This window comes from Vitis riparia, chromosome 11 (genome assembly GCF_004353265.1).
Source record: "Vitis riparia cultivar Riparia Gloire de Montpellier isolate 1030 chromosome 11, EGFV_Vit.rip_1.0, whole genome shotgun sequence".
Taxonomy (NCBI): Eukaryota; Viridiplantae; Streptophyta; class Magnoliopsida; order Vitales; family Vitaceae; genus Vitis; species Vitis riparia.
In genome coordinates this window covers 10,783,997-10,856,085 of record NC_048441.1, presented here as the reverse complement: position 1 = coordinate 10,856,085, position 72,089 = coordinate 10,783,997, and the positions used below count along the sequence as shown (strand labels likewise).

Below are 72,089 nucleotides of genomic sequence, written 5' to 3'. Positions count from 1 at the left end.
TTAAATCAAGAATTTAAAAAGAATAATAAAATCAAGAATTTTAAATAATAAAATTAATTTGAAAAATAATTTTAAATTGAGAATATAAAAAAGAACAATCTTTTCAATTTTTTTTAAGAAATTTGGAAAGGAATTAAATCAAGAATTTTAAAAGAAAATTTTTTTCTAAATATTTTTTAACTTCAAAAAGAAAAAAAAAAACATTTCCAAATCTTTCTAAGATTTTTAAACTTGTTAAATTATTTTTTTTTCTTTTGTACAATATGATTTTAAAAATCCACTAGATTTTCTCTGATTTATTCTTATGGCGAGAATTCTTTTAAAAAATCATGTGTTTAAACTTTAAATCATTATTCTTTATAATTAACCCTAAACTCTTAGATTGCTTTTTTATTTTTTATTTATTATTTTTATTATTTTTTTGAATTTTTGAATTTGTATATCCTCAAAGTGTGGAAGAGTCCACGAAAGAATATAGTAGCGCTACATTGCAAGCATGAGATTAGGTATAAATTTTAAAATATAGATAGTAGAGAGTAGAAACCATTATGTAAATTTAAGTACTTTTTTCATATTTAATGAATTATAACTCTTTTGTTTTTAATCCTGTAAGTTTTACATTCACATATAAAGTAAGATTTTGTGAGTGTTTTCCATGTGAATTATTATCTTCTTGGGATTGAATTTCTCTTTTACCGTACAATTCGTTAAGAAAAATAAAAAAATTAAAATCTGAACTAAAAAGGAATTAATAGATAACCGCCCTTATATATATATTACTCCCGGATAAGAAACTACAAGAATTTAAATATATAAAAAAGAAAATTATAATTTATTTTTCCTTTAATGGAAAACCGCTTTCATTTATAGGTAGGATTATTCGTGGATTGAACAGTAGTTATATAAATGTATATTGCCATTAGAACAGGATTGAAAGTTAGGTTGCATGCAGCCATGGGTGCTATATATATACCTCCTATACTCTATTTTACAAGGCATTCATATAAGGTGCTGCAAATATCTTATCCTATTCAAGTTCTTCCCCTGGGTTTGTGTCTCCAGAAAAAGAAAAATGGTGAAATTGATGGCTACTTACACGGTGAGACCAGCCAAGGAGACACCGGGAGGCTACAGGTGTTTATCAGACAGTGATCAAGTTAGAGCTCTCACTCACGCACCCACCATCTACTTTTACTCACCTGTAAATGTGTCCCTTGAATCGGCCACCGAGATTCTGAGGCACTCTCTGAGTGAGGCGTTGGTGATTTTCTATCCACTAGCGGGACGGTTGCACTGGATTGGTGGAGGCCGCCTTGAGCTCGACTGCAATGCCTTGGGGGCTCTACTCATTGCAGTCGAGTCCGAAGCCAAAATCGATGACTTTGGAGACTTCCGACCAACCCAAGAGATCCGAGCTCTCATCCCTTCAGTGGATTACAACAAGCCAATCCATGAACTACCATTGCTTTTGGTGCAAGTCACCAAGTTTAGCTGTGGTGGCATGAGTCTGGGCTTGGGAATATCGCATACCATCGCTGATGGCCTAAGTGCATTACACTTCATCTCGGAGTGGGCTAAAATCGCCCGTGGCGAGCAACCCAACAGCCCACCATTTCTGGATCGATCAGTTTTACTAGCCCCGGAGCATTTGAGTGCACCAGTGTTTGATCATCCAGAGTATAGTACTCAACCCCTCTTGATTGGGAAGCAGGATAACATGGAAGAGCGGAAGAGAGAAACCGCTACACTCATGTTAAAATTAAGCAAAGATCAAGTTGAGAAACTGAAGGACAAAGCCAATAAGGATTGGAGTGCTTCCAACAACAAGCGCCCCTACACCAGGTATGAGGCTGTTGCTGGACACATCTGGAGGAGTGCGTGCAAGGCACGTCAGCATGAAAGCCAGCAGCCAACAACATTGTCTATCATCGTTGATGCTCGCAATCGCATGGAGCCACCATTGCCACCCAGATATTTCGGAAATGCTACTTTTCGGGTAACTGCTGAAAGCACGTCAGGGGAGCTAGTCTCCAAGCCATTAGGCTATGCTTCAGGTAAAGCACGACAGGCAATAGAGAAGGCAACGCATGAATATTTACAATCATCTCTTGTGTATGTGAAATGTCAGGAGGATGTAACTCAGTTCAGGAATTTCCACACCGTTGGATGCGCCAAAGGAGCTTTCTATGGGAACCCTAATCTTGAGATCACTAGCTGGGCCAGACTGCCCATTTATGGGGCGGATTTCGGGTGGGGCCAGGAAATTTACATGGGTCCAGGAGCAATTGGCTACGATGGGAAGGTTTTCGTATTTCCCGGCCAGGGCCTAGAGGGATCATTCCTTGTTGCACTGAGGCTGCAAGTACGCCACATTGACGCTTTCCAGAAATTCTTCTACGAAGATATTTAAGCTTATATTTGGGGTTTCGCTTTCTAAATGAAAGATTATATTACCGCATTCAATAAAGATGGCAGCGTTTTTGTCACCTGAACTTTATTATGATGGATGTTGGAAGTTTTGATGGCCATTTTCCATTTAAATATTCATTTTGACCTTACATCTAAATTACTTATCAAAATAATTTCCATTTTTTTTTTTTACTTTTATAATATTTTGTTTTAAATTTATTTGAAACTACAGTTTTAGTATAAATTTAAAAATCATATTTTAAAATATTAGTTTATGATTTGTCGAAAATATGATTTCAAACTAATTTTTAAAAATAACTTTATGTTTAATTCTCACCCAAATTCAGTAAAGAAAATAATTTTATACTTTTTCCTTTTCCTAATTATTTATGATATTTAACCCATTTTTGTTAACAAATTCATATCCTCTAGAGATAAAAAGTGATCTCTATTAGAGGAAATCTCAAGTTGCTAATGTCATTTTTAGTTAACTTAATGTAAAATGAGATAAGATAAAAGAATGGATATTATATGTGATATTGCCAAAATAAAATACTCTTAAAAAGGGTTAGTATATCATGAGATAAAAACAAAAAAAAAACAAAAAACAAAAAACAGAGTTAGCCCATCACCAAATGTGCTAATAAGGGATATCCCCGTAATCTATTACCATCGGTTAAAGCCAAGTACCTGACCTGGCCACTACCAGTGCCACCTAGACAAACTGCTTTGCCATTTTGGCTTTTAACAAAAAGTCTACAAAGAGCATGCAAAAACTTGTAGAAAAGTCAACCTCTTCACAAGAATGGTTTGCTCCTTCACATGAAGAGTAGTTATAAAAAACATGAAAGGGGAACTCCTCAAGGGAAGACCATACTCAACATACAAAAAAAAAAAAAAAAAAAAACTCTACATCTCCAAAAACTATAGAAAATTTATCTTTGTATCTAGAAAGGATGAAATAAAATCTTTCATTTTTTATAAAGATTTTGAGCATCTTCCACTATAATAAAAAATAGGTTTCTAATACCTTATTTCATATTTAATTGGTAATGGGATAAAATAAGTTATATTATTAATTATCATATTTTATATTCAATCAATCATTAGATAGGACAAGTAACGGGATATATCATCATCTTTTTTTCTTTTTTTTTTATCTCCTTCACATGGGATATGTTAATTTCATGCTAATACATGGGATATGCATAAATTTATTTTTTCAATCAATTTTTTTTTATAAACTCATTTTGTAAAATAGTTTTTTATTATAAATTAAATTTATGGTTAAAAAAGATAATTTTAAAAATTTATAAACTAATATTAATATATAATATATAAATCATTTTTATATATATTAAATAACATAATATAAAAAAAATTATTTTATAAAGTTTAAACATTTTAATCATGAATATTGTTAAATATAAGAAAATTTTCAATTTTTTAAATAGAAAATATTGGAAAGTGATATAAGTTTTATTTTAAACATTAAAAAGAATATATATTTCATGTTATTTTTATTATTCATTTCACAAATTAAATATAAATATAATATACCATAATATATTTTATTGAACATACTATCTTAAAATATCACCTTAAAATATCATGTTTATAAAATATGTATATTCATCTTAAAATATCATGTTTATAAAATATGTATATCCAAAGCGTGAAATATATATTTTCTATCCAAAAGAATATAATATCTTAAGATATACATAACATATCATGTCAATCAAATGTAACTTAAAATTTTTATTAGAAATGTTAGGTATATGAACTAATCCCCAACACTAAAATCCCAAATCACTAAATTTATATATATATATATATATATATATATATATATATATATATATATAAGAATTAGCTTAGCCATTTGATACTTTTCTATTTTTATTATTTTTAATTTTAAAAAATAGAAATGATTAAAATTGGTTATAAATTTAATGTTAGAAAATTTTCATTTAGTGTTTTAACTTTCAAAAATAACATTTAGAATATTAACTTTTATATTTCAAAATTTTCTATGAATTTATTAAGTATTGAAATTGCATTTTTCAAGTGCATGATTGATAAGGAAAGAAACTTAACGTGGTTATTAAGACCATTCTTGATAATTAATTCAAACGTGTTTGATAATTATATAATCAATAGAAAAGACTTTGTTTGATTATCTTTTTAGTAATTTTACCGAGTTTTGGCTATTTTCTCAATGTTTGTGCCATAAAATGGTAATGTTTAATTAATTGTTATTATAATTATTTCCTTAAAAATTACTTTCATAGTAAAAAATTTTTAATATCTTACTTTTTAAAATAATTTTTAAAAATCATTAATTTTGAATGTAAGTTCTAAAAGTTCTTGTATTCATATATTAAAATTACTAATATTTATATCATAACGAGATACATTATTTATAGGCAACGAAGTAATAGGTGACTAGGTAATTTGGTTTTGGAAAAGGAAGTGAAATAGTTTTCTAATTTGGAAAACACGTTTCACAAACTAATGATGAAATAGTTTTATGGGAATTAGTTTTGAAAATTATTTAATTTTTTAACATATTTTATATATTTTTAATTGTTCTTTTTAATGGTTTTAATAACAATTGAAAATGCAAAGAACATTTTAAGAAATTTTGGGTAAATATATAATAGTTTGAGGGAGAAGCTTTAGTAGGAATTATTAACAACGGTTATTTTTGGATAACTATTTTTTAAACCATCAAAAAAATTAAAAATCTTTTCTTTTAAAATTCTGAAAATATTTAAAAAAATTAAAAAATTATATAAAAAGTAAAAATTGATATTTTAAAGTTATATATATATATATATATATATATATATATATATATATATATATATATATATATATATAATTTGTCATATTTGATAATAATATCCTATACATCGATAGAAAATATAAATTTTATAAATATATATTTATTATTAAGTTGTATTATAGATTATTTTATAATATTATTATGATAATATGTCTAATTTTAAAATATATTTAATATTAAAATTATGATATATTTTAATTTAAATGTATTCAATGATATCAAATAAATATATATATATATATATATATGTGGACCCCGCATTTCGGCTCATGCGTTTCCCACTCAATGGCGAGCTCGATTTTAATTTGAAAGATTGATTTGTTGATTAAAAATGACTTGGAGTCGCTACTTATTTTTGTTTTATTTTTGAAAGGAAAAACAAAATAAGAAAAAAAAAACCCTAAGTGTGACTCCTGAAGGAAAAAAACGGGTCTGTGAAAAACCGAGTCTAAATCCGGGGGTCAGGTTACTCATTGGGAAGGTACGGTGGTGAGCCGTAGCACCCCTCTAAGCCCGTATATGTACGACCTCTACTAAACGAATTGAGAAAATTGTGGCAATTAATTAATTAATTATGGATACCAAGAAAAATAATCAATATACAAGTCATGGTGAAAATTAATATGCACAAAAACGATGATGAAATTTAATTACAAGAATACTCAAAATAAATAATAAGAGGATTATGCAAAATAATTTATTGAATTAAATAAATAAAAGATATTTAAAAAAAGGTTTTGAAGAAGTTTCAAATGATTCTATTAAAAATGATTTTGAATTAGTGATTTCCATTTATTCACTTAAAAAAGGATTAATTTATTTTTTCAATTTCAGTTGTGTTCAATTTTCAAAAAAACTATTTACACAGATTGTATCAAAAGAATTTATTACAAAATTTCAATTTGGGCACAAAAATTATTTTTACATGCTTTTGCTAGAAGATAATGAATGTTTACAATTTTATTTACAAAAGTATCTTGAATTCATTTTCATTTAAATAAATAAATAAACAAAAATACAAAAAAAAATTAAATCTCTATTTCTCAAAATACTTTTAATCTCATTTTAATTAAGGACAAGGAATTCATTTAAAAGAATATTTTTGGACAATTTTATTAAAAATTAATTTTTGGGACAACTTTAATTACAAAACAATTTTTGAACAATTTTTATTAAGCAAATAAATTTTTGGACAATGTTATTAAAAACAATTTTTCAAATTCTATTAAAAACAATTCTTTTGGATTTTTCTAAATTTTTATAAATAACAATAAAAAAACTTTCTTTTATTAAAAATAATATTTTTAAATTATTGTTTTATCAAAACACATTTACTGAATTCTTCCTCTCACTTAAACAAAATTTATAGTTTGTTCGATGTTTAATTCTGTACACAGTCAATAAATATATACAAATAAATATTTACAAGAACTAATAAAAATAAAACCAAATAAAAGTGAGAAATAAAATATGTGTCAAAATAAACTTACCACAAGTTCCACGTGTCATCAACTTGTACTCAGCCAACAAAATTGCAGAATGGGTCCATGCAAAAACAAAGATAGCACAAATGTAAATACCCAAAGATTTGCAAAATCCCAAGCAGATATTCAAACCTAAATTTCAATTTCAAATTAGTCCCATAAATTTCGCCAATTAAAATGAGCCCAAATTACTATAAGTCTTAAACCAAAACATAAAAAATAAAAATAAATAAATAAAATAAAAAAATACAAACACGATCAACCAAACCTAAAATTGGATAAATTAATATAAATTTTATTAGGCTTAAATTTAATATTCCATAGTTTAAACCTAATTTAATATACACCACAATTGTCCCATATCCAAATTAAATAATTCAAATTGACCAAACTCATATCAAATATTCAAATAATCCAACAAATCCCACCCACATTCTGTGCCCCAAAATTCACATCAATTAATAAGCCCACATAAAAAAATATGCTTGATAAAGAGAAATAATATTTCAAACCCAATCCAATAAGACTAAACAAATAACAAATTGACAATAGACCCAAATCCCAATAAACAATATGCGATTGATATAATCCAAATATCCTACATTGATCACTAAATGTAATATAACCTCAAAACCAAATTAACAAATTTCAAATTAATTCATCAACAATAAATTAACTCATATTTCATATTAATTAACAAAACTCAAACATAAGGCCCACAAACAAACATAAATACACAAATCCAATTTCAATAACAATTACTATTAAAATTAAAATAAGAAAAAAAAAAGTAATAATAATAATAATAATAAAACGTGTGTGATGGGGGAGTGAGGGGATGAGAGAAATGAGAAGATGGAAAAATAAAAAGAGAAAAAAAGGAAAATAGAGAATGGGAGAGCCGGCTCTGTGGATCTTTTGAGAAGGGAAGCAATAAAAAAATGAAAAAATAAAAATGAAAAAAAATGAAGCAGGGGGAGCTACTGTCGTGTGGGAGAGAGAAGGAAAAGGTGGAAAAAGAATAATAGAGGGAGAGACGGCCGTGGGAGTGAGGAGAGGAGGAAGAAGATGGAGAGAATGGAGGAAAAAAAATGGGGGCGGAATGGGGGGCTCGACCTCGGGAATAGTGGGGGAAAGCCTAAAAATGGAGGGCCAAAGGAAAGAAATGAGGGGGAAGGGAGGAGCCCCAAATCCAGGGGCCGGCCGTGGGAAGAAGAGAAAAGTGGGAGAGCCCTAAGTGGGAGAAAAAGTGGGGGGAAAAGATTGGGAATTGGGGGGAAAACAAAATGGGGGGGCAAAATGGGGAGAAAAACAAAAATGGGAAGTAAGGAAAGTGGGGGGCTGGCCATGTGGGAAGAGTGGGAAGAGAGAGAAGAAGAGGGTGGGGGTGGTTGGGGAGTAGGAAAAAGAGAGGAGAGAGGAGAGAGAAAAATAAAAAAATAAAAAATAAAAATAAAATAGATATAATAATAATAATAACAAATAAAATTAATAAGTAAAAATAAGATTTAAAATAATAATAATAAAATAATAAAAATAATAATAATGATAATTTACAAAATAATGAAAGGGTGAGTGGGTCTAAAATAACACATGTAATTGAGATTTAAAATTGGACTTAAAATTAATGTAAAAATAAAATTGGGACAAATTTTGGGGTCCACAATATATTTTAATATTTATATTTATTATATTAAATAAATATATAGATTATATAAAAAAAGAAAAAAATTATGTTTTTATATTTTTGATAATAAATTAAATTAAATAAAAAAATTCTAATTTATTTGCTTAATAATAAAAAAATCATGAAATATCAATAAAATATCCAAAAATATCTATTGATATATCTTTTCGAACTTTGCATACGTATCACAGATATCGGATATATAGTGGATTTTCACGAAAATATTCGGATATTTTAGTGAGATGGACAGAAAGGGGTGCCAACCCCCTCGCGCCGCCGCCCCCACCACGAAATCCTGCGTCCGCCACTGATGTAGGGTATGGTTGGTCCTCTGTATTTCTGAAGTCGGGCTGTCTGACATAATTATTGGGATTGTCCTTTACACCCACTTGCACTTGAATTTAATGCACCTGCATTTCATACCTGGCTGAAAATGAGCATACGTAAGGAATCCATACCTTATCCTGGGAGGCTTTTAATGCACTTGCATTTCATCTTTAAAGTGTTTCCATCACTGCATTCAATCAAAACCAGTGGTCACGACCTTGGTGATGTTGAGTACAACCGTAATTCCTCGAAAAGGGAAGCCCACGATTTATTTTTAAGGTTAATGAATGTCTACTACGTTGCACTTTCAACTACCAGTCTCACTCCTTGACGTGTGTATATATGAACAGATGAAAAGAAATACGATGTTAAAGGGTCCAATTATGGTACGATTGGTTTTAAAAAAAGAAGTTTAAGATTTTATATTTTGAAGGTTAGATTGGTTTTTAATTTTTTTATTTTATGCAAATATGTAAAGTTATGAGTTGAAATTTTTTTAACGATTTTAAAATTTTAGTTAAGAGTTTATAATGTGTAAAAAATAATAATTTTAATTCATTTCATGTTATTTCATAGAAATATAAAGTTGCAACTTGAATATTATCTTTTTTAAAAAATATTCTTTTTAGAATACATTTAGTAAAAAGTTTATCTTTTTATAAAAATTAAATATAAAAATTAATTGACCTATCAACAAAATTAAAATAGGATTTATATCCTTTTTTATACATTTTTAAATCATTTTATATGAAGTGTTGAGAAGTTGAAGATTTATTCAATGAGTAAAAATTGCAAAGAAGTTGAATGTCTTGCACTCTTAAGGTAAGAATATATATATTCTTTAGATAATGTATGTAGTAAAGAGTTTATCTTGTTTGTAAAAACTATAGTATTAATTTATTTATTATTCAAAATGATGTTACTAATATTCATTTGTTCAACATAATAATGCATGTTCATTGCGATTATAATTTTGTTACTACTTATTTTAGTTAATGTAGAATGAGATTTCATTATTTATATGAAGAGAATCATAATTATGTTGATCATATTTTTAGTAGGTTCATTATATATTTTGTACTCTCATTGCGTTTTTTTGTACATTGGTTACATTTTATATATCTTGATCATATTTTCCTATCTTGATTACATTTTTCATAAATTGATCGCATTTTTATACCATAGTCATATTTTACATCCACTAGTCACACTTTTCATAATCTAGCCTCATTTTTATACTTTGCTCATATTTTTCATAGTTTGATCACATTTTTCTTATTTTAATCACATTTTTCATACATTGATTACATTTTTCACAAACCAATTACATTTTTCGTATCTTAGTTATAGTTTTTGTACTCTGATCACATTGTTCTTACCTCAGTCATATTTTTTGTACTTTTATCACATTTCTGGTTTGTTGGTCACATTTTTCCTACCTTGGTCACATCTTTCTTTTCGAAATTGTTATCACTGTTAATAATAATTCAAATAGCATATTATATTATGATTTTGTCTTTTTTTGAAATGTTCCAATAGATAAAATGGAGAAAGGAAAGGCATGAGATATCATCATTGATTTGGAAGATGAAAATTATGAAAACAATATGGATAGTGGTAATTTTTACTATGATTGACATTCTATTTTGGAGAAAGTATTGAATGGTATTTCAATTGAAGATATATGGAAAATAGAATACAATTCCGAAGATAAGGCAAATGCATTTCACAATATGTATCCCAAAGTGACAAGATTTAGTGTATGAAAAGATTATTTAAATGTAACAAGAATCAAATTATGATATCTTGAAATTGGGTTTATTCTAGAGAAAGATATAGAGTGAACAAATGTTTTCAAAATTGAAAATCTACCAAGGAAACCAAAAACATTGAGTAGAGTTGGTTGTGAAGTTGCATTTTGTATCTAATTTAACAGGAAAAAAAAAGTGGATTGTTAAAAGAGTTTATGGTCGAGCATAACCATCCTTTAGTGGATGGAATTGATACATAATTTCTAACTTATGTAGGGCCCATACAGAACCTAGATAAGGTTTTATTGGGATTTAGTCCTTAAAAGTAAGACATGATGTAACAAAGTTAGACTTCATTATCCCCTAGGCTATCCCTTTTATGCATTGACTTTGATTTTAACATTCGACTTATATCACTTGTATTGTACAAGACTTGGGTGCATTAGAATTTGCATAAAGGATACAAGTCATAAGCTCTTTGCAAGATAATGAGTAGTCCATAATTAGTTCATGGATTTGGGCAATCCTTTTGAGTTTATAATGCACTATCTCCTAATTAGAGGGATGACTTATCTTATTCATTGGGATGGTTTTCCTATTATGAGTATAGTAGTGTATGTGATGCACACTAGACTAGACTTACAGTGAATCATGACGTAAGATTATCAGTTGTCATGATTCACCAAGCTACTATACTACATGGACTCTCAACCTTGAGAGGGTATTAAGTATATGCTAAAATCAATAGGAGGCTTTAACTTATAAGTGAGACCTTAAAGTGGACATATATCCCTATGGATTGAATCATTATTGATGAAGGTTGGTGACAATAAGTATTCTCAATAGAGACACCATGATATTTGATGGGTTTGAGATAATATGTCCCTTTAGGTAATCCAAAGGACATGTGATCTAAAAGATTATGACCGTAGCATTTCCTTTAGTGGAAATTTGACAAAGTTGAAGTATGTCAATTGATCACATAACAAGTGGGATTTGTAACTCAATTATTAGAGGGATAATCTTGATAGGTGATAGCGCTACTATAGACCCTCAATTTTGTCCCTTTAGCCTATGCCTTAGGTGTTCTTTTAGTACTCTATAGCAGTTCCCTAGTGGCTCATTACTACTCACACAAGCTTACCTTTTTGAGCCACCTTGGAGACTTTGGTTAAGGGATTTATCTAGCACCTCATTGTGACCCTTTAGCAACCTTGAGTTAGATCTAAGAATTTTTTTTTTTTTTTCATTTTTAGGATAACTCATTTTAGGTATACTTTTAGGATAACACACTTAAGCATGTTTAGGTCACTTGAACAATGTCCTGATCACTTTAGGTCACTTAAGCATTGCCCTAAACACCCTATGTCTACTTAGGCACTCTTGGCTCATTAGGCACCACTTCAGGCCCATTTAGGTACACTTAGCCCATTAGGCACCACCTTAAGCTCACTTAGGCACTCTTGGCTCATTAGACACCACCTTAGACCCATCTAGGTTCACTTAGGCCCATTTAGGTATACCCAACCCATTAGGCACCACCTTAGGCCCATATAGGTATATTTGGCCCATCAGGCACCATCTTAGGCCCACCTAGGTCACTTAGACACTCTTGGCTCATTAGGCACCACCTTAGGCCCATCTAGGTTCACTTAGGCTCATTTAGGTGTACCCGACCCATTTGGCACCACTTAGGTCACTTAGGCACACTTAGCTTATTAGGCACCACCTTAGGCCCATCTAGGTTCACTTAGGTCCATTTAGGTTACTTAGGCCCATTTGGACACCCCTAGGCCCCTTAAGACTCATTAAACCCACATATGTCACTTAGGCCCACTTAGGTCACCTTTTAGGCATTCTTAGCATGACTTGCACAACTTGCGTTATTCATTTTATTTATTTATTATTATTATTATTATCAATCACTTATTTTTATTTATTTATTTGTTTTTTATTTTTATTTATTTATTTTTATTATATTGCTAGTTATTTATTTATTATTATCATTTTATCATTCTGTAAAAATTTTATTCATTTATTTGATTTAATAATTTAATGTTTTTATAGGGAAATTTATGAACAAATAAGGAACAGTTGATTATTGTAAGACTTTGAGAAGGAAAGAAACACTTTAGGACGTTATTGAAGATCACCTTTGGAGAGTTAAATATGGTAATTAAGAGGTTTTTGCAGAAAGTGGGACTCTGAAGATGTTTTGGGGAAGTTTGAAATTCTAAGGATTTGTTTTGGTAAGGAAGATATGGAGTTTGAGAATTTAAGGAATATTGGACTCCTTGAGAATAATGGAGAGTCCATGACTACATGTATTTTTGAATATGAAAAGGGGAATTTGAAATGAAATGGGGACTTTGGATGGAAGATTTGGAGAAAGAAGGAAAAATGAGAGACTTTATTATTGGACAATGGATTCACGGATGAGAGAAATTCTTTTAGAGATCATATCATTAATGGAATGATGTTGGTTGCCGTATAGGGGAGAATCTGGGCCACATGAGAAGAGGGGAGAGGATAGAGGACGCCATTTAGGAGACAACAAATGGGACACACCATTGCAGATAGAAGGAACAGTCGCACCATAGTTTGAGAAAGCGCCCATCAGCCGACATTTAGCTGGGGATATATGGAATTACAAAAACAGTCTGCATCGGCATGGAGAACACACATAGTCCATTGAGTATACACAACATCTTTTGATCTAAAAAGGATCATACACAGCCTAGAAAGAATTTATAGTCCTATTGTCGCTATGAATAGACTCCACCAACAGCCGCATCAAGGATCGAAAACGGGGTGGGCTACATTTTCTTTGAAGCCACGTTGTAGCATGCAACATGCATAATATAGAAACAACCAACCTCCATAAACGATCCTACATACAGACTGCCACCAAGAGAAAGCACGCACCATTAGATTTCTAAGAAACGAACACACGCCTTGAGGTTTTGCTTGTGATAGCCCCAGAAGATGTAAAAGTCTCCACAAAGGCAGCCCATACATGCACATTTCGAAGAAGGATGTTAGAATATTGGGTTATTGCTTGTTCTAAAAGGTTCTTATTTCTAATTATGTTAATTTTCAAATTTTAAATTTTATTGAAACTTTGATGTTGGAATATTAGTGTGGACCCACATTTTTTACGTGTGTCCCCACTCAATGGCAAGACTTATTTTTATTGGTGAAAAAATAGTTTTGGAAAAATTGGAGTCACCACTTATTTTATTTTAAAAGGGAAAATAAAACAAGAAATAAATCCCTAAAAAAAGTGACTCCATAGTTTAGGAAAAGTAAGTCTTGAAAAACTTGAGTTTTAGTCTGGGAACCAGGTTACCTATTGGGAAGGTACCTCTAAGAGGTAGCACTTCTCTAAGCCTTAAAGAGGTCTCTAATGACTAAGTTGAGGGAAGAGTGGCAATTAATCAATTGATTGAAGGTTCCTAGGTAGGCTAAAGTGATTTCAAAACCTAGCATGCCAAGAAAAGAAATCAAATCACAATCGTAAAGGAGGGTTAGGATGTGTACCTGGACTGCCTCTCAAGCGCTATCATAAGACATTAAAGTTAGTACAAAAATATAGCACACGACATGTATTTAATCAGAGCAAACCAAACATACATCTAAGCACCCAAGGATTACATCAAACATATATATGGCTCACAACAACATGCATATTCATAAAATTCTGAAAAGTAAGTGATAGAGAGCGTACCTGGATAACATACATAATTTATAAGATTTCTCTAAAAATGCTTGTGTGGTTAGGACAAGTATAAATTATATAACATATTCAGTATGTCTAATATACAGTGCCAAAGCCAAAATTAAGCCAAGATAAGTCAAATGACTCAAAAGATAAATAACGAATTTAAGCAAAGTACAAGACCATCAACATGCAGTTAAAAAAGGAAGCATCACAAAACAATTTCTGAAAAAAATATCTTGGAGTTCAATTTAATTACAAAAAATTTCAGGAAACAACACCTACACATCTAAAACAACATACCAAAAATCAAACACTCATTCAAATAATAGATTGCAGCAAAGACACTCAAAAGTTCTAGAAAATCCAGATAGGGCAAAAAAAAAAATATAGTGACATGCATAAACGATTTTAAAAAATAATAAGTGATCACATAAAACCATACAAAAAAAAATCACATACATCGTTCATATCATAGGAAAAATAAATTCAAGGTTGGGGAGTACTTAAAAATATTTTTAAAACACTCCAACTAATAAGATGTCTAGATTCCATCATGTATAGTAGGTACGACTTTGAAAAATCATATCTCCCTCAAAAAATCATATTTTTTAATATTTTATATGTCTAAGATCAACTTTAAGAAGTCTAGAATTAAGAAAAAAAATATTGAATCAAATTTGGAAAGTCATCTATTATTTTATTTTTACAAAAAGATTTCGGGTGTCTAGAATTGGGTGAAAACAAAGCCACCTAAAAGACTTATTCATATCTTCCATTCCAGAATTGTTTTCTAACTCAAACGAAATTTTAAATTCAAGTTCAAGAAGTGAGAAAAATCATACAAGTTTTGAAAATCTTTTAAAAATATTTTGAAGTTGCTAAAATGAATTTTAAAGTAAAAGGTCAGTGATTGAGTGAAAACTAGCAGCAAGGAAGAGTTTTGAAAAAATGATTCCATCATGTACAGTACAGTAGGTACAAATTTGAAAAATCATATCTCCCTCAAAAAAACATATATATTTTTTTTAATATTTTATATATCTAAGATCAACTTCAAGAAGTCTAGAATTAAGAAAAAAATATTGAATCAAATTTGAAAAGTCATCTGTTATTTTATTTTTACAAAAAGATTTCAGGTGTCTAGAACTAGGTGAAAACAGAGCCACCTAAAAGGATTATTCATATCTTCCATTCTAGAATTGATTTCTAACTCAAAAGAAATTTTAAATTCAAGTTCAAGAAGTGAGGAAAATCATACAAGTTTTGGAATTTTTTTAAAAATATTCTAAAATTGTTGAAACGAATTTTAAAGTGAAAGGTCAATGATTGAGTGAAAACTGGCAGCAAGGAAGAGTTTTGAAAAAATGATTTTATATAGGAGATCCACCAATTCCCCAATTGATATACACAAATCTAGCCTAGAATTATCCCATTTGTTTGGGACCACAAGTTTGGATTCGTGTCTTACTCAAAACCATAACTTTTATTAGAAACTGAGAAAGATGTGAACCGATCGAAACATGGTTGCATGTTATTTAAAAAAAAAAAATGAGATTTCGATTCTAAGGACTCTAAAAGAATTTTTTTTAAATAGATTTTCAAATGGATCTTTTGAGAAAAGTATTTTATTTTAGAATAAAAGAAATTAATTTAAAAACAACAAAACATAAGAGACAATACCAAAAAAAATCACAAAGTAAAATTATCAACAACCAAGCAAACTAAAGTGGCGAGAATGGAGGCCAATCTTCACTATTTTTTTATGGCATCCGATAATTAAATTTAATAAAGAGCTATCAAAATAATAAACTATTAATATTTAGATCACATAAACTAACGAGATATTCATCAAGAATTAACTATTAGGATTCAAAAAACGCCTAAATTGAGAATAACAAATCAAGAACTAGCATAAAATCAACTAAACACGCCAAAATTGAGAATAACAAATCAAGAACTAGCATAAAATCAACTAAACACACAAACACATCTAGACTAAAAAAATAAATTAAAATTGAACTAAATCAGAATTAAAAACATGAACTTTATTTAACATAATTAACTAAACTATTGGATTAAAATCACTAACACACTTGAACTAAAAGATGGATTAAAACTAAACTAATTCAGAATTAAAAAAATACAAACTTTATCTAATAGGATTAATTAAACTATTGAATTAAAATCACAAACACATTTAAACTAACTGATAGATTAAAAATAAACTAACATGGAACTAAAAACATAAACTTTATGATTATTTAAACTAATGAACCACAATCACAAAAAACATCTAATCTAAGAGATAAATGAAAACCGTGCGAATTGAAATTAAATATATATATATATATATATCACAAAGAATTAATTTAACCCATGAACTAAAATTAAAAAAAAAATCTAGGCTAAATAAAAAAAATCTCTATTGAAAACTAACATGTGTTGTGGAGAGAGCTTTCTTGTGCTTGTTAGTCCTTCCTTTTGATTTATGGAGTAAAATCCACTCTTGTTGTGTCAAAGTGGCAACCCAATCTGTTGTCCAAAGTCCTCTACTGTTCTCCAAAATCTATGTGTGCTCCCGGGAGTCCCTTTCCCTGTTCTTATATTTTTATTTATATGGCATCCCACTCCTTCTATGGCTGCATGAGGGTCCCCAAAATTTGTCGGTAGAGGAGGTTTTTCAAAGTGCAACCTGCCACCACTTTCTCTCAATGGTGTGTGTGCTCTTAATGCGTCTAATGGTGTCTTCTTTTGTGGTTACGTGGTGGAGGCTCTCAAAGTGCAACTTGCTGCCACTTTCTTTCCAAAAAAATTTCACACTTCCCCAGTTCTATAGCATTTATATATATATAATTTGTGTGTGGTTTTCCCTTTCGAAAGATGTAGTCTGTCACTATTGATATTACGTGTTGTCCTAAAAAAGAAACAAAATCTCTATATCCAAAGTAGCAACCTGTTGTCCAATATCCTAGAAATTTGCAACCTCTTTCATTTTCCAGGTCGTGTTGTCGTGTTTGGAGAATCAATATGAGGTTGCCTCCATTAATTCCCATTGTGCAGCTTATAGAAAATCCCTATTTATGTGTGCAACCTTCCATATGTGGCCATGATTTTTACAAACTCCAAAAATGCAACTCGGATATCTAATGCAAAAATAAAATAGAAGGTAAAATAAAAAATCATAGAATAGAGAAAAATAAATGAAAAAAGTCAATCACATGAATGTATAAGAAAATCAAAATATTAATCCATGCAATTGTTTTTTTTTTTAAAATAGAATCTTCAATCTCATGCAATTTTCTAAATAAACAAGTAAATAAATAAAACAAGCAAAAATATAAATATAAATATCGTGTATGTAATAAAAAAGAATCAAGATATTAAACTAATGCAATAAATAATAATAAAAATCAAAATATCAAACTCATACAACCAAAGATTGAAAATTCATCTTATGCAATCAAAAACCAAAAATCAAGCAACTGCTCACCTAATCTTAAGATCATGCAATCAAATTCAAGATTAAACCTAAGTAAACTAAGCCTAAAAATGCACCTAAATGGAACCTAATCTGAAAATGCATCTAAGTGGAACCTAAACTAAAAAAACATCTCAATGACCTAAGCCTAAAACTAAACTCAAGAGGTTGCCAAAGTCACAATGAGGGTTAAGATAAATCCCCCCATCAGATTCTCCAAGGTGACTCATAAAAGATAAGCTACATGAGTAATAATGGGCCATTAGAGAATTGTTATAAAGTACTAAACGAACACATAATAGGACATATGCTAGAAGGACAAAATGAAGGTTCTACAATTAGGTTATTGTTTGTTTCAAAAAGTTCTTAATTTTGATGATATTAGTCCTTAATATTGCATTTATATTGTTTTGGCAAGTTAGATAATAAAGTTGTTGTTTTTAAATGTTTCTTTTTTTATGGAGTTATTTTTTAGTGTTAAAATTATATTGTTTTGGTAGGTAAAATGATTAAGTTGTTATTTAGAAACTTCTTATTTTTTATGGCGTAAATTCCTAGTTCTAGAATTATTTTGATTTGGTAAGTTAGGTGATTTGGATACTTATTTAAGGTTCTTTTTTTACTGATGATAATTCTTGAGTTTGTAGATTCTCTTTAGTTTTTTTTCTTGTTAGTCAATTAGGTTATTGATTTTGTACGCTAGCTAATTGGGAATACCCTTTTTTAGTTTGAATCCTTGTAACTCTTTGAGTTGATACCTTTGATTGATCTTAATTATTATTTTTTAATTAAACCTTTTTTTTAGAAAAGAGTTTTTTTTTTTAGAATGATACTTTAGGCAAAATTACTTCCTGGTTTTCAAAAATGATTTTTCTTTCCATCATGAATGAGACTCCTTGATTCCAAATGAAAGATAGTAAAAAAAATTATCCAAGTTGACCTCCTCTCATTTTCAAATTGTTTTAAGAAAAAATTTAAAAAAAATAAAAAATTTGTGTCTATTGTTTGGGATTTATTAATTCACTTGTTTCCCTTCGTTTCTCTTCAAATCATTTTCAGCAGAAATTAAATCATTTAAAGACTCTTAAAAAATATTCATTCTAAGTTGTAGGGCAAATATCTCATTTTCTTTTAAAAATATGCAACTCAATTTTATCCAAGTTGCATTCCTTTTTTCTGGTTTTCCAAATTTTGTTTTTATTCACATAGGTTTGGACTTGTGCTCCCAAACTAATAGGAATGCATAAGTAAAACTTATGGATATTGAATGAGGAATTGGTGAAACCCCTACATAAAATCATTTTTTCAAAAGCCTTCTTTTGTTTAGCTTATTCAACTTACTATGTTTCTGAAAAGAAAATTTGATTTGATCTATTTATTATGCTTCTAATTTTTTTTTTTTTTTCAGTGATTGTAAGAAATTTTAGACATCTTGAATATAAATTTAGAACTTTATTTGAATTAAAAAACAATTCTAAAATAGAAGATATAAATTAGTCTTTTAGGGATTCTATTTTCACCTAGTTATGGACATTTGAAATATTTTTGTAAAAATAAATTATTAGATGAACTTTTTAATTTTACTTGATATTTTTACTTGATTTTAGACTTATTGAAATTGATTTAGACACATAAAATATTGAAAATAGTTTTTCTAATCGAAAGATATAATTTTTCATTTCTACACTCACTGCACTACCCTAATCTTGAATAGAGGGAATGTTTAATTGTTTTTAAAATGTATCTATTTTCCTTATGACCTTGTATTTATTTTTATTGGAAAATAGGAATTCTAAAAATATTTCTTGATTTTTTTCATGATTTTTGGGCACATCTATATTAGTTTAAAAAATCAGTTTATGCATGTTATTGAATTATGTCCCATTTTGGACCTTCTTAGATGTTTTTGTACATTGGGATTAAATGGAGCTTTATTACATTGTTCGACCAATTTGATGATCATTTAGACACATAGGAGAAGTTTTTTGAATTTTTTTGTAATTAAATTCTCATTCTAGATATTTGTTTAGAAATTGTTTTGTGAAGGCTTCTATTCTGACAGCATATTAGAAATTTTGTAGTCTTTAACTTATCTTTTAATATGAAGTTAATTGATATATCTTTGCTTGCTCTTGGTTTTGGTATTGTAATATAGACATAATAAGGATGACGTATGATTCCTCCCATATCTCTAGATATTTGTTTAGGAATTTTCAAGTGAATGCAACCGTTTTACCCATTTATTGCATGTTTTTATCTTAGTTACTAACTTTGATACTTATGGCTACCTAGAGTATTAGTTTAAATTTAACAATGAGCTTGTATGTATGTCCTAGGTGATAGATGATATTCCTTTGGAATCTTGCCTTTTTTAGAGCTACACAAATGTTATATATATATATATATATATATATATATATATATATATATATATATTAGTGTTTTACATCATAGTTATTTATTATCATGAATTGTTCTAATCCTATTTCATCACGTGTAAGCACATGGTAAGTTAAGCATACTATCCAAGTACGTCTCTCACACCTTTTATCCCTGTAATTATGCAAACATGCAAACTTTCAATGTGCAAATCCGGATATATGTTGTTTTGTATGTTTTGTTTGTTACTTGATTATTTGAATAAGATGAAATGCATGTTGTATGCTATATTTGTTAAACTAACTTTGATATTTTCATGAAAATGCTTTGGGACGCAGCTTAGGTACGTCAATCCTCTCTTCCTAAATGAATTTTTCTTGTGGTATGATTGTTTGATTATAAATAGCATGTTGCTTATTCTTAAGCTTGATCACTCTTGCTTCCTTGGTACCCTCAATCAATCAATTAATTGTCATACTTCTCTCAATCTAGTCAGTAGAGACCTTTTTAGGGCTTAGAGGGGTGCTACCTTTTAAGGTACCTTTCCAATAAGTAACCTAATCTTCGGACCTAGACTTGGGTTTTTCAAAGACATGCTTTCCAAAAGTTTAAGGAGTCGTTTTTATTAGGATTTTGGTTTCTTATTTTATTTTCCCTTAAAAAATAATAAAAATAAGTGGCGACTCTAGTTTTTTATAAAACACAATTTTCACCCTTAAAAAACGAGTCTCGCTGGCGAGTGAGGACGCACATGAAAATGCAGGTCTATAAATTGGCGACTCCATTAGAGATTGAACCCTGAAGAAAAATCAAGCCACAAACCTCGAGATAAACCATCATCTATGTCATAGAGTGCCCGCACTAAATATCCAAAGTTTGTGTGTGGAAATCCCATCAAGTGTCTAACAAATTTAAGTTGCAAGCTCCTCACTACCATACTAATTTGCTCTCTCTCTCTGAAGGGCGATCAACAACCTGAAGAAACTTCTCCTTCCAGTGGGAGATAAACTAAGTGATTGACTCATCAAGTCCTTGTCTCATAGTCTCAAGCTTTCACCTGGATACATCCACAACAGTGCTAAAGGCAAACTCTCTCAACAACTCTTGAGCTAAATCATCCCAAGTCCTACGGCAAGAAGAATCCAATGATACAAACAATGCTCAGCTACACAACTCAAGGACATAGGGAATAACATGACCATCTGGGCCTTATCTAATCCATGAGCCCTCATAATTGTACTATATAAACGAAGGTGAATGCGAGGACAACTAATGTCAATACTACCTTATTAGATTATGAATACTAGTTCATGGGAAATGTGTATGTAATGGATAGTAGGTCACAAACTAGATCTTCATTTATTTATGTTAAGTATTAGAGTGTAGTTAATTATTTGTTATGGGATATTGAATCAACTTCGGAATTCGATTCTGAGGAAGCTAATATTTTCCTATGGGTCTCATTGGTCCTCACTCGAGCTTTAAGTTCATGGTGGCACATGCTTTGAAGGTATTTTAGGTATGGAATTCATAAGTGTGCATAAAAGCGTTTTGGAAAAAGTAAGGTTGTACTAGATCATATGAATTGCCTTTATGGATTAGGTTAATTAATTAATTGGATACTGTTAGGGAAAATTAATTAATTTGTTAGGACCTAAGTGGGCTAAATTAAGTGACTCAAGCCTAATTTGGGCTCAAGTCACTTAAGCCCATAAGGAAGCCTATATAAACCCCTTTAGGGGTTAGGGATTTAGGTTTGTCATTCAGTTTTCTAAAATTATAAGAGAAGAACCCTAGTCACCCTCTAGAGAAAGAGAAAAAAAAAACTCACTCTTCTCTTGTGTCAGGATCCATAAAGGGAAAGATAAGATAGAAAATCATTGGGTAGACAAGTTCTATGATGACCACCACGATTTCAAAGTCTTTAAAATTATAAGAACATCTAGATCACAGGAAAAGTTTTATAATGCATAAACCTAGATTCTTTGATTGTTAAAAGTTTTGTTTTTGTTTCTGTTGTTTAGGTTTTAAAGGCCTAAGAAAAGTTTCATGCACCTAGCCTAAGCCTAGGGTAGGGAACAAAGAGATTTAGGATTCCCTACAACTGGTATTAGAGTCATTGATTAGCAAAAACACATGATAGAACCTTTCTAAGTTATGCTAACTTGGTTTTGCAAGGCTTGATCTTCATCTCATAGCCCCAAAGGTGAATGCATGTGGATTTGATTTTTCTTAAATATGATGATTATAATTGTGAATATTTGTTTCCTTTTATATTGGGTTGTAAGCTCCATGTTTAGGGGTGTAGGATTTATCCTTGCTAGTAAAAAAAATAAAATGTTTTTTTACTTTCTAGATTAATTGTAAACTCCATTTTGAGGAACATAAGCTTTTCCATATAAAAATTCAATTTTTGAATCAATCTTACCCAAAGAGAAGATATAACATTTCAAAGGTCTCATCATGTTCCACATGGAGGTTCGAACCATTCAAGGTAAGTGTTTTAGAAGAAAAATGGTTGAAATCCTTATAGAAATCAGCTTTGGGTGCATAGGAAAAAGATGCAGTGCTCGAGCGTTAAGGTTTGTGCTCGAGCAGTAGTGTGAGCACTTGAGCCACTAAATAAGTACTTAAGTGGCTCAAACACTCCTTCCAACGGTGCAAGTTGTTTCTAGCACCCATCTAAAAAATATGGGGTAGTGGACAGACAATAAAGAAAAGGTTTATGGTAGCTTGCAGACTTATGTAATAGTGTGGGGTTTAGTTGTAATTTGCTTACTAATCTTAGTTTCTTGTTACAAATTAATATTTTGGTAAATTTGGATATTATCCAAATGGTATTACCAAATTTCATACATCAGGATCCCTAAGACCATGAGGGCTTTATTATTATTATTATTATTATTTCTTTTTATGCTATTTTTGTTTTAGCATATATTAAAGAGTGATAAATAATTGTATAGTAATTTTGGTTTTTTCTTAAGAAATAAATTTTCATGGGAAGTCTTTTCCGATGTTATTTTTCTATGAATTAGTTGTTAAAATTCAATTGTTATTCCTTTTAAACTATCCAATTGGTTTTTTGAATAGATAGTTCTTTAGGTTCTCCTACTATGAGAAGAGGAAAAAAAACACCTATAGTAATGGTGATCCTGTAAGCTATCCCACCCGGAGATAAAGAGGAAACCACCAAGTCCTTCAGACTCTCCCCCCAAGGGAAGGACTTTGGATGGTTTTAGATAATTCAAAAATAAGAAATAAAGAGCAATTATTTTAGCATAGGAGTCCCTATTTAAGAAGTAAATAACAAATTTGAAAAATCTCATAATAGAGAATTTATAATAAGAAATGTTACCAAAATTTTTGTGAAAAGTTTTAGTCATATAATGGAGATATAAAATATTTTAAAAATATGTTCCAAAATAGATTTTTTAATCCCTTTTAAGGAAATAAACATCTTTGGAAGATTCTCATAAAGAATATTTCATCCATTATGGAATTACTAAAGGTTGTGTTTTTGGGAGTATTTAATGGAATAAATTATTATGAAGTTTCCATGAGAATATTTATAAAGTTGGAAAAATGAAAAAATTAAGGAAAGTAAATGTTATGAGAATATTTGAATATGAGAGCTTAAGTTCCTTAGTTGATAAGTTGCTTTCAAAAATTTTAAAATCTCCTAACTTGGTAATTTCTTTATTACATTAGAGTTTTTAATTTGGAAAATAAATATTTTGGAAATCTTCATTAGATATCCTTTATCATTAAAAAGTTATTACTAAAAGGCCTAGTAATTTGAAGAAAATAAATTTCTTTGAAAGAATTTCCTACATAAAATATTTACTAAGTGGATTTGTGTAAAAGAAAGAGAATTTAATGAAAATATTTTTAAAATTTTTGAGAGTAGAAATTTTATCAAAATTTATTTTTGAAAAATATTCACAAGAAAAATTTAAAATTTTTCATGATTGACAATCTCTTATTACACTAGGCTTACAATTAAGAAATAAATATTTTTGGAAATTCTCAAAGTAGATAATTTATTCATCAAGGTAATCACTAAGGATTTAAAATACTCTTAATTAACTCAAAAGATTAAGTAGGAGAGGGCTCTAGGCAAGTCCAAGCCCTCCATCATCAAGCTCATTTTAATTTGGGTTCAACACCACCCTATTAGCAAGTTGGCTCATAGGAATCAAGGGATACGAGCTCACCATTAGACAAGACTGGATATCTCTATAGTGGGAACAACCACCTCACCTATGAGGTTCTTAACTTTGTGACATTGATGTCAAGGATAATGGTTATATACTTAATGTGATATCCCATGTCGGATAGGGTAGAAAGTTCTTGACGCTATATAAGTATAGACTCCTCTTAACTATGTAAACACGTTTTAAAGCCGTGAGAGCCCCTTTGGGAGACAATATCTACGCAATTGGGTGCGGGTCATTACAAATGGTATCAAAGTCATCCCCAACTCTAGTGTTAGGGTTTTTTTTACCCCGTGATGGGTGTTTATTTTTTTGGCCCTAAAATCCCCTAGGACACAATCAGGGCGTTGTGTTTACATGGGGGAGAGACGGTGTTTGTGATTGATTGGAGCCAAAATATGTGCTTTAGTGACACTTATTTGATATGATTTGTGTACCAAAGGACACTCAAATCACCTAACTTGACCTAAATCAAAGCTAAGACCCTAGCCATGAGTTTAACTTGTATTTTGGAGATTTATCTCAGGTTCAAGGGAAGAAAAGGTGCAAGTTGAATAACTTTAAATTTTGAAAGATCAAGAAAGGGTTAAATGAGGAAATAAGTGAATAAGACTCATGAACCATGAGGAAAGGCAAGGCAAGGATATCATGAGTTTGGAAAATGAGAAATGACCATTATGGAGTAAGAAAAAAGGCAAGAAAACATGGGAAATGAGGCATGAAGCAAGATTCAGCTGCATAGAAATTTAGAACTAAAAAAATCTGATGACAATATATACTTTAAATTTGAGGAAAAATTTGGAGTACTTTTCTAAGTCCATTTTATACATGTTATATATCGTTTCGAAGCTCAAGAAGTCAAGAGTCCAACACTTTAAATAGTGTACAATTCGGAGCTAAAATGAAAATGTTATGGCCATTTAAAAACAATTGTGCAAAGTTGAAGGGTCATTTCGAAATGAATTTGAAATTCAACTTATGAATTCGAAATTCACTTTGAAATGACCCCAATTTCGAATTCACCCACTGCCACTTTGATGTTTCGTCTCCTCTATCTCGGGAATTGGATCTAGGGCACTCCATCTACCCTAAGTGGACCCCACATGACTAGAAATTGTCATTTTATTATTTTTTAAAATCATTTTTAGGTAATTACTTTGTAATAAGTGGCCAATGAGAGTGTGCCACATGTTAGGTAATTGATGATATTATATAAACTCTCTTAGTTCTAGGTTTTAGGGATCTTGGATTTTTTTCTGGAGAGTTTGACATTGAAGGTGGAAAAAGACGAGAACTTTGGTTTGTTTTCTTTTTCTTCTTTATTAAATATATTGTTTTTAGTTTCTTTTGATTCAAATTATGGATTTTTACCCTATTATGGTTTGTGAATGTGACATCACTCCCATGAGAGGCTAAGAAGCCAACTTGGGGTTTGAAGCATGAAAACTTAAGGGCTAGGAAACCTATAAGGACGATGGGTAAATTATTATAACAATGAGATTAATTATTGGTTGGGTGACAATCTATCAAATTTTTTATCCTATCCTTGTGAGTTAGTTTAGGGAATGATATGGTAGGTTATTACCCGATACTAATGATTCTTGGTAATTCTTGATCATTGGGTATCCTCGTCATCCCTATCATTATTTGCCCTAAAACAAAGTTATAAGAAATAGGAAGGGTTAAAAAGTCAATCTTAAACTGGTAATCAATCTCATTCATTTGATGGTTTTAGGAATCTGTTTGAAAAAGGAAAAATTAGGTTTCAGATGCAATTTTGAGTTATATAACTCAACTTAATTGCAAGCGGCCAAGGATCCCAAAACCCTAAGATCATATTACTTAAAAGACCTTTGTTTTCTCTAATTTCTATACCCTAGGTTAGATTGTGGAAAGCCCCAAACTTGAATCAATCAAATTTAAAATCAATATTCATTTTTTTACTAATTTAATTTCTTTTACTTAGTTTCACATTATTCATATATTGTTTTTCACTTTAGGATTTAAACAAAAGCAATTCATTTATTCTAGTATTGACAATTTCCATAAGCTAATCGTTGAGGACGATACCTGGAGTACTAAAAAAGTCGTAGTGACTATTTCTCTAGTTTTTCTTTACCAGAGTTGCTACGTAAAAAGGCTAAGTATTTTGGTACAACAAAGAAGTTTGGTCAGTGATATCCCACATCGGATAGGAGAAAAAATTCCTAGCACCATATACGTATGAACTCTTCTTAACCCTATCAACGGATTTTAAAGTCATGATGACTCATTTGAGCCTAAAATGGACAATATCTACATAGTCAAGTGTGGGTCGTTACACTTAACTTAAATATGAAGTGGTTGAATCACCCACCACGATCTTACTTGTATAGTCCAAAGGCTAAACTTTAAGGTATATTGATCTTACCTTATGTATTGTTCGTGGTTAAGGCAAGAAAATGAATAAGAGAGAGTCTCTAACTAGTAGTAAGGTCATGATCTTCCCACCATAAGCTTGATTCTTATAATACTAGGATACCTTGTAAAAGACTATGTAGTCCTAAGAGCTTTATATTAGGATAGAGCTCTTAAAAGCATAATATGATGTAATAAATTTGGAGTTCATTATTTATCTAATAATGTTCCAATTTCACTTTTATCTATCCTTGTTCCATGTATTATACTTTATTAGCATTTTTGTCTGTATCTTTTGCATTATATATGACTTAGGTGCATTAGGAGTTGCATAGAAGATCTAAATCATGGGTTCCTTGCAAATATATGACATGTTCACAATCGATTCATAAACCTAGGCAACCTATTAGAGACTGTAGTGTACCATCTCCTAATTAGAGGGATGACTGGTCTTAGCTATTAGAATGAATTTCCTATGGTGAGTGCACTAGTGTGTATAGTTGTACATTGAACAAGACCTATAGTGAGTTATGACTTAAGGCTATCAAGTAGTCATGACTCCACCAAGTTGTTTCATTGTGTTCTCTCTCAACCTTGAGAGAATATTGAGTTTACGCTAAAGTTAGAAATGGCTTTGACCTACGAGTGAGATCTTAAGCTGATCATATATTCCCTATGGATTAGATCACTATTGATGGAAGTCAATAGCAATAGGTATTCTCAATAAAGGCACCATGATATCTCTTGGGATTAAGACAATGCGTTCCCTTAAGTGATCCTAAGAAGGTGTGTTTATGGAAACTATGGTCATAGTAATTCTTTAAGTGAAACTTGACATAGGCTCTTTGAGAGCTAAGATATGCCAATTGAACACACAATAGGAGGATTTATAACTCAAGGATGATAAAGGTAGTCTTGAAAGACCGATAGCTTTCACCTTGTTAGATTATGTACACTAGTTCATAGGAAGACTGAAAACAATAGATAACATGTCACAAACCCAAACATTTGGTATCTCATTGTTATTTACATAAGATACTGTAGTTTAGTTGATTCTTTGTAGTAGGATGTTGAATCAACTTTAGAATTTGATATGAGGAAGCTAGTATTCCTGTATGTCCCAATGATCCACGCTCTAAGTTCATATACCTTGTTGGCATGGGTTATAAGGGTCAAATTGGCTCTAGGTTCACTTTTTGAGCATAAGGGCATTTTGATAATTACATATGATTGCACAAGGGTAAGTGAACAAGGACTCTAGATTGGGCTAATTGATTAATTAGTAGGCCTTGTTGAGTTAATTAATCAATTAGGACCCGTTTTGGGCTAGATTAAGTGACCTAAGCCCTTAGTGGGCTCAAGTCACTTAAACCCAATAAGAAACCCTATAAATACCCCTTAGGGGTTAGGGTTCCCATAGTTTTTTCTATAGAATCGTCTTCCATCTCTAGAGAGAGAAAAAAAAAAGTTGTAGCCTCCACTTTCCCTTCCATCCCCACCAAAAGTGTGTCAAGATCAAAGTTCGAGTCATCATGCAAAAAACTTTAGGTTTACAAGACTTCTATGATTTCATTTTTCATCTTCACCACGTGGATTTGATTTAGGAACATCCAAATTTGAGGTATGGTTTTCATTAGCACTTTTTGAATCCCTTTAAATTTAAAAAATGTTATTTTTCCATTGTGCCTAGGATTTAGAAAAGGCCTAAGATAGTTATGCATGTTCTTAACCTAATCCGAGCTTGGGAAATGAAGAGACCTAGGTTTTTTCTATCACTTTATATTATTGGTAAACTATTGTTATACCTTAAATACTCAATTATGTATGCATGGTTTTTTTTTTTTTTTTTTTGTTATAGATATCATATCTACTTATTATCACTCCCTTTCTCATTATAGACCAAGCCCAAGTAATCATTTGGATTAGATTTTAATTTGGATATAGTATTTAATTGCAAAGAAGTTAATTTAGGTAAAACTAACTATTCCTTATGAACTACCCTAGTAGGAAGAAAGAGTGGTATATTAAAGGTGGCTTTAAACAGATCAAAAGACCAAGTGTTTCATACTTGGTTCTTTGGATAATGTGTTACAATAACAACACATGTTTATTACCAATGACTTTGATAATCTATTTTTAGTCTGCAAGGGTTATTTGGTGATAGTGGCAAGTCAACTAGATGTGCTACCCTTAGGACTAATATGAACACTAAGATTTATATGATTTTAGAGACCTTGCTAGTTTCCTTCAGGATGATTAAGAGGATTCTTAAAGAACATAGAGGTATTCATATGGAAGTCAAGGGTTCTTTCGGTTCTTCTACTAAGAAAAAAAAAAACACCAAATAAAGGAATGTTCAAGAATGGAATAAGAAATAAAGCTTAGGGGTAACTAATTCCTTTGTGCCCTTCTTGGACACTAGAAAAGGAATGTATGTTTACTTAAGGAAAAAAAAAAAGTGAATATCATTTTCTCGTTGTTGAATATATGGTGGTAGACTTTAGCAATTATGGTGAATATATTTCAAGTCCACTATTTGTAAGTCTTTACAAGTTTTTCAATAAGTGAGAAAGTTAAATAATAGGATTGTACTTACCTTACTTTCAATTGCAAGGTTATTTGTGTAGGCAAGTGGGAGGTACTATTTCTTCCATGTATTGCTCCATTATCACTTTGTCAAGTGATGAAAATAGTCAGACCTCATGAATGAACCTAACACTAACAAAACATTTGACGTCTAAACCTAGGTCATATTAATCTAAATAGGATCCAAAGCTAGTTATATATGAACTTTTTTTATTTTAGAAGATCTCCCAATCTACGAATCCTATATAGATGACAAAATGATCAAGAAGATCTTTATTGTTAAAGAACTTAGAGCAAAGGAATGTTTGAAGATAGTGTATACTAACATGTATGGACCTTTTAGCATGCATGCATGCATAGGGAGGTATGGGTACTTCATCACTTATTGATGAATACTCTAGGTTTGGATATACGTACTTGGTACATAGGAAGTTTGATACCTTGGATACGTTTATTGAATTTAAAGTGAAATTGGACAATTTATTGGGTAAACATATTATACACTTCGATTGGATCGAGGTGACATGTCTAGTAAGTTTGAATCTTCCTATAGAGAGCATGAAATTATATTCTAGTTGTGTGCACCAGGGCTCCATTGCAAAATGGAGTAGAAGAAAGAAGAAATTAAATTTTGATAGACATAGTAAGATCAATTATTGGTTTCTCATCATTTCTTATATTCTTTTGGGAATACGTCTAAGAGATTGTGCTATACATTCTTTACTTAAGAGGTATATCAGTTTGTAAGATATTCAAGAAGATTATTAGAAATCATTTTCCAATAAAAAAGTTGTTTAATCTTTTATACTAAGCTCTAAGGGCTTTCCTTCGAGCACAAAGAACATTTTCTTAAAACATGATCGAAAAAAGGAAACGAATTATGGGAAAGATTTCATATTAGAAAAATGAAAATCAACATAAAGATAGTTGTTTTATCTTAAAATGGAAAATATTAAAATAAAAAAATAAGATCGATTTTTATCTCTATTTTTAATTTTAAATATCTTCTTAACTAAATTTTATTTTTATTTCAAAACAGCTAATGGAGTCTTACTTGAATTATAAGACTATTTGATAAAGTGATTAGATGAAATTATAAAATGAATTGTTATTTAAAATAAAAATAAAGAAAGTGAAGTTAAAGATAGTATAAAATGAATTAAATTTTAAAAAATAATCTAAAGAATCAAAATTAACACTTTTATCTTAAATAAAAAATTTTAAATAATAAATTTAGATCAATGAACTATAAATTTTATAAGGAGAAACATAAATTTTTAACAAGTGCTTTTTATTTATTTTTAATTTCAAATATATTTTTAACTTTTATTTGATTTTAAAATTTTATCTTTTTTAATTAAATCTATTTTTACATTTTATTTTATTTTTATTTTTAGGTAATTAACATAGTCTTAGTCGGATTCTAAGACTAGAGGATAAAATGCTTAGTTAAATTATAAAATTATTTTTATTTTAAAAAATTATTAGAAGAACTAAAATTAATATAAAGATAATGGTTTTTATGTTAAATAAAAAACTAAAAAAATAAATGAGCTGTAAATTTTATTAGGAGACACATAACTTTTAAAAATGTAGTTTATTTCTATTTTAAATTTTAAATATGTTTTTTTTTTACTTTTATTTGTAATTTTAATATAAAAATAGTGGGCCAAATCTTAGTTAAATTCTAAGATTATTGGATAAGGTGATAAGACGAAATTGTGAAATTAAATTTTTATTAAAAAAAAAAAAGTTAATGGAGGTAGTAAGGAAAGAAAAAAAAATATTAAGGAAAATAATTTTTTTATATTTGATTTCACCATGGAAAATACGAAGAAAAAAAAAATCAAATATAATTAAATTAGTAAATTTTTTTTATATTTTAAAATTATTTAATTTTTATATAATGGAAAGAAATAAGTGAAATGAGTTTGAGGAATATATAAAAATAATTTATTAAGTTTAAAAATATTTTTTATTTTTCTTAGCTTTTTATTTACTTTTATTTTTGTTTTTTGTTTTTTTTCTCTCACATTTTCTCTTAAATTTTTTGGCAACCAAATCATAACCTTAAAGTTCTATGAATAAGAGGCTAGTAACTATGCTTCTAAATGCCTTATTCAACTTTGAATTATATTTTTTGTTTGATAACTAGTGGAAACTCATGGGAATCCAGAAGAATTTCATTTGCTTGTAGGCTTGACAAAGGTTAGAGTTTCTAACCCTACCTCAAGTTGGGTTTGATGGGCTTACGCATTTTAATATATGGTTAATTTCATTCATATTTTTTGATGCTTTGGTTAAATACATCTAGCTTCGATTAAGTTTAAAATTCCATCGTGTATTAGTGGTGGAGCCAGGATTTGGGTTTGGAGGGTAACCTTTAAAACATATGTAAAATTTGTCAATTATAAAAAATGTTGGCTTTAGCCTAATTGGCAGCCATTACACTTTTGAGGGGGGTCAAACACTAGATCCAAGTGGTTCAATTCCCCTTGTGAGAAGTGGGATTTATATATATATATATATATTTAAGAGGGTATCTGCCTCTCAGCTTTGCCTGAATTTGCTCTTGATGCACCTTTCTTATTGTGAGTGAGAGAGGAAATGAATGAAAATAATAAATAAAAAAGAAGTATTTGATGAAATTTCAAATCTTCGAGAGTGGATGTATTTAGCCAAAAGTTAAAAAAAAAAAAGGACTAAAATTAGCCTTCTAACCTATTCAAGTTACTTCTCAACCACAGTGAACAATGGTTTAATCATTTACACAAAAGACACAAAAGATGAGGATCATGAGATGAATTGAGTAGGTTGGAAGACAGAACCATTGAAAAGTATTATATGAGGAGAGGCCATAGAATGTAGCAATGAATGGTAGGATATTTGGCCAAGATTTGAATCCATAATTATAGGGATTCAATTTAGTGATTCATCTAATGAAAAAAAAAAGGTTTTTGTTTTCAGTAGTATGATGATGGACAAAGTCCAAAATTTCAAACTATTTTTCTTTCAATAATCATGCTTAGGGATACCGGGTCAGAGGTAAGGGGTTATGATTTGGAACCATCTTCCTATCCAATATCCATATTGTCAACCCGATTAAGGGTAACGGGTCGGAGGGGGTTGGTGGGTTGAAGTCAGGAAGAAACCGAATCCTCTGCAGGCGCTTTGAATCTCGCCGAAGTCCCTGATTTTTCTTCAAATGGTAAAGTTACCGTCTTCCGAGCTCCCATAGACGTCAACCACCACCCGATCTCGCCTCCTTTTCCTCCCTGCAGATCCCCATGGGCACTACATCTTCCACGCTCACCCAGTACGACATCGAAGAAGTCCAAGAACACTGCAATCACACCTGTATGAATTTCCCTATCCCATCTCTACTGTTTGTTTCCTGAGAAAACTGCAGGAACTGAAAGAAGATAAAACTAGGGGTCATGTCACAGCCTCGGTTTTTCTTCTTCTTCTTCTTCTTCTTTTTACCTGTAGTTTTCTTGGGAATGAAAAGGGTAACTAGGGTTTCTGAGCTGGTGGTTTTTGTTTTTTTTTGTACCAACAGTTTCGCAGCAAGAGATTGCTTCTCTGTATCAGAGGTTTTGCCAACTCGATCGGAATGGTGGTGGCTTCATCGCTGCGGATGAGTTCTTGTCCGTACCTGAGTTCGCTGTCAATCCTCTCTCTCAGGTTCTAATTCTTGAGCCTCCCCGCCACCTCTCTCTCTGTTTTTCTTTCTACAAGTATTAATGCAGTATATATATATATATATATATATATATATATTTTTGGATTGGTTCTGGTATTTCAGAGATTATTGAGGATGCTTGATGGATTGAATTTTAAGGAATTTGTAGCATTCTTGTCTGCCTTCAGCTCTCGGGCAACCTTGCAACAGAAAATTGAATGTAATCACTCGATTATATGTATCTGCTTAATGATTTTGCTCTTTTCCATAAGAAGCTGTTCATCAAGTGTCATTGATCCTCACGTTATATTTGTATATTTACATGAATGTGTGTAATCATAAAATATTTATATATTACATACACACAGAGGCGACACATATACTTACATGCACATATGCCTTTGGATAGATGGTGCCTTATGAATTTTGGGTTTGGTTTATTTTGTAGTCATCTTCAAGGTGTATGATTCTTCCGCAAATGGGAAGGTTACATTTGATGATATGTTGAATGTTTTGAGGGACTTGACAGGACAATTTATTTCTGAGAAACAGAGAGAGGTTGGTTCTTTTAAATTTTCCTTTTTGTTTTCTTTCCTTTATCATTTGTCAGGTTGCCAAGAAAACTGAGATAAAGAAAAGGAAATGAAAACTAATGAATTGTTGCCAAGAGATATAGTGGGCACCACCCTCCTCCCTGAATCAATTTTTATTTTATTTTATTTTTTATTTTTATAAGAAAAAGGGAAACAGAAGAAAAAGAAGAAGCTCTAGGTATTTAAGCAAATTGGTTGTGCAAGCTCTATTTTTTTTATAGGTAATTTTATAGCATAGAATTGAACTTGGAACCTCCTCATCCCCCTCCAACCCTATGTCATCCGAGGGTTTGCATTCATTCACATGTGGAAAGCCCTATATGAAACTCAACTGCAGAATAAATTTTGTGGGGTTTTCCGGTTTGAAAATAAAAAAGAATTATGCTTAGATCATTATATATTTGATAGGAAGAGGTAGTTTATATAGGGGAACACTCTGTTTAGAATTCATTGACTGTTCCAACATGGCATTCTTGTTGTGGCTTTTCCTCTTTGTTGCTTTTGTCTTTTGATGCCTAGTTGTAACTGGTGCCCCTCGTGTGTACTTCCCCTTTGACTTCCTTCTAGACAACAGAAAGCATATATTCTAAGATTTTTATTACTTTTCCTTGTATTCACCACAAGAAGACAGAGCACTTCCTTGTGTTGTTTGGACTTCTTGGAAGCAATTTTTCACAATGAACATGTTATTTATGTTACATTGGTTTTTATAGAAAAATGTGTTTTCTAAATGGTTCTAGCCTCATTAGTGCCTTGTTTATGAACTTTTATGTGTATTAATGAAGTCTGATAGGAATATAAGTAATATAAAAGCAATTCACATGGTCAATTGAGTTATATTAATTGTGCATGGTGACCTTTTATAGCACGGCTCTAGCCTCTAGGAATGCGCACAACCTCGGTTTGGAAAATGCTAGTGTGTTTCAGTTAATCAATTTCCCAATGCATATTTTCACTGTCTTATAGGTTGCAGATTTTGATGAATGTAGTGTGGAACTCATTAGTTGTGGGGATCAGCAATGTTAACTGAAAAGAAACAAATACTTTTCATGTCTTAGCTAGTGTTTCTGTAGAGAATCAGTGTTGGGTAATTAACATTTGTCTAAAGTATGTTATCTAACAGACTCATATTTTCTTTTGATTTTATTCTTTTTAAAATGTTAAGACCATTTCAACAAGACTGAAAAAGTTTGGTATCTTCTTGAAGTGAATTGGTGGTGCAAAGAAATGTGAAATGCTGGATTTGCAAAACTATCACCTTGATTGCACAACTGGATGGTGGTAAATGTCCTTGAGACCTAGCTCAAGTGGCAAGGGATTGGGTTTAGGATGTGGCAGATTCCAGGTTAAGTCCAGTAGGGACAAAAAAAAGGGGAAAAAATCCACACAAGCAAAAGGAAAACAGAACTAGATGCTTTTAAATGACCTTGAGGCTTGACTCAAGTGGCAAGAGATTGGTTGGGATGCCCAACCCCCAACAACCAAAAAAAATTGAAGAAGAAAAAGAAGAACTAGATCATAAAGGTTTTATGTTATTCTTAGTGACTTGGTTTAACTGTTAAGGATATATGTTGGTATTATGGACTGGAAATGCCTGTCTATTACAGAGACATTAAATCATGCTTGGTTGAAATTATAGAGATTATACTGCAGGAGAACATAAACTTTGCAGCTAAACATGTGATTCTCAGAACTGAAGCTCACACATGCCTTTTTGTGTCTTCTTGTTTTTCTGTTTCGTACAGGAAGTTCTGACCCAGGTCCTTGAGGAAGCTGGCTACAACAAAAATTCTTTGTTAGTTCTCTCAGATTTTGTGAAGGTATTATCACATATCCATTTACCAGAGCCAGTAACTTCATATTGAAAATTTCATACTAGGTATAGGTTATTATAACTGGACATGATTAAGTAAATTTTGAAGTGGTATTATGTTTTGTGCCTCAGTTTCTGAGTTTTTATCACCCTAGGTGTTTTTAGCTCTATTTCTCCCTCTATTTAAGGGGCTTGGGTCTGCTTAATCTAGCCCAACCTGGGATAAATACTGGGAGGGCAATTTTCTCTATGAATAAGGGTCCTTTCCAAAGAATTTGGGGCCAGGAATGTTCACACCAGTCTCTCTCTCTGTCTCTCATTTCAAGTGGTATTATGTTGTAGGCATGTAGAGTTTTCACCACTCTAGGTGTATTTAGCTCTCTCTCTCTCTCTAAATGGCTTATGTCTGCTTAGTCTACCCAACTAGGTGAGGAAGGGAAGGGAAGGGAAGGGAGTAAAGGTCCTTTCCCAACAATTGAGGGGATCAAGAATGTTCACACCAATTACTCTTCTCTCTCTCTAAAGGGCTCTATGGATAAGGCCCCTTTTCAAAAAAAATTAGGGGGCCAAGAATATTCACCTAGGTAAGTGTAAATATGAATCTCTTTCTCTCTCTCTCTCTCTCTCAAGGCTTTAGTTTGGCTTAATTGGGGTAAGGACAACGAGGGAGATTTTCTCTGTATTGTTCAAATGGCATCAGGAGCCAAGAATGTTTCACACCAATTAAGTGTGAATAGGAATCCCTATTTTGATCAGAATTCAAATGATTGAAATAGCATGCATAAGAACAGATATTGAAGGATAAGGCATAAAACCTTCAATTCAATAATTATGTATTATTGGCTCTAAGCATGAGGAATGAGGGTACCTTATATTGCTAGTTGGTTGCATAGTTAAAAATTTATGATAGCCTTATAGGTTTCCTGTATGTGGGGGTGGGCAAAATTGTATAATGGTGCGGAGTCTCGTTCCCTTATAGGTTTCCTGGAGTGGATAGCCTCCAGTTAAGGGCTGGTGGGTTTTTGTTGTTTTTTGGTCCTTTTATTGTGAGGCCTTCGTCGCCTCGTATACTCCCTGTATGCTTTGCGGCGATTTGCCTTTTGCTAATATATGTGTGTTTACTTATCGAAAAAAATAGTTAAAAATTTATGATACATGATACGATACAACGATATGATACATTTTTTAAGGAAATCAATACATATCATAATTCGTATCTTATTTTAGAGTGTATCTTACGATATATATGCAATAAACGATACGATACGTGATATTACAATACAACAATACATACATCTTTAACTTTTTTCTCTCTATATATTTTTTAAAATCAAATTATTTATTTATTTTTTTTGTTAAAAGAATTTATCATGTTAATTGTTTAAAATATACTAAAAGATTAAAAATTGATCATAAAAAGGAGAAATAGGTAAAATAATCCTATATGAAAAGTTGCATTCTTATTGTCAAATGTTATATTAGAAGTCAAATAAGTTTATTTTTACAATGAATATTGGAAAATTTTCATTTGAATTGTTTGAATGTTTACAATGGTGCGGTAAAGCTATTGTAAGGGAATCATTTCCTACTTTATTTTTTTGTTTTCTTGTTAAGGAACTTCTAAGACTAGAAGTTGGCTATTGTGGAGGCTTTTCTTTAGTAAATTCAAGTAGTGGTGATGATTAGGGGCTATGAGGATAGGTTGGTGTGGAAAGACTCAAAGGATGGGAATTTCTATGTAAACAGTTTTTAACTCTTTGGAAACTAGTCTAGAGTTTTTTTTCCCCACAAAAGAAATGTGGAGCTCAAGCTCCCCTACAAAAGTGTGTTTTCTCATGGAAGGCAGCTTGGGAGAGGATCTTAACACTGGATAATTTAAGAAGAGGAAGGCCTATATCAAGCTAGTGTTACATTTGTAGAAACAAGAAAGAAACAGCCAACCATATCCTCCATTTTAGCATAGCTTGAAATTTATGATAGTTGGGTTTTGCATTTTTTGGGCCACTTGGGTGTTGTGAAGGTCAGTTAGAGAGCTGTTGTTGGGGTGGCAAGGGAGTTTTTTTGGAAATAGAAGAAGTATAGAGAATTACCCCTCTTTGTTTGTTTTGCCTATGATTTATATCATAACCGAGTTCTATTTTTGGTATTGGATTACAACTCGAGAGGAGTCACCTGCTTCCTCAGGTGGAACTCCAGGTTGAGAAATTACTCATAATGCAGCCAAGATATTAGTAGGTTTGGTCTCATATTCAGAAGTATAATAAGTCAATTTGTAATCTTTACCACGATTCAACTTTGATCATTATGGACACTTACCAAGGTTGAGTCCTAGACAAGCAGACCTAATTTTCATAAATCTATTTTCTTCCCTATGAGTTATAGTCTCAATAAGAATGATAGTTCTTATCATCCATATGTTATGAATATCCTGTACAAGCTTCTTTCAAAGCATATGGGTTTTTGGATGTAGATGATGATATCTATACCTTCAAGGTTATGAAGCAATTAGTGCAAGCTTTGAAATATATTTTTATCCATTCCTTGTTTATGTAGTCTAGATGTTGCTTAGTAGTTGATTGTTCATCTTTGTTTTACTTCATTTATTATATAGGGTCCTGGTAATGTTTTTGTCTCTCTTTTTTGAGCCTTTTGGCACCCTTTTTATACTCCTGCTATAGTATGGGCGTGGCCTGTTTTTGATTGACGCATGTTGATATATACTTATTTTTTGCTTGCATCTTTACATCTGATTAAAATTGTTATAATGTTCGAGTCCTAAGTGTTAATATGTTTTTTACACTAAGAATGATAGAGGTACTAGGAGGTTATGAGTTTTCAAGCAAGCTTTGTGATGTTTAGATGACAATGAACGTATGACACCAACTAAATGAATTGGTTAAGGTACCCCAATGTAAGACTGCTGAGAAAAGTAATAATAAAAATCTTTCTCCAGTGTTACAAGGATTGAATCTGGCTAGTGTTGATACTTCACTGATTTACAAGCTTGTGGTCTGACTCCAAATATTTGGGATTTTGAGTTAAGTTGTTGAGAGAAGGTTTAGATGATAGAAGGTTGAAATGAGGATTGCTCAAAATGTTCGAATCAGAAAGTTTCCAGGAGAAATTGATGACCATACAGGCCTCCAACTAGATGTGATGAACTTGAGGTGGCATAAGATATTTGTTTGTGAGATACAAAAAAACAACATACAAGATGTCACTATGCTGCAATTATAAATGCCTGTATGATGGGGATGAGCACCAGTTCACTATAAAATATCCTATGTACTAAAGCTTATTCCATTTCCAAGGAGTAATTTTATTATACATTGTGCGAGGTTTAAGTGGGTTCAAATGATTGGATGTTCATGTCAAAAAGGAGCATGGAATAAAAGGTGTTTTTCTGTGTCCAACAGCCATTTTGGATCGAATTCTTGTCATTGATCATCTTGTGAGACTAGGGAAGATCCCACTAGGTGGTGTTGCATGTGTGAAAGAGCAGAAGAGATCATTCTGACTCATTTGATTATGTGATGCAGATTATCACTTTGGTCCTTCATAACCTTGACAGCATTCATTTCAGCCTGTGAGATTAGCATCAGATACCATTGTCATGTTTGGACACATCTCAAATGTTGACTTTAGCAAAATAAGAAAGAAAATATTGTAGTTAGTAACCATATAAGGTGTATGTTTTTGTGGACTCAAATTTACTCTTTAGTCTGCCTCATTAAACCTTCCTCTTAAGTTGCCCAGTTGAGAAAAAAGGACTTCTGTGTCAATCTCACCAGCATGAAGCCAAACTAAGATTCTAAGGCCTTATTATTTGCCTTGGTTTTTGCTCATTCACTGCCAAAGTTTCTAGATATAGCCTATAAATTTGATGTTTTTATTACTAGTATGACTCCAAAGGTTTGACGATATTGCTGAGATTTTTCTTTGTTCATTTGGAATTCTCTTAATATTTACTATCTTGTTGAATAACTTAGACCATGGTTGGTAACTGTTTTCGAAAATAATTTTTCATTTTTTAGGGGAAAAAAAACACGTTTGATAATTAGAAAACAAAAAAACTGTTTTTATTCTTAAAAATAAAAAACATCGTGCTTTCACATAACATCTTTTACTTGTTTTCACTTATTTTCTAAGAATTGTTTAAAAAAATAATTATATAAATATGAAGAATAATTAAAAATAAAACGCTATATACAAAAGTTATTTTTAAAACAATTAAAAAAACATATAAAACAGTTTTAAAACATTTTAAATTTTAAACGCACTTTTGTTTTTTCAAAAATCGATAAATAGTTTTCAAAAATTATTCTCAAAAATTATTTTTCAAAACTGTTTTTGAAAATGCTTCCCAAACGGAGTCTTATAATGCGTTAGACGGTGATGCTAAAAGGTGTTTTTAAATTTCTATTACTTGAAAATCTTTATCTTTCAGATATTAAAAAGGTTAAAAACACTTCGTAAAATCACTGCCAAGTATACTCTTAGAGTCCGTTTGGCAGTGATTCTAGAAAACGTTTTTAATCTTTCTAAGGTTTTAAATTTTTTATTATTTAAGTATTAGAAATTTTAGAAACGTTTTCTAAAATCATTATAAAATTCACTCTTGGTTATTAAGTAGTAGACCATCTCTTGTAACTTTGAGATCTTCAATTGGGATGCCACCAAATACCAAAACCTTCTTATTCTGTTGTTAAGAAACACCTACCATTTATAACTCCTATACATTAATCCCTTATGGGTGTCCTAAAAACATCTTGTGAAACAAAGTCAACTGCCTTTCATTTTCTCTCACCAAGGTCCTCTAACCCAAGCCCAACTCCTCCCAACCACCACCACCATAGCCCAAATAAAAAAAATTTAAGGTGTCATTTGTTTGGTACTTGCTCTTTCCTTTTTGCTTTTTGTTTTTTTCTCTCAGACCTTAATTTAACGTAAACCTAGTTATATTTAATAGTGTCATGGATTAATTTGTTTTTTTTTTTTAATATTTTATTTCTATTAAGTATTAAGTTGTTTGTTTTTTATGTTAAAATTTAGCATCTTAAATGCTTTAAAAAAATATTTTTTATATTAGACTTATTAGTTCTTACATGACCAAAAATATATCTTCGAAAAATCTTAAAATAATAGATATTATTATAATAATAAAATTATAAAATAAATAATTTTCATTATCATCCTCTCAAAAATAAAAAATAAAAATATCATGATGTTTTTGTTGGAGAAGTTTTAGATGGACATTGCTTGTTAATTTTGTTAAGATATTGATACAAAGATGATTCCATAGAGCAAAAACCTAAGGTCCTATTTGTTAGCTCTTCTCAAAAATAGAAACCTTTTTGGAGAAAAAAAAAATGTTTGACAACTACGAAACAATAAACAAAGGTTTTTTTTAAATATATTTTAGTTATTTTCATTTATTTTTTTAGAATTGTTTTAAAAATTAATGAAACAAATATAAAGAATAATTGAAAACGAAGGATTATATATAAAATTTATTTTTTTTTAAATATTTAGAAACATAAAAAAGAAGTTGAAAATATTTCAAGTTTTTAAAAAAAATATTAAATAATTATTTTTGAAAATGTTTTCAAAAACTATTTTTTTTGAGAATTGTTTTAGAAAACGTAATCAGGCCAGTCAACAACAACACAGTGAGAATATTTTTTTTTTTAAAAAAAGGGGAAAAAAGAAGCCCCCCTTTCTTCTGCAAACAAACCCAAAAGCAACTCTGATTCCTTCACCACTCTCCGTTTTCTCCTCCCCTAAACGCTCTCTTTTCTCTCAGCATCTGTCCTTTTTCCCTATTGTTCTGTGAATTTTCTCTCCCCCCAAACATCTCTTTACTTTCTACAGAAACCTCCAGAAAAACCAAAGACAGAAGACCCCCTATCGTCCGCTTTCTCTCTGAAAAAATAAGTCTCAGTTACCTGCCTCACAGCTGCCCAAAAAGATCTGCATTCTTAATATTTCTTTTGCAAAAAAACCTTCTCGGATGCTAAAGAAGAACCCTAAAAGGCAGAGAGAGAGCTGTCACAGCATTTTCTAAAAAAATCCCACAACTGCGTGGATCTTTTCTTGTAAACACCTCCACTGTTTTCTCTGAAAAAAACCTCACAGTTGCCCAAATCCAAGCTCCTTTGAATTTTCTTTCACCAAACACCCTTACAGTTACTCTAAAGAGTGGACTGCTCTCTGACTGATTTCCTTTTTACCCAAACCCCCCTCTTTATTCCCTCTCTTATTTTAGCTTTTGTTCTCCCCAAACACCACCCCTTAATGACAGCGTGCGGCAATGGCAATAGTGGAAAAAATGGCCAGTGAGCAAGGAGCACTGTGAGGGATGGTCAAGCGATCCAGAAATATTAGGTCTAGCGACTTTTTTTGACATTTTGCTTTCAAACAAAAAGTCGCATATTTTGGCTTGCATTCAATTAAAAATTATTTGAAAATAAGTTATAAGTCAAAAAGAAAATTAAAAAATTAAGAAATGAATTCTGAAAATAAATTGCTTTTAACAATAAGTTAAAAAAACAAAGGATAGAAACTTTCTAACCAATGATGACTATTATTACTTTCATTTTGGTATAGCAAATACCATTTGGAACTTTCAATGTTGAACCATTATCAAACATTTTTAATTATAATCCTTTCACATTGTATGATATGTTAAACTTCATTTCAAAACAAGTTTCTTTTGGTGATGGATTGTTCTTTTTAAGGTATGTTTGGTTCATAGGAATAGGTATGGAAATAGGATGAGAATGGAGGTGAATCACATTACTATATGGAAGAGAGGAATTAAAATCTCAATGAGAGTGAGATTTAGTTTTCATTCTAATGAAATTTTATTCCTATTCCCATTTTATGAAAATTGATTTTTCATTCTCATTTTCTATTCTAACATTCGGAACAAACCTTACCATGCATTGGAATATGAAAATAGGAAAGGGGATGGAGTTAAATCGTAATACCATAATAATAAATTTTGTATTTGTGTTCCTATTCTTAATAAGTAATCCAAACTCATCATGTGAAAGAGAAATGAAATGAAACTTCTATTCACATTCCCTATTCTAATCTTCCAAACACGCCCTTGGATTCTTGGGGTTGCTTCCACTTCTTTTATATGTTGAGTATCTTGGCCTTATGCTTCCTATGTTATATATATACATATATTTGCACAAGTTGTATATAAAATTCTGTCCACGTTCCTTGCAGATCCTTGGCAACCCTGATTTGAAAATGGAGGTTGAAGTCCCTGTGGATTAAAATTGATCGTGATAGTCGCTGAAGCTATTGTTTCCCATCAAGTATGAGAAAAACTAGGGGGGCTCCTAAAGTTGGCAATGGCATTGCAGTGTTCTGCAGTAAATGCCAACCATATTTGTTGCAGGGTTTCTCATCCGACTTCTTGTCAAACTGATTTAACTTTTAAAATAATCATTGATAGATTTGAAAAAGTAAAATACTAGTTCGTGTCTGAATTTTTTCTTTTTCCCGATTGTTCTCAAATTCCATTGATGTCTTTTTCCTTGTCATCTACGGAGTACAAAGGCAAGCCCAAGGCCCTCGGGCAGCCTACTTCCCCGAATTTTCCCTTGTCCCTGTTCAAGAAAGCCTAATATTTGAAGGAAAGTTCTAAGCACTCGAGTACAGAGTCTCTTTCATCTGGATTCATGTTCCCATATTGCCACCACGCCATCATTTCTTAACGATGGCATCACCGAAAGTTCCTCTTCATGTTTACTGTTGAAGAGATTATCGATGGTGGTTGTCCTGTCAACTTTGGTTCAAGTCCCATCCCCCTTCAAATCCTACATAGCATGTTTCTTGCTTGCTTTCTAATTTTGGGTGCTTACTTTTTACTTAGGGGACGATGGACTCACTCTGTTTGTTTATCTGGTAACAATAGAGGTGTATAAGAATCTATTTGGGAATATTTTTTAAAATAACTATTATAAAATAATTTTTGGAACAATTTTTAAAATTGGTTTTTAATATTTTAAGAACAAAATTCTATTTAGAAATTCAAATATAAAATCTAGTTTTCTCACCTTTTTTTTTTTTTATCAAATTGTTGTGTGTTTATGTATGATGTAAAATTTTTAAAGTATTTTCATATTTTCAATTATTTCTCAAAATATGTTAGAAAAAATAATTAATTTTAAAATAAATTTTTGAAAAATTGGTTTCTAAAAAGGGAAAATTTGAAAATTTTGTTTTTAAAAATAGTTGTATAAGATCTAACTTTTTTTAGGCTCAATAAAAGTCACCTTAATATTTGAGATTTTGTAAAGGCCACATGTATATGGTATATGTTCTTATCCAATTAGATTCTTGGATTATTTAATAATTGTCAATCTAATTAAAGAATTATTAAAAAAAATAAAAAACTGCAATCGTTGAGCCAAATTAAGAAAGACTACATGCTCACCCCTCGAGGCATTTACTTTCAACACTTACGTTTCCCAGGAATCAAGGCCCAAAATCATGTGAAGAAGAAGAAGACAACATTAAAATTTGATGATTAAAAACGTTGGATCCACTGGCATGGGGATTCATTGATTGCCACACATGCACCCATCCTCTCTCACTATATGCCCATCATCATTTAAAAATTGTAGTCGACTAAAAAATTAAGAAGGGACATCATGGATCACCCTTGCGTCCATACAAGTAGGTCAGCGCCCTGCTGAAGGGCACTAAATGTACAAGTAAATTGGTCGCCCAGGGCACCTACCCCACACGTATATAGCCGTTAGAGTCGCCATAACTACTTTTTAAAATTCGAAGGACCCTTTGCCTATTGAACAGGGCGAAACATACCCACATGCCCCCACACATAAACTTTAATCATTATGATTCGATCTTTAACTAAATTAGTCTAAGATTGGGGTTTTGGTTTTGGTTCAGCGTTGGGCGCCAACATGAAACGACTTCGTTTTGATTGTCTAAATATCCTCTTTCCTTTCATATCAATTCTCGTTGTCATAAGGCAAAGCAATGCCGTTGCAAGAAAGGATAAAAGATATGTTTCTTCTAACTTTTTGGGTTTATCTCATACACGCTCTCGTCCAATTCAAGAAAATCGAATGATGGGTTTTCCTTTTGGTGTCAATCGACTAGTGGTTTTTTCATTTCTTTTTTTTTTTTTTTTCTCTCTCTTTTTCCTTATTTGCTTTCTCAAAATCACTTCAATGATGACTGAATACCATATCGGGATTCATTTTGACGTGGGTGTTGAAGCAAACACGGTTTGATTGATTGATTGATTGTGTTGCCTCGGTGAAGATTTTACAAGTATTTGATACCTAATTAAGAGTTGTTCTTGAGTATGGTGGTTGATCTTCGTGACAGCGAATTTCTTCTCAACTTGGTGGCTTTGCTCTGAGGATCAAAATAGGTACTTCTGAACCATGTTTCCTGGTAACTCTTTTGCTTGCATGTGTTTCTGTGTTTGTAGAGTTCTTGGGATTTGCTTTGTTTTCACTGCCTAGGTTGATTTGGAGGAAAACTGAAGAAATGGAAAGAATAATGAAAATTTGGAAGCTAGGGTTTATGTTCTTTTGATTCCTAAAAGATATTTTTTCTAAATATCTTGTCGACTCAATAGTCAAATAGATGCCTTTTTTCAAATTTTGCTTTTTTAGGGTTCCAAATGATGGAAATTGTAAGATTTGAAATTCCGTTTCTTTTCTTTTCCTACGCTTTCCCAGGAACCAAACAGAGCAATGAGGAATTTATTTTCTTTCTATGATATGGAATATATGTTTATTATTTATAAAAATCTCGATCCTATTTTCTTATTAATGATAAATTTGATGGTTTGCTTTCAATGTTGGAGAATTGCCATTCTTTGGTCCTTAGATTAAATCTGTTTGTTGCTGCTACTTACAGTCAAATGTGCCATGGCTGAAAGTAACACAAGTTTGGGGACGCCAGAAACTGATATGACAACTTTAAAAGAAGCCCTTTGGGCTCAGCAACAGCTACTTCAAAAACTTTACTCTGAGTTGGATGAGGAGCGAGAAGCCTCGGCTACTGCAGCAAGTGAAACTCTATCCATGATATTGCGTCTGCAAGGAGAAAAGGCTGCAGTGAAGATGGAAGCAAGTCAATATAAGAGAATGGCTGAAGAAAGGATGTGCCACGCTGAGAAGTCGCTTTCACTTTTTGAGGAACTAATCTATCAGAAAGAAATGGAAATTGCATCTCTGGAGTTCCAAGTTCAGGCTTATAGGTGCAAACTTCTAAGCATGGGTTATAGTGATCCGGTTGCGGGTGACACAAGGTTTCCAGACAATCTGTTGTTGCAAAGAAATGAATCACTTGTTGGGGACACGAGTGTTAATGACATTGTTAGAAGGAGCAATTCTCTGCCTTCAATTCGACTGAAAGATTCATATCACAAGAAGGCTATTATTGAAAGAGAAAGGTCTATGATCCCATTGATTCCTAGGATAGTAGAAGAAAATATGGACCAAGAACTTGGTGATCAGAACTTGGATCTGGAGAAGAAATCAGAGAACTCCTCTGCAGTTGGAGATTATGATTCATATTGGGAACAGATCAGGAGGTTAGACAAAAAGGTGAAAGAGTTATCAGATTGTAAAGATTCTTCTAGAGGAGGTAAATCAGCAAATTTGAAGGCTGGGTCTAGGTCGTCATTACCTTCACAAGTGAGCATGACATCTTATGATCTAACAAGCGGAGACATAACCACAAAATCAGGCAAAGTTAACCATCCTGGAGGTTTTTTAGAAGATGGAGGAATTACAAACTCAGCTTGTGCTTTTGGTGTCCATGATATTTTTGAAGTTCCAAAAGCAATTAAGAACCACAAGAGCTGTGAGCGGATGAAGAAAGAACAGAGTAAATTGATCTTGGAAGATGAAGATAGACTCCTAATGCCAGATTCAGTCTCTAAGGAGGCTGCCGAATCATATATAAGAGATGAAACTGACTGGGAAAAGGAAAGCTTTCTGAGTGCAAACCATGAAAATAGATTAATTAAACCAAAACATGGGATGGCCTTTGAAAGTGATTTGGCTTTCCCTTGCTCTACAATTGGTGTTGCTGAATGTCAGGCTGAGTTTCAACAGCTTGTTAGGAGAATGAAGCAGCTTGAGGATGAGCGGGAGATTATAAGGCAAGATAATGGAGGGGAAGAAGAATTGAAGTTGTTGAGAGAGATACATGAGAAACTCAATTTAATACAGTCCGAAATAAGAAGTTTGAGACCCAAGAAGAGGTCCCCTCCACCAGATGATCCAGCCCTAGTTTCTCTCATGGAGGTAAGTCCCTTTTCTCTTGCTTTGTCCATTTCAATTGACCATTAACAAACACATGGTCTCATTTCTATCTATTTCTCTCTTTCCATGTGTATGTGTATGTTTGAACTTTGAACCTTGATTTTGTTTTACATAGAATGAACTAAAATTGAAAATTAAATGGACAGGCAATGCTGTGCTTTTGGCTTTAATCGAGTTATTGTACCAAAACAATAGGAACTCATACAATAGTCATGAACTCCATACATCGTTGGATTCAGATATGATGCTATTTCTTTGAAGCTACAGAATGTTGAGTTTCAGAAGGGATTGTGCAAGAGCTCTTCAATTGTGTCTGCTCATTGGATTAGATTGTGGATTTGAATTGGAATTTTTGTAATATAAAATGTGTACAATGTATAGAGATTGCTTACTGTAAAAAGAATACTGTGACACAGAAGTGCATTTTTTAATGTGAGTGTACAAGGAAGGCTTTGTTGTAGCTTTTTTATTATGTAATTCATAGTATATTGCTATAATTTTATATACCCGTTGAAGTTGATGGTTCTCAATTTTGCCAGCCAAATCTTGTAATTTTCCCCTTTTATCTGTATCTGCATATGTGTGTGTCAATTTGGTGTGTCACTGGAGTAAATATTTTCTCAAATTTAACCTCTAAGTTCAGTACCAATTGATACATCAAGTGAATTTTGTGAGGGCTTATGTTGCTAAAAGGGAAATAAAGGCTAGAGAAGAGGTCTGGTTATCAAAAGCACTGTATATATCAACAAGCTTAAAACTTAAAATTCATGAGTCTCCTCATGGAGTACTTGGTCTGTTTTAATGCTGTGTGATAGAAGGTGATTTTGGTCACCAGCCTTACTTGTACTCATGTTTTGATCCTTGGCTAACTAGGCTAGAGAGAAGTAGGAATGATAACCGCAGGTGGCCTTTGAGGCAAATAGACTGAGAGAAACCGCCCCAGTGAAGTGGGTTCAGTAAATATGAACCCAGATGAGAAGGGATCAATGTAAAAAATGCTTAACTACAGTCGATCTTTGAGGCAAAAAATTTCTAATATGGTTCCTTTTTCTTCTGGGTCCATATTTACAGAAGCATCATTACCTCAGATGAGTTATCAAACCAATTGGTATAGAGCATGTTCCTTTAATCTTATTTTGAAATGCCTCTTTTGCTATCACTTTTGCTAAATGACAATATTGAATGATTTTTCCATGCCATATGGCGCTTAAATGAAACCATGCTGTATAGTGTATGCAGTGATCGCTATTTCAGAGATTTAATCATGAAATATTTAGAGAACAACTAGCAAACTTCAAAATATCTTACCAAGAAGCCTTAACTTAAGAGCAAAGGCAATGGTTTTTAGCCTAGATTGTTTCCATCAAGACTAAGAAATTGGCAGTGCTGAAAGGACCCAGCAACCATTGAGATTTAGCATGATAAGTAGGTTCTGAGATTGAAATCAGCTACTGATGTGGACAACAATAGCAGGGTATTGAGCTCGTTCCCTTAGGACATAATCAAAGAAAATTATTTTTAAAAAAACAACCATCTTTGAAACATCAAGTTACAGCTAATAATCTCTATAAAATGGCCTCCATCACAATTGAGTGTCTTGACTAAACCACAGTATTATCATATGCTTCTTCAAGAATGCTGATGTTGGTTGTTCTTGTCTGTTTACCCTCCGGTGTGGCCTATCCTTTTCCAGGGACAAGTTTACCTACCACAAGCAAACACCATGGTGTAGCAACTTTATCTCCATGCTAGTGTCTGCAGTTCATTTTATTATTGAAGCTGGAGTGAGTTGAGTTACTCTCACCTTCCACTATATAATTATTTAGGCGATCTAACACAAATGGTAGGCGAAAAGAAAGCCCACAAACATAGTGCTAATTTATTAGGACAAATTTGTAGTATTAATGAGCAAGGAGATTGGTTAAAGTATCATAGGGAGTTCACAATCTTAACTATCAATCATGTTTATTTAATTGCCACAACATTCTGCGGATCTCTTAGCACTTGAGCAGCCCTCATTTTGATCTAATAAAAATTGAGTGTTACAAAAGACTGGTGAGAAATCACTTTAACGAATTGAAATGAGATGTTACAGTAGCTTTACCAAGAAATAATCAAACAAATGAATGTAATGATGGACCAAAATTACATTATGTGCTCAACCATCATGTGAAATTGATCAAGTTTTGTAGAATTAAGCCTCCTCGATCATTTGTGAGGAATGATTACAGAGATATTGCTTCAAACGAACCATTTCATTGGCTACATCTAACATGCTAGGTCTTGTTGCAGGTATATATTGTGTGCAGATAAGACCGAGCTCAATCAATTCCAAGATGGCATCACGCCATATTCTGCTGCAATTAACTGGTGTGGCAGGTGGTGTAGCTCTTGTCAATGCTTGTTCAACTATAGGCTCAAGCTTATATGGGTACTGACTCTTCACCCATTCATGTAAGCTTGAACCATCGTGGAAAAGAACATCAGTGGGACGCTTCCCTGTCACAATCTCTAACAGAAGGACCCCAAAACTGTAAACATCTCCCTGGGTCGATGCCCGCTTTCCCAATCCATACTCTGCATTAGCCAAGGGAAAACAGTGAATCACATGATTAAATGGAGTTCATGATAGTGTGTATTCATCTAAGCAACTTCTTTTTGTAATGAAACTGAATGAACAGTGAGGCTGAGGGGTGAAAATTTATTTCAGAAATTGGTGAATATATGTAATGACATGCAGCATTATGATCTCTTAGAGCACCAAAAATCAAGGAATAGTACATACCAGGAGCAATATAGCCAATTGATCCACATAGCAAGCCATCAGTAGAGCTGTAGGAAGTTGAATCATTAGCAGAAGTCCCCTCATCTCCGCTTACCAACTTTGCAATCCCAAAATCGGTTACCAAAGCCGTCATGTCCTCATCGAGAAGAATATTGCTTGGTTTGAGATCACAGTGCACAACTCTAACAGGAGAATAATGATGCAGATAGGCCACTCCTTCAGCTACGTCACTGCAGATGCTGACCAACTGAACCAAATTCAGTCCATGGCCCAAGTCTCTGCCTGGGTAGAGATGCCTTTCCAGGCAGCCATTGGACATAAGTGGAAGAACAAGAGCCTTGAAGTCTGGTTTGCTACAAATTGTAATGATCCTTATTAAATTTCGGTGCCTGGTTCTCTTCAGAACTTGGCATTCTCTTTTAAAGCTCCCCGAAACTTCTGCAGCTATTCTTGAATCCAATACCTTCACAGCAATTCTTGTATTATCTCGAAGAACTCCCTTGTAGACATGCCCAAAACGACCTGAGCCAATCAGACTTGAACTGCTGAAGCCGCCGGTGGCTTCAACCAGTTGCCTATGAGTGATTCTGGGGTACTTGAGCTCTTTCCTTTCCTGTTCTCCTTCTTCCATGTCTGTGCCATTAAATATTGCCAATGGCCTTCTGATTCCTGATTTGTGCATGAACGGGTACCCAAATATGCACAATATGGGAGTGGCAAATATTGAAAGGAGAATTGGCAAAAGGACCAAATGGTAAGCACGTTTCCTTCGGCAGTTTGGCATGCCTTTTATTGACCCACAAAGGCCAACGTTTCCCAGGAAAGAATCCATGGTCAGTGAGGAAAATGACCCCTTGTTTGATATGTTCCCTGAGAAATTGTTGAAGGAGAAATTCAGGCACTTGAGAGTTGAAGATGCCTGCAGAGATTGCGGTATTTCTCCAATCAATTGGTTTGAAGATACATCGAGTTCTTGAAGATAAGGCAACTGCCCTATTGAAACTGGAAGTGGTCCTTGTAAGACATTACCCGAAAGGTTGAGGTACTCTAGAGCAATGCAGCTTCGTAGCTGTGTGGGGATTGTGCCAGACAGGTTGTTCGATGAGAGATCCATAGCTAGTAGCATATCCATTTTACTCAGCTCTAATGGTATGGGCCCTTGTAAGTGATTGCTAGACAGATTCAAGTACAGTTTCAAGCTCCGCAGGCCTGCAACTTCACTAGGAATCATACCTGAAATTCTATTGTGAGAAAGGTCTAGAATTTCTAAGTTAATGCATTTTCCTAGACTTGGCGGTATTGTTCCTGAGAGCTGATTTTCATAAAGCAACAGCCTTCTCAGCTGTGAGAGATTGGCAAAACTATCTGGGATTGAACCAGAGAGCTTGTTTTTCGATAAGTCTAGAAGACCCAGATGAGGAATGTCACCAAAAGCTGATGGAATCTCACCAGAGAGCGAGTTATTGGACAAATAAATCCTCTCCAGCCTTCCCATTGGGGACAGCTCTGATGGAAGAGAACCATTTAAGAGATTACTAGACAAGTTCAAGAGGGTGAGATTGACAAGCCTTGAAATATCAGCAGGAATTGGACCATAGATGAGATTCTCATCAAGATGAATCTGTACAAGACTAGTAGAAAGATCACCAATAATAGAAGGTATCTCTCCACCAAGATTGTTTCCTCCTAACTCGAGTTCTTGAAAGTTAGAACAATTAACTAAAGAAGCGAAAAAAGGTTCAAGGTTGGTGTTACCATCATGGCTTACAAAGTCATTATACGACAGATAGAGTATCTGTAAATTCGGCATTTTCTGTACAATTCCTGACGGCAACTCCCCGCTTAGCAAGTTCGATTCCACGTCAAGCCATTCCAGCTTAGTGGAGTTGGAAAGGGCTTGTGGAACATGACCTACAAGTCGATTCGACCAAAGCAGAAGAAACCTTAATTCCTTGAGCTCACAGTTCTTCTTCAAAGGAATTTCACCACTGAGAGAATTGTTGGAGAAGTCTACATACTCCAAAGGAGAAGATCCATTGCAGAAAAGTGAGACTGGAATCTCACCCACCAGCTGGTTACTTCCCAAATTCAGATACACGAGCTCACGAAGCAAGCCTAATTCAGCTGGAATCTTCCCTCGAAGAAGATTCGACGATAAACTCAGCTGTTGGAGCCTGAAAAGTGCGCCTATCTCTGCTGGAATCTCACCTTCAAAGAAGTTACCAGACAAATCAAGAACCCTTAAGAAGGAAAGGTTGGATATAGCCGGTGAAATGGTGCCCCGAAGGGCCTGGCTTCTTAGGTCGAGTTCAATCACTCGATCTCTGCCATTGTTGCACCTTACTCCGGACCAGTTGCAGACATGAACGCCAGAAGAGTTCCAGCTCTTAAGCGTGTTTTCAGGGTCTAAAACAACCCGAGACAGGAAGGCAAGAAGCGATGCTCGATCATGAAAAATTCGAGCATTTTCCTCACTATATACTCCAACCAAAACAGCAATGAGACAGTAAAGAAAACTGATTAATGGAGAAAATCTACTCAAGCCCATGATGCTCACCACCACCTTCTTGGTGCTAAAAATCTGAAGAAAATGATGGAAAATAAGCTAGAAAGTGAAGGAAGGAGCAGTGGAGCACCATGTCTTTAAGATAAAAGAGACGTCCAGGCACACTGAGATTTATTATTACAAATGCTAGAAAATTTTTGAAGTAAAAAGCTGCCTAACTGCCGTTGAAGAATTTAGCAAAACTTACTACGTTTGGCGCCTCAAATGTTTGACTAATAAAGTCAACGAATGGATGTCGGACATGTGTGAATGAACAGGATGGCACGTCAGCACCGTCATGGATGGAATAGTGGACACGTCAGCAGGCCTACCATTAATTTAACATTTATATTTAATTTGTGGTATGGGATTGTGGGCTCTGAGAAGTGGATGATGAGAAAGATGATGGTGATTAGAATGATGGACATTGTGGTAGGTTTGAGATTAATATAGGGGTTGTATTGTGTTATTTTGGTACAGTTGTCGGCTGGGGAGAATGGTGATGGTGATGAGGTGGAGGGGTGGAGGGACAGGTGGCAGTGACAAGGAGAGGCCACCATGCAACTGGCTCTTAAAAGGTTGAATTTGTGTCGTGGGTTTGGCAAAGGGTTTTACTTGCTGCATTTGAACCTGGTGGATTGACATTCATTCAATTATTTGGGTTGTGTTTGGTAACCGTGTTGAAGAATAATTTTTTCTTTAAAATAAAAAAAATAGAAAAATACATTCAGAGTCTATTTGGTAACTATTTTTTACAACAGTTTTTAAAAACCGTTTTCTAATATTTTATATAAATAACATATTTTTAATATTTTTAAATATGTTTTAAAAATAATTTTTGTATCTAACATTTTATTTTTAATTATTCTACATATTTATATAATTATTTCTTAAATCAACCCCAAAAAACAATTAAGACATATTTTCCTAAAGCATCTTATTTTATGTTCTTAAAAACAGAAAATAAAATACCGTTTTTAATTGTCAAACATGTTTTTTATTATTATTATTATTTTGAAAAACAAAAAACTATTCTTTCTATTTTTTAAACATAAAATATGATGTTTTTAGAAAATATTTTTTAATCATTTTTACTTATTTTCTAGACACAATTTTAAAAAATCATTATATAAACCATAATTAAAGATAAAGTTTTGGATACAAACTTATTTTAAAAATATATTTAAAAATATTAAAAATAATTTAAAAATATTTCAAATTCTCAAATAGATTTTTATTTTATAAAATATTAAACAATAATTTTTAAAAACGGTTACTAATGCTTAACTTTTGTTTTAAATAGTAATTTTTTCAAAAGTAAATATATAAAAGCATTTTATCCACGGGTATGTATGAGTAATTTTTGTAAAATTATTATTTGATTTAAAAGAATTTAACGTAAAAGTAACATTGTTTTTTTGGTACAAGTGTTGTATTAGTTAAAAAAGGATTTAATATTAAGTTATGTTTGCTTCTAAAAATTGTTAAAATTATATTTGATAATTTATAAAAGGCTCCAAGAAAGGAAAAGGATTACTTAAGAAAAAATATTTAATTTAATTTAAATAAATAAAAGTACAAAAAATATTATGAAAAAGAGAAAAATGTTAAAAAAAAATGAAATTCCTCCACTAACTTTCTATTTTTTAAAAAAAGAATCAATTTCTCAATTATTTAAGTTCTGTTTAATAGCTATTTTCCAAAATTTCAGAATTCTTTTGGAAAACCGTTTTTGAAAAACAAAATTATGTACCATTTTTTCATTAGTTTTAGAAACATTCAATTATAAAAAATTACCAAACCCAAGACATGAAAAACAAAATATATAATTTTTTTTTTCTTTTCCCAATAAATTCAAGAGATGTTGGGAACAAGGCATTCATCAATTTTTAATTTAACAATAAAATTCATTTGATTAGTATCATAACAGAATATATATTTGGTAATTTTAATTTTTTTTTCTCCTATTTTAGAATATGAATAAAAATATATTCAATAATTTATTTTGTTAATTTTATCTACCAAAGTCTAAAAATAAAAATAAAAATAAAAGTAATTTCTAATTTTTTTTTAACTTTATAACTTTAGAAACTAAAAGTGCAAAAATACCCAACCTTAACTTCCTCTAATTTGTATACTCTAGAGGAATTAAAATATAATACATCTATTTTATTTTATTTTATTTAAAAAAAAATTCAATCCTATTAATTGTCGCACGTTTAGGGAAAAGGGTGTTGAGAGGAAGCTGCCTCACCTCTGCAAACATTTGACTTGTAGATGTGAAAAGCCAATGTGAATGTTCAATTGATCACAAATAAATATGTAAGTGACCATAGAATAAAACTATATATATTATCCAAAAGCACAAAAAGGGAATTATTTATAAGTAACGCGTGCCCAATAATGATTATTGTATGATGTAGTGCTCATAGGCCTAGAAATCCTAAATCCAAGGAATGTCATTAATAATCAACCCCCTTCTAACTAAATTATAACAAAAATGTTGGGTGCGCCGTGGTTAGATCCATCGAACCGACCGCGATCTTATATTAATCGCCGCATATACAAATAATTAATGTTGTATGTAAATAATAATTAATATGAATACACATAGTGGGGGTCAACCGCGGCCAATTAGGATAATTTTGGTCCAACCTTTCGATTTTTTTTTTTAATTTTTATATGTAAATTGTAGGACTTAGGATTTTGTTTGGATTTGTTGATGGGTGCATTGTATTTGTATATAACCATCAGTTCAAAGTTGGTCACCTTATTTCTTGAGTTCAGATGTATTGTCACTTTCGGGATTCGAAGAGGCAATGGCAGAAAGGGCTTATGAAAAAGCATTGCCAAAGTGCTTAGGGGTCCATTTGATGTGGCCAAAAAGTCTTCAAAAATGCACTTTTTCAAAGGAGAAAAAGGCCTGAATCATCCTTTACGCAACATTCAAGCAGCCATAAGTGGTTTTGGATGAAGGAGAAAAATGTAGGCTGAGGAATGAGGAAAAGATTTTGAAAATTTTTTATGGGAATTTTTCAACTATATGATTATTTTAATGCTCTGCGTGATTTTCAGAGATTTCCTATGTGGATTTGTGAAAACTCAACCATCATTGACCTTGTCAGAGCTGAAAATTTGCAAGCCATGAATTTCATATTTTCAAGGGCCTATGGTACTCACAACTCTTTCAAAAGTCTCCGTCCTCGTATGATGGTATTTTGAGTAATTTTAAAAATATAATAATTTTAAAATTATTTTCAAATTTACGAAAGTGGGAGGAATTCAATATTTAAATTTAAATTATCTTTTTTCAAAGATAGATCTGCTTAAAAAAATAAAGAATAAAATAAATTAAAAATAAAAAATGGTTTGTTTTTTTTTTTTTTGGCATTATCCTATTTTAAAAATGGTTTTTTTTTTTTTTTTCAAAAATGGGCCAAGTTGACTTATTCAATGTCGTGGGCAAGAACATAAAGTCAATGGAATACGCTCTTTTCCAAGAAAATAAAATGTCAAATCAATTATTATTGGGCAATGCTGAAACACTCATAACTTAGACTCCTTTTTCTTTTACCCCAAAGTTTGTGAGGAATTTAAGGGAATGTTTGGACGCACTTTTCTCTTCTCTAAAGCAAAACAAAAACACAAATTGTTTTTTATGTCTGTTCTTAAATATTGCGTTTTTAAAAAATATTTTTACTTATTTTTTTTATAATTATTTTTAAAAATAATTATACAAATGTATAAAATAATTAAAGATAAAGGATAAATCATCCCCACTTTAAAACTAACCCTTAATATTTTTTAACCTAAAAAATATCAATTTTAGACAAAAATATCCTATTTTTTCTTGTAAAAATAGTTAATTCTTTTAAAACATACATTTAAGTAATGAAAATATTGAAAGATATTTATATCCAAAATGATTTACTTTTCAAATTAAAAAATGAGATAGGTTAGTTTTATAAATTTTAAAAATTTTCATCTTTTTTTAATTAATTAATCTTAAAAATAAAGTATTGTATACAAAAATTATTTTTAAAACATATTAAAAATGGGTTTAAAACATTTCAAGTTTTTAAATAGATTTTTTTTAATAAAACATAAAATATATATATTTCAAAAACCGTTCCCAAAAATTACTTTTTAAAACGGTTTTTAAAAATAGTTACCAAATATACCATAATATTTTAGTATCATTTATTTTTAAATTAAGATTTATTTTTAAATATTTGTATGAGTATAAAAATATTAAACTTTAGTTTTTATTTAAAATTTGAAATTTGAGTGAAGGTTTTTACATTAATTTCTATATATAAATAAAATTAAATCTATTTAAAAATAAAAAACAATGTCACCTTAGTTAAAAACAAAATTGATAGTATACGTAGAACTTTATCAAATTTTAAAAACAAAAGAAATTAAAAAAATAAAAATTGTGAGAGTAATGCTATACATTCTATTTTTCTTCCCTTTGTTAAAATTTTTGCATCACTGTGCTCCAATTTTTTCTTAATTTTTCTTTGATAAATCAATAAATGGTGAAGCAAAACAAGTCACAGGTCTAGAAACTTGGTGGAAATTGCTTGAAATTAATCAAGATATGAAAAAATAAATAAATAAAATCCAATATGAGTAATTTGTCAATCAAGTTGGCAAATAAGCTAGCATGGGAACCCTAGTTTTGCAATGGTTGGTATGAGCGTGGTGGGGTCGTCCACTTCTGGTATGGGCTGGACCATGGCTCAATTTCAAATCCCTATGTGTTCTCATTTTAGGACGCAAGCCAGGGATGTTCCCACCCTTGTGAGAGGATGTTGGTTCATATGATTGATGGATGGACCACTATACTTGGGGCGGGGGGTGTGTAGGGCCCTAGATCTTATGAAGTACGATCGTACTTTAATTAAACAAAAAAAAAAAAAAATCTTTCAACTAAGAGGCTGAATCATCATGTGATTAAAATTTTTTTAAAAAAATAAATAAATAAAAAAACTACTTTTCAAAATTTATAACACTATTTAGTAATTATTTTTTGTTAGGTTTATTACATTTTACCTCCTAACCAGTTTTTTACCGTGTCTCTCGAGTTTAAAATTGAGTAATGTACCCTTCATGTTTTATAATTATGTATATTTCTTTTAATGATAATGTTACATTTTTTTGTTGAAAGCACATGTGCTCTCGCGTGATCGAGGGCAAAAGGGTCATTTTCTTTTTAAAATCCCAAACTCTAATCCTCTTCTCGATCGTTACTCCCCTGTCGTGGAATCCCCCAATTGTAGCCCACCTCCTCTTATTATTCCTTCTTTAGAAGCTTTAGAATCTCAATCCCACAAAATTGCTATTGAAACCCCACTCAAGTGTCATCCTCCTTATCCTTCAAGTGGAAATTTGTAAAATCCCTAAATAATTTCTCTAGTCCTAAAATCCCACATGGGACGCGTGACCTTGGATGTGACCACCTCGCCATGGTGGTGGTTGAAGCTTTGAATGATGCTAGAGTAGGGGAACAGGGGAAAGCGTGGAAAAGAAGAAAGAGGCAGAAATAAGAAAGAAAAACGAAGCAGAGGGAAAGAAGTTGGGTTGAAGCCCAACAAATTTCGACTAAATGAGAGCTTTACCTGGTAAGACTGACCAGGTTCATGGATTATTACTGGCCATCCTACTACTTTTTTTTTTTATGTGATTATTTTGCATTGTTTGTGAGTTTGTTCCGGTATGATCATGGTGACTCTCCATACATCACTTTCCTACCTTTCAGATTTGTATTTTAATGTTGAAGTTCATCTTTTCATTTTTTTTTTCTCTTTTTCCTTTTCTTATTCTTACAATGGTTTGTTGCGGCATGGTCTCATCTATTGTTCATATGGTTCTGTTTGGATATGTGCATAAATCTGGATTCATATCTCTTGTGTGATGTTTTAAGATTAATCGTTTATGTAACGAACCCATTCTTTTTCGATTCATCACTCATTCCACACCCGTTGTCCACATACCCACAAAACTCATACCATACCACCAGTTCATCCCACATCTGTATGCCTGCCAATCACTCTTTCCACCCATTTCTTTTCATTTCTTCCATCGCTCACTCCTCATGAACTCTTACCCATTTTTTTTTTCTCATGGATTCATAACCCTCATGCATGCCCACTTCGATCCATGCATGGCCACCCAAAGCTTTGATAAAGCCTCCGTCAAAATCCTTCTTTTAATAAATCCCAAGCTCAAGCCGAAAAACTCCATACTGGAACCTCATTACCAAGCCACCCATGGAGTAGAGAGATGGGAGATAAGCACTCAAGATCATCACCAATGTTAGAGGGAATCTGCAAACCGACACCTTTGTCGGATACTCGCCGTTGTGGCTACTCTTGTGGGTCATGGAGTTTTCGGTGCAGCTATTGGAGGCGAGGCTCAAAGTAGCGATAGAGAGGTAATAGTTCGTAAATGGTGGAAAACCGTTCTCTCCAACAGCTTTAGATCCATTATTCCTGATCACGCTCATCGCCGCCAGTGAAGTCTACAACTATGAGAAATGGAGTATATCGGAAAAGTTAAGAAGGGGGTCAGTGAAAGGAAAAGTGGTGGTCCCAAGAAGAAGCCTGTATCTCGCTTCGTCAAAATTGGTCTTCAGTTTCCAATTAGTCGTATCGGCAAATGCCTCAAGAAAGGTCGTCATTCTCAGCGTGTTGGAACCGATGCCCTGGTTTACCTCACTGCCGTGTTGGAGTGGCTGCTACTTTCAAAGCTCTAGTTGGAAGTGTATTGTTTGCATTGGAAGAGGTGACATCATGGTCAACTCATGTGGCATGTCTTTTTTTTTTTTTACTTCCGTTGTTGTGGTGCGAACTACAATGGGATGGTGTAAGAGTGGAAAGTGTAAACATTTTGGGTCAGGTGGTACATAGTAATGCTGCATGGATTCTTGATCAAATATGGGAAATTAGGCCATGAATAAGACTTTGAGTTTGATGACCTCCACTCACTTCACCACCAAACCCATTATTTATTTATTTATTTATTTATTTTTCTTTTTCTCACTATTTCCTTCACTTAAATATCATCCAACTCTCTTTCATGCCCGTGCAACCCACATTTCCATTTTAATTCTTCATTTTTTCTTTTTATATCAAATTTTAATTTTCCAAATTTTCAATATCCAAACTTAATTCTAAAAACCCCAAACTTCAACTTCTAAATATAATTTTCAAAATCCCAATTTTCAAAACTGCAATTTCTAAATTTAATTTTAAAAAACTCCAATTTCTTCCAAAAGTAATTTTCAAAACTCCAATTCCTAAATTTAATTTCCAAAATTCCAATTCTTAAATTTAATTTCTAAAACTCCAATTCTTAAATTTAATTTTCAAAAACTCCAATTCTCAAATAATTTTAAAATTTCCAATTTCTTTTAAATTTAATTTCCAAAACTCCAATTCGTAAATTTAATTTTCAAAACTCCAATTTTAAAATAATTTTCCAAAATTCTAATTTTTAAATTTATTTATCTATTTATTTTAAAATTCCATTCTCAAATAATTCTTCAAAATTCCATTTTCTTAAATTTAATTTTCAAACTTCCATTTTTAAATAATTTTTCAAAATTCCAATTCTCAAATATAATTTTTAAAACTTCCACTTTTAAATAATTCTTCAAAATTCCGATTTCCAAATTTAATTTCCAATTTTCACATTTATTTATTTAATCATTATTATTTTCGTTATTATTCTTATTTTATTTATTTATTTATCTAATTTTTTTAAAATTCCATCTTTAAATAATTCTTAAAAATTCCAATTTCCAAATTTAATTCCCAATTTCCGAAATACCAATTTTCCAATTTCCAAATTTAATTTTCAATTTCCAAAATTCCAATTTTTACATTTATTTATTTATTTTATTATTATTATTATTATTATTATTATTATTATTATTATTATTAAATTCCATCTTCAAATAATTTCCAAGTTTCCAATTTTCATAGTTCCAATTCTTAAATAATTTTCAAAATTCTAATTTCTTTCAAATTTAATTTCCAAAATTCTAATTCTTAAATTTAATTTTCAAAACTCTAATTCTCAAATAATTTTAGAAATTCCAATTTCTTTCAAATTTAATTTCCAAAATTCCAATTCTAAAATTTAATTCCCAGGACTCCAATTTTCAAATAATTTTCGAGACTCCAATTTTCAAATAAATTTCAAAAATCCAGTTTTCTTTTAAACAGTTTTAATTCCACTCCGATTATCAAATAATCTTCTGTTTTTCTTGATTTTACATAAGTAAGAATGAATTTTTCATAATTCCAAAATAATGGAATTTGTGAGACTTATTCATGCAAGATAAATAGGGCTTTGGTGGAGGCCCTAAATATAAGATTTCTCTTTTGATTGTTAATTGTTATGCCTAATAAATATTGTTTGATTTTTGTTCTGATCTTTGACATGCATACGATAATTTTATACTTGAGTTAACATTGTTTCCATGATAGCGCACTATTATTTGTTGCTAAGGTACGATCTCACCTACACTTTGCTCATTTTGATGCATGATTCGCTTTATTATTTGATTATTTCATTTTGGTATCCACTGATTTCCTTACCAATTGTCATGTTTGCTTCATCTCATTAGTAGAGACCCGTTTTTAGGGACTTAGAGGGGTGTTATGGTCTTTTATCGTACCTTCCCAATAAGTAACCTGACCCCGAGCCCAAATTTAGGTTTTCGTAGACCATCTTTTCCAAATAAGGAGTCACATTTAGGGTTTTCTTTCTTATTTTGTTTTTCCTTTAAAAATAAAACAAAAATAAGTGGCGACTCCAAGTCTTTCTTAAAAAAAAAAAAATCAAATTTTCACTAAATAAATAAATGAAAAGTGAGTTTTGCTATCGAATGGGAACGCATCGTTCAAAATGCGGGGTCTACACATATTTTTACAAATTTTTTCATTACGCATCTGAACTCCAAATCAAACAAAATTTAATGTATTAGATTTGTTAACAAGTCTAGTAATTTTTATAAATAACTTAAAACTCAAATAATGCTCCAATTAATAACATAAATTTATGGACAAAAATTGTTATAAAATGACTTTGTTCATTTCTCCTCCACATAGAATTATATTTTCCAATTTTTTTTTTCATTAGACAAATGAACTTTGAATTAAAGAAGACTTAATGCTTTAGATTTGATAACAAGTCTAGTAATTTTTAAAAATAATTTGACATTCAAATAGTGAACTCATTAATACAATAAATTTATGGATAAAAATCATTTCATAATAAATCTATTATTTCTTTTTAGTACATAATTATATTTTTATAAATTTTCTTCCTTAAGAAATGAAGTTCAAAATCAAGCAATGGTTTGAATTGAATTCATTAATGGGTTTAAAAGTTTTTTAAAGTAATTTTGAACTTAAAAAATAGATCTAATATCTATAAAAAAAAATAATAGATTAAGATTGATATATTATGAGTCATGATTATTGTTTTTCCTATATACACAACTAATTTTTTTAAATTTTCACACTACATAAATTGATTCTAAATTAAGCCAGACATATTAATAATTTAAATTCTTTAATGAATCTTTGAAATTTTAAGAATTAATTTGGAATTCAAAAAACATATCTAACTATAATTGTAAATTAAATCAAAATATTTCAAAATACTATGTTGGTAATTGAGTACTAAATATGTGTACATAATGAAAGACTTGTCTTATTTATGTGTTAAAAAAATTAAATTTTATTCATTATTTATTTTAAATAAAATATTATTAACTATTATTGTTTTTAAATTATTATTATTATTCATATTTAATAAAGAAAAATCAATTATTCATTTTACAAAGATGTTAATATCTATATTTTTCTAACATATACTACAATAGTTAATGATTTTATTATAATATAAATATTAATGTTTTACTAAAAACTATTTACTTTTAAATTTTTTTCTAATTACAAAAATATTTTCATTTTTTAACAAGACTTAAATTAAATTTAATTAATATTATATAAATGAGTTTAATTTTTTTTACAAAATCAAAATAAAAATTATTTTTAAAAACGAGTTTTTTGTTTTTTTTTTTTTTTGCAAACAAATTAACAAACACCCTTTTTTTATATATATAAAATACTAAAAAATTATTTCCATTTTTCAATTTAATTTTTTTTTTTAAAATAAGCATTAGAAAACATAGTCAAATGGATCCTAAGAGCTTGTTTGACCATATAATTAAAAAATAATTTTTGTTTTTAAAAATAAAAAATTATTTTTAAAAATTCATAAGAATTTCGGTTGTTGTTCTTCATTTTGGATTTTTAAAAACAAAGTAAAATAAACAATAGTTTTAAAAGACAAATAGAAATTTTTTCACTTTTCAAAAGTTTTTAGAAAAGTAAGGAAAATATAGAGGAATTAAAAAAAATCATAAAAACAAATAAAATCGAACATGATATCATTCTTCTTTTCTCTCTATGAATTGATTAAGGATAAAATTGTGATTATTTTCTGTGACAATGAGTAATATTATTAGGAGATTAAGTAGAAATAGTTCTTTCAGATCTCTTAGGTCTAATAATAGTTCTACATCTTCATCAGTTAATTCTGCACATACATCACTTGCACAAGATATTGTCTATAGTCAAGAAATAAATTTAGCACAAATAGAAAATCAATTACATAATTGGTCAATTCCTCACATGAAAATTAATACAATATATCAACAAGGAAATTTTGAAATTAGTCAAAATTATTCAATAAAAGCTGAAGAAAAAACTATATCTCTTAATCAAAATTTAGAAAGTCTTCAATTATTGAGTCAAAACTCTATTAATCATCATAGGAAGAAATTTAATTATATTCATATAGGATTAGTTCAAGTTGCAATAAAACCTTTGTTCCGTCTAGGACTAGATATTCCTGTTTTTGTTTGTTTAAGAGATGCTAGGTCAACAAGATTTACTAATTCTGTCCTTAGCATGATTGATTCAAACCTTGCCAATGGTCCCGTTTATTTTAATTGTTTTCCAAACTTTTCCATGAATATAAATGACCCAAGTATTCTTTCAAGTTTAACCCTAAACATTAAAACCAAAAATATGAATTTTGTAGAAGAAGCTCAAACTATAGCAATAATTTATAGGATATATTATAAAGTCATGACAACCCAATTAAATCCTAGAGTCGTATGTCAATCTGTCAAAGATGAAACATTATTATTACAATATAATCCTAATAATACTCAAGCCTTTGTTCCTAAAAAATTAAAATGGAATGAAATTACTCAAGGAGGTCAATGGGAATTAAAAGATTTAACTCTTCCAAAACCAATTAAACCTTTAACAACTCCTTCAAAAATTATACAACATACAGATGGTACTATTCAAGTAGAATTTAGTCCAGCCTCTAGATATTCATTTAGTCAAGATTTCATATCTGCAAGACCTTCTACTTCAAATCCTAGTCTAAATGGTGTTGATTTGACTCCAAAAATTCCTATTCCTGTATATCAGCAACAAGAATCTCCTCCTGCGTCGCCTACTCATTCTGATATGTATCCAAATCAAGTCAATATTATTCATAAGAAAAATTATAAAAAGACTCCTTTTACTCCTAATATAGAATGGATAAAATCAGATTATTTTGCCCCTTATAATAATATTAAAAGAGCTTATTTTCAATCATTTCCTCCTCAAACTAGAAATGCATTAAGAAAACGATATGAAGAATACATGAATCAAAAGAAAATTACTATTCCTTTTTTCTATTGGTTTTTCAAACTTAAAAAACAAAGAAAACAAATTATAACTTTAAGAGATAAAGAAGGACATCAATTAGCAATAAAACACTCAGAATATGCTCAAAAAAGAATTTTAACAATAACTTCAGAATTAGGTTCACAACCACCCTTAAATAATCATCAATTTAATTTTGATAATAATTCAATTTCTGCATCACCCTTCAAAATTTCAAGAACCAAAGATGAACAAAGTCCCATAATTTATAAGGATATTAGACAAGTTCAACAACAATTAAATTATACAAATCATTCTCTTCAACATCTAAATCAACAAACAACAAAAATTTCTAAATTTTTGTTTTCTTCTACCCTGGGAGGGAAGATAGGAGAAACAGAAACATTATCATCAAAATCCTTAAAAATTTCCTCAACTTTATCATCATCATCATCTTTATCATCATCATCATCATCTAAATCTTTAGAACAACCTTTCATTATTCCGATAAATGCTGCAAAATCTAATATTCAATTATCTTCACCAGCAGAAACAATGTTAAAAGAAATACAAATTAGATTAGACAAACTCAATATTAACGGTATTAAGAATCAAATTCAAACCATAACAAAAAGAAAACCAGAAATAAACAAATTAGAAGAACAATTCAAAATGTCTCCCGATTCAATAGAAAACCCTCCTGCAACAGTCAATGCAATTTCTAATAATTTTGTAAGTAGAAAAAATTATTATTCAAAACCCTCTTTTCCTGACGTTCAATTAGAAGATAGAAACTATCAATTAGCTGCTAGTTATGATGGTAGTAGTTTTTATGAATGGAATATAGATGGAATGAGTGAACATCAAATAATTAATTTACTTCATGAAATGATGATGGCTGCTAATGCTTATAGAATCAAAACTAGTAATTCTGACTTTCATGCTGCCGGTGTCTTAGTAATAGGATTCACTGGTTTACTTAAAGGATGGTGGGATCATTATTTGAGTCAAAATGATAGAGAATACATATTAAATGCAAAAAAGACAATAGTTAAAGAGGAAGGAACATCAGTCCAAACATATGAAGAAGATGCTGTCAATACATTAATATTTGCTATAACAAAACATTTTATAGGTGATCCAATCTATTTTCAAGAAAGAACTTCTGAAATCCTTAATAATCTTAGATGCCCAACACTTCAAGATTTCAAGTGGTATAAAAGATATGTTTTTGGTCAAAGTTATGACAAAACATGATTGTGGAAGTCATTATTGGAAAGAAAAATTTATATCAGGTTTACCCACTTTATTTGCAGAAAAAGTTAGACAAAGAATAAGAAATATTCATAATGGTAGAATTCCTTATGAGTCATTAACATATGGAGAATTAATTACTTTTGTCAATAATGAAGGATTAGCCCTTTGTACAGACCTTAAATTAAAAAGTCAAATGAAAAAAGAAAAACAAGATAGTAAAAAAGAATTAGGAAAATTTTGTTCTTATTATGGTTATGATTCAATAGTTGCCCCTTCAAAAAGAAAAAATAAACAAAATAAAATGAAAGGTAAAAAACCATACATAGAGTCAAAATTTCAAAAGAAGTTTGTAAAATCTACTCCTAATAAATCAAAAGCTTCAAATAAAACAACTTTAAAAAAGAAAACACCAACATGTTATAAATGTGGAAAAGTAGGACATTACTCAAGAGACTATCAATTAGAAAACAAGATTAATTCATTAGAAATAAGTGATAAACTAAAAAATCTAATGATAGGATTAATGATTGATAAAGAAAATGAAGAATCAAGTGAAAATTATGACTCAGAAGAAGAAGACAATCAAATACTAATAACACAAGAAAAATCAAGTGATGAGTCAAACACAGAAGAAGAATCAGATAATCAAAAGGATTGTGATGGTATTTGTGCATGCTCATATAAATCAATAAATGTGATTTCAAAATATTCAACAATTCATTTTAACATCATTATTCGAAAATATGTGCCTCTCATAAACTCAATATATTTTCAAATTTGGTATGATAAAGACAAAACTATTAGATATTTGTTTTATTCTTCAATAGAGATACTAATATTTGAATTTTGTCTACAGATGGAGCAAGAAAGAATTACATTTGGGAAATTTACTCTTCCAGTAATTCCTAAATGTAATCTGTCATTCCGAATTCATAAAGACATAGAAAGATTAGACAGATCACAAAATTGCATTTTAGACAATATCTGGAATGCAAAAAGTGATATTCAAAAGTTGGAAGCTTTAAATGCCTTATCTTTCCATTTTAAACAGTTAAATGATAAATTAGAAAGTTTTTCTAACCCTTCAAGTTCTGATATACATTGCACCCCAATGGATATAGATCTTGAAAATTTCATTTGCAGGGAAAAATCAGAAGAATCCAAAAATGCATTTTCAAAAGAATTTCAAAATGAATTTCAAAAAGAACTTTCAAAACCAAATGAAGATTCAAAACTTTCTCAAGAAAGCCAAGAATGTCAAATTTCAAGATTTTCATTTTTCAAGTTAAAAAATTTGGACCTTCTTGAAAGCATTAGACAGATGATATGTGAAAAGGCTAAAGTTACAGGAGAAGCAAAACAAGAGCATATTATGCAATTTCTTGCTGACTGTAGCACTTTTGGAATTACTATTCAAGGGATGAGCTTCACTTGGATTTCTTATTATGACAACACTTATAATAATTGTCCAAAGATCGATCCCTTGTGTAGAGAAATTCCATTAGAAAGGCATGACTGTAAGTGTGCTCTTACTTACAGTATTTGCAAAGCCAATATTGACTTAGAGAGTTATAAACCAATAATCATTAAATTCAACAATGAGTCAATAGAGCTAACTCATTCTTTTCTCATGGATTATGGAGTTCTTTATCAACTAATTTTCTCTCATCTTGATCAAACCGATGGATTTGGAAGAAAATTAGCAGTTTGTGTTTTAAATGCTTTCATCAGAGATTTCAAAGCAGTTGAACTCATCATAGAAAGTAAACCTCCTGAATGGTCAAATGATGGAGGAGTTTACCCTGCTCAACACTTCATCCTTCTAAAAGCCAATCAAAGAAAATATCAATTGTTCGGTACAGAGAGCCCTTGGCCTTGTACTAAATTTGTCCTCAAAAAACAAATCAGACATTGGAGGTCAAGAATGATTTCAAGAAACCTTGATGCTGAGATTTATAGTTCTTCTAACTATAATCTCATTTCTGAAGACAACAATCAAAAAATCATTTTTTCAATCTACCTTCCAGAAGTCCCTCTTCTTTTTCAAACTCAATTTACTTATCTTGTGGATAAGTACAAAAAAGAATATGTCCTTGAAGAAGAAGCCAGAAGAACTTTTGAAAAATATCTCTTAGAAATGCTCAATTAAGAGATATCAAGAATCTTTTGTACATCTATAAATTTACCCCCTTATGATTATCCAGTAAAAAAAAAACAAAAAATTAAGTATGAAAAGTCTGCAGATGTGAAAAACATGCAGAGATTGAAAAAAAAAAAAAAGTTTTTGTGAATAGTGAATTTCGTCTTTTACTATGACTCAAAAGTAAAAAACAAGAAGGACTCATTGGCCATGTGATGAGTCCTTCTTGCTTTTTACTTTTGAGTCATAGTAAAAGACGAAATTCACTATTCACAAAACACTATTCTTTTTTTTTTTTTTTTTTTACTGGATAAACACAAGGGAGCAGAATTTACAAAGATACAGATGTACAAAAGATTCTTGAAATCTTTTATTTGGATTGACCCATAGGTCCTCCGTAAAGGATAAACTCAAGGTCTACGTATGAATCATCTGATCAGACTGCATCTTCAGTTTCTTCCTTTTCTTGATCTCCAAACTGTTTGAGGGTTTGAATGAGTCCTTGACGATATTGCTCTAAATCAGTAGCGGCTGCTAATGAAGCTTGACATTTGCTTTTCAAAGTTAAGAATTCTTCTTGAGTCGGTCCTTGAGAAGAATTGGTTGAATCTTTTGAATTTGATGATCCTGGCCTTGTTGAAATTAATTACAAAACCTTCTGTTGACATACAAAATCATGATTGAATTTGTCCCACCATTTGATGTTGAACTCTCTCGAAAGAGATAATGGAAATGGAAGAGGTTGTTCTTACTTCTTGATAATATTCCATGAGAGAATCCATGGAATCCTTAATCTCGAACAGAAAGTCAGGAGTCTGGGCTGAGTGATAGCCTGATATGAAGTCTTGCTTTTGTAGAAGTTGAATTTTTCTTGAATTTCAGGAGGAAATAAGGAATCTAGTAGACCAAAGAAAGTCCACCATTTTTGAAACCAAGCAGGAAATTGGGTATTGCAATTTCTTGAAAATTGGATGAACCAAGAATGCTGGTAGCTCTGTAAATAAAACATATTATACCAAGCATCCATATAATCTATGTAGTTGTAGCTCATGGGATGAAAAGGTTGACTAAAGGCCTTGCAAGTGAAGGGTTTTTTATTCCAGTCTGCAACGGTCATGACTCTGAGAATTTGACATTTGGAAAAAACAATCCTCTGAGGATTGTTTTTGTCAGTGTTATGAGTAATTTCAACTGAATCGGTGTCGACCAAGATGAACTCATAGAATTGACGGGTTTTCAAAGGATCATTAGAATTGAAGTTGACTCCTTGAGGAAAGATGTAAGGAAGAATTTTAGGAATCTCTTCAAAATTGAACTCTGGCTCAATGAAAGCAATTTCTAAGGTTTTGGGTTTTTTGACATATTGACTAAAAGAAAATGAAGGAGAAGGAGACTGAGAAGGAGAAGGTAATGTTGAAATAGTGTTGGGGCTGGATTGTCTCTGAACAATAGTGTTTTTAGGGGTTGATTTAGAAGCTTGAATAAAACTTTTTGAAGGTTGAAGAGGAGGAAACTCTGGACTCAAAACTTGAAAGGAATTTGAAGTTTGTAAAGGAAAAGTAGGACGAACATTTGAAAAGTTTGAAATCATGGCATATGAAGCTTTTGTTTTCTTAGATGAGGAAGGAATTTGAGGCCTAACGGGAGTACCCATTAGGATGGAGAAGGATCCTTACCCTGCAAAAACTCCCGAGTAAGGAAGTCAGGAAGGGAATTAAACTCTCCTTTGATAAATTCGATTTCAAAATAAAAATTTGAAAGTAAAGCTTGCCATCTTGCAAAAATTTGTTTTGAAACCAAATTTTTAACATCTTTTTGTAAAATATCTTTTGCAGCTTTGCAATCAATTTTCAAAAGAAATTTTTTATTTATCAAATCACTTTGAAATTTTGAAATACATAAAACTATTGATAAAACTTCTTTTTTGACAATTGAATAATTTATTTGAGCGCCCAACCAGATCCCTGAATGATATCTAACTATATGCACTTGATTGTTATATTCTTGCTTTAGTATGCCTCCATAACCTAAATTAGATGCATCTGATTCTACAATGAGCAATGCATTTGGATGAGGGATGCTGATGCATGGTAAACATTTGACTCTTTGTTTAATTTCTTTAACCAAACTAGTATGCTGCTCAGTCCATGCAGGTGGATTTTTTCTAAGTCTTTTGTATAAGGGTTCACAAATGATTCTCAAATCTTTGAAGTAATCAGAAACATAATTTAAACATCCTAGAAATCTTTGCAATTGTTTTTTATCTTTTATTTCATCAGGAAATTTGTCAGCAAATTCTATTGACCTTTGAATCGGTTTTGTTTTTCCTTGAAAAATTTCATGTCCTAAAAATCTAATTCTTGTTTGAAATAATTTCATTTTTGGAGCAGAACAAGCCATTCCATTGGCTTTAATGACATTGAAAAACTTTTTTAGATGAACAAAATGTTTTTCTAATGAATCAGAAAATACTAAAACATCATCAATGTATACAATTATGAATTGAAAATGAGGATTGAAAATATCATTCATAATATTTTGAAATTTAGAAGGGGCATTTTTGAGACCAAAAGGCATGACATTCCATTCATAATGACCAAAAGGGACAGTAAAAGCAGTTTTGTATCTATCTTCATCTTTAATTTGAACTTGCCAAAATCCAGATTTCATATCAAATTTTGAATATATTACAGAACTATGTAGTCTTTTGAGTAAATCTTGCTTATTAGGAATAGGGTATCTTATCCATTGTAATACTTTATTTAAAGGTTTATAATTAATGACTAATCTTGGTGCTCCTCTTTCTATCTCAGCAGCATTTTGTACATAAAAAGCGACACAAATCCAAGGAGATTTTGAGGGTCTGATTAATTTCTTCTTTAATAATGAATCAATTTCTTGTTTACAATATTCTAAAAGTTTTTCATTCATTTGAATAGGTCTAGCCTTAGTAGGAATTTTAGATTCATCAAAGTTTTGAATGTAAGGCAGACTTATCTCATGTTTCTTTCTAGACCAAAAAGCATTTGGAAGATCATAACAAATTTCTTTTTGAAAAAGATCTTGAATCTCTTTTATTCTCTTTTGAACTTTTTCTTCTACAAGTTGTTCTTCTATCTTTTTATATTGAATTTCTTTAGATAGATAATTTATATGAGCTTGTTTTCTTTGAATTAAATTTATTCTTTTATTTATTGAATCACTTTGAACTTGATGTATTTCTTTTTTAGTTAAGGGATATATAAAAGGGAAGAATATTGTATTTCCTAATATTGTAGTTTTGAGACCTTCATCATTTACTTGAAAAGAGTAAAGTAATGTAATAAAAGGAGTTCCTAAGATTAAAGGTTCGTTCATATTTTGTACTAATATAAATTGAGTTCTAAAGCAATAATTATCTTGATATATATGAACATTTTGAAATTTAAATTCTATTTCTAATTTTTCTTTATTTGCAACAAAAAGTTCTTGTCCGGTTTGTTCATAATATTTAACAGGAATTAATCCTTCTTGAATACAATTCATATCAGCTCCTGAGTCTATTAATGCTACTATTTCCATTTCAAAATCTTCTACTATGAGTTTTATATTTGTATACCATCTTTGAAAGTCTATTTTTGTTATTGTATTTATAAATGATTCTATAGGAGTTTGTTTATTAGGTATAATTATTCTTGGTTCTTGATTATCAGAGGTTTCAGCAAAATCTTGTTTATATTGTATTACATTTCTAATTTGTTCATTTTCTTGTTTTATTATTTCATTTTCTATTTTTAATTGATTTATTTGAAGTTTTATTTCTTTTATTTCTTCTTCTAAGTCTTTAATGGTTATTGGTCTTTGAGTCTTTTTGAATCTATTATAAATTTCATCCATTGAATATTGTGTAGGTTTAATTTGAATTTTATTTGAATCTTCATTGAGAATTAAATTTTTCAAATTTTTTAAATAATTTCTTTGTGTTTCTTCATCTTGAATTTTATCTACTACATCAAAAAATATTTGCTTATCTACTTTTGAAGATATTACATTTATTGTTTTTGGTTTTTCTTTATTTTCTATTTTTTGTATTTCATTAATTTTTTTTATTGTTTTTTCTTCTATCTTTGCTTCCTCCACCTCTCCCGGGGCAGAAGGAAACAAAATTTTATTAAATTTTGTTTCACTTGACTTTTCTTTTGATTCTTTACTTGACTCTTCTTGATTTGAGTTTTGTTTTTCTAACAGTTTTTTTATTATGTGGAGAATTTTCTATTGCTTTTCTTGAAGTTTATGTTGCAATTCTTTTAAGGGGTTTCTTATATTTGAAAAACCAAAGGAAAAAGGGAATAGTAATCCTAACTTGTTGCATATATTTTTCATATTGTTTTCTTAAAGCATTTCTAACTTGAGGAGGTAGTTGTTGAAAATAATTTCTTTTTGCAGTATTTTCAGGAGAAAAATAATTTGCTTTGATCAATTCTACTTCAGGAACAAAAGGATTTCTCTTAATATATCTTTTTCTAATGATATTTATGTTTAAAGGAGATTTTTCATGAGAGAAAATAATTGACTCAGACTCTTCTTTAAAAAGAGGAATTTCCGGAACAAAGTTTGACATATTTTTTAGTTGATTTTCTATTTGACTCATTTCTTCATCTAATTTTGAAATATTAAGTTTTATGTGATGACTATAGAATGATGCAGATGATGATGCAGCAGCTAATGATGCAGCTGATGATGTAGTAAAGCTGATTATCTTATATGAAGATCTTTCTAAATCATATGTAGAATTATTTAATGCAGATGCAAAACTATTATGGGACCTATATGTTTAAAAAGTTAAACTTTATTCATCATTTATTTTAAATAAAATATTATTGACAATTATTATTTTTAAATTATTATTTATTCAATTTTATAAAAAAAAT

At 31.0% G+C, this 72,089-nt stretch overlaps 4 protein-coding genes across 5 annotated transcripts; 3 read left to right on the top strand and 1 right to left on the bottom strand.

Annotated features, from left to right (window-relative positions):
* The first annotated feature begins 1,032 nt into the window (after positions 1–1,032).
* LOC117924899 (spermidine hydroxycinnamoyl transferase-like) lies at positions 1,033–2,486 on the top strand. Its single transcript, XM_034843630.1, has one exon. It carries the CDS (start codon positions 1,073–1,075, stop codon positions 2,408–2,410), a length of 1,338 nt encoding a protein of 445 aa, XP_034699521.1. The 5' UTR covers positions 1,033–1,072; the 3' UTR covers positions 2,411–2,486.
* Positions 2,487–32,424: 29,938 nt separating this feature from the next.
* LOC117924557 (calcineurin subunit B-like) lies at positions 32,425–43,226 on the top strand. The gene is made up of 6 exons (XM_034843209.1): positions 32,425–32,641; positions 32,844–32,968; positions 33,090–33,186; positions 33,415–33,524; positions 35,305–35,379; positions 42,609–43,226. Exons 1-6 carry the CDS (start codon positions 32,572–32,574, stop codon positions 42,657–42,659), a joined length of 528 nt encoding a protein of 175 aa, XP_034699100.1. The 5' UTR covers positions 32,425–32,571; the 3' UTR covers positions 42,660–43,226.
* Positions 43,227–43,803: 577 nt separating this feature from the next.
* LOC117925688 lies at positions 43,804–49,452 on the top strand. 2 transcript variants are annotated; one of them, XM_034844761.1, is made up of 3 exons: positions 43,804–44,793; positions 45,288–46,684; positions 48,995–49,452. In XM_034844761.1, the coding sequence occupies exons 2-3, from the start codon at positions 45,299–45,301 to the stop codon at positions 49,013–49,015; spliced, it is 1,407 nt and encodes a 468-aa protein (XP_034700652.1). In that variant the 5' UTR covers positions 43,804–44,793; positions 45,288–45,298; the 3' UTR covers positions 49,016–49,452. The 2 variants fall into 2 exon arrangements, with proteins under 2 accessions (XP_034700652.1, XP_034700651.1); XM_034844760.1 differs by lacking the exon at positions 48,995–49,452 and adding an exon at positions 46,849–47,240 and having other exon boundaries at positions 43,806–44,793.
* Positions 48,651–52,222, bottom strand: LOC117925687 (putative leucine-rich repeat receptor-like serine/threonine-protein kinase At2g24130). Its single transcript, XM_034844759.1, has 2 exons — positions 49,488–52,222; positions 48,651–49,279 (listed from the first exon to the last, which is right to left on the bottom strand). Exons 1-2 carry the CDS (start codon positions 52,033–52,035, stop codon positions 48,897–48,899), a joined length of 2,931 nt encoding a protein of 976 aa, XP_034700650.1. The 5' UTR covers positions 52,036–52,222; the 3' UTR covers positions 48,651–48,896.
* Positions 52,223–72,089: the final 19,867 nt, after the last annotated feature.

What these genes read in the sequence shown, in the direction of transcription:
- LOC117924899 (XM_034843630.1), top strand. Translation starts at nt 1,073, where the DNA reads ATGGTGAAATTGATGGCTACTTACACGGTGAGACCAGCCAAGGAGACA.
- LOC117924557 (XM_034843209.1), top strand. Translation starts at nt 32,572, where the DNA reads ATGGGCACTACATCTTCCACGCTCACCCAGTACGACATCGAAGAAGTC. An exon ending in AGAACACTGCAATCACACCT is followed by an intron (nt 32,642 to 32,843) that starts GTATGAATTTCC and finishes TTGTACCAACAG; the next exon opens with TTTCGCAGCAAGAGATTGCT. An exon ending in TTCTCTCAGATTTTGTGAAG is followed by an intron (nt 35,380 to 42,608) that starts GTATTATCACAT and finishes CGTTCCTTGCAG; the next exon opens with ATCCTTGGCAACCCTGATTT.
- LOC117925688 (XM_034844760.1), top strand. Translation starts at nt 45,299, where the DNA reads ATGGCTGAAAGTAACACAAGTTTGGGGACGCCAGAAACTGATATGACA. An exon ending in CCCTAGTTTCTCTCATGGAG is followed by an intron (nt 46,685 to 46,848) that starts GTAAGTCCCTTT and finishes TTAAATGGACAG; the next exon opens with GCAATGCTGTGCTTTTGGCT.
- LOC117925687 (XM_034844759.1), bottom strand. Translation starts at nt 52,035, where the DNA reads ATGGGCTTGAGTAGATTTTCTCCATTAATCAGTTTTCTTTACTGTCTC. An exon ending in AATTGGCTATATTGCTCCTG is followed by an intron (nt 49,280 to 49,487) that starts GTATGTACTATT and finishes TGGCTAATGCAG; the next exon opens with AGTATGGATTGGGAAAGCGG.